Source organism: Daldinia vernicosa (genome assembly GCF_022497035.1).
Source record: "Daldinia vernicosa strain CBS 139.73 unplaced genomic scaffold F5Y00scaffold_52, whole genome shotgun sequence".
NCBI lineage: Eukaryota > Fungi > Ascomycota > Sordariomycetes > Xylariales > Hypoxylaceae > Daldinia > Daldinia vernicosa.
In genome coordinates, this window is record NW_025953968.1 from 1,503 (window position 1) to 67,594 (window position 66,092).

The 66,092-nt window shown below is 45.6% G+C and overlaps 15 protein-coding genes and 2 non-coding genes across 17 annotated transcripts; 12 read left to right on the plus strand and 5 right to left on the minus strand.

Moving 5' to 3' along the window:
• Positions 1 to 3,279: 3,279 nt before the first annotated feature.
• F5Y00DRAFT_245511 (uncharacterized protein) lies at positions 3,280 to 6,227 on the plus strand. Its single transcript, XM_048008974.1, has 2 exons — positions 3,280 to 4,154; positions 4,220 to 6,227. The coding sequence occupies exons 1-2, from the start codon at positions 3,752 to 3,754 to the stop codon at positions 5,905 to 5,907; spliced, it is 2,091 nt and encodes a 696-aa protein (XP_047861662.1). The 5' UTR covers positions 3,280 to 3,751; the 3' UTR covers positions 5,908 to 6,227.
• Positions 6,228 to 6,542: 315 nt separating this feature from the next.
• F5Y00DRAFT_161762 (putative hydrolase) lies at positions 6,543 to 8,517 on the plus strand. Its single transcript, XM_048004718.1, has 3 exons — positions 6,543 to 7,152; positions 7,228 to 7,312; positions 7,445 to 8,517. The coding sequence occupies exons 1-3, from the start codon at positions 6,893 to 6,895 to the stop codon at positions 8,258 to 8,260; spliced, it is 1,161 nt and encodes a 386-aa protein (XP_047861663.1). The 5' UTR covers positions 6,543 to 6,892; the 3' UTR covers positions 8,261 to 8,517.
• Positions 8,518 to 9,150: 633 nt separating this feature from the next.
• F5Y00DRAFT_245513 (alpha/beta-hydrolase) lies at positions 9,151 to 12,455 on the plus strand. Its single transcript, XM_048008975.1, has 3 exons — positions 9,151 to 10,025; positions 10,266 to 10,892; positions 10,952 to 12,455. Exons 1-3 carry the CDS (start codon positions 9,681 to 9,683, stop codon positions 12,125 to 12,127), a joined length of 2,148 nt encoding a protein of 715 aa, XP_047861664.1. The 5' UTR covers positions 9,151 to 9,680; the 3' UTR covers positions 12,128 to 12,455.
• An 814-nt stretch (positions 12,456 to 13,269) lies between these two features.
• F5Y00DRAFT_245517 (histone chaperone domain CHZ-domain-containing protein) lies at positions 13,270 to 14,581 on the minus strand. Its single transcript, XM_048008976.1, has 3 exons — positions 14,200 to 14,581; positions 14,110 to 14,119; positions 13,270 to 14,045 (listed from the first exon to the last, which is right to left on the minus strand). The coding sequence occupies exons 1-3, from the start codon at positions 14,347 to 14,349 to the stop codon at positions 13,846 to 13,848; spliced, it is 360 nt and encodes a 119-aa protein (XP_047861665.1). The 5' UTR covers positions 14,350 to 14,581; the 3' UTR covers positions 13,270 to 13,845.
• Positions 14,582 to 14,815: 234 nt separating this feature from the next.
• F5Y00DRAFT_161809 (uncharacterized protein) lies at positions 14,816 to 16,004 on the minus strand. The gene is made up of 2 exons (XM_048004719.1): positions 15,293 to 16,004; positions 14,816 to 15,212 (listed from the first exon to the last, which is right to left on the minus strand). Exons 1-2 carry the CDS (start codon positions 15,814 to 15,816, stop codon positions 15,143 to 15,145), a joined length of 594 nt encoding a protein of 197 aa, XP_047861666.1. The 5' UTR covers positions 15,817 to 16,004; the 3' UTR covers positions 14,816 to 15,142.
• A 144-nt stretch (positions 16,005 to 16,148) lies between these two features.
• On the minus strand, positions 16,149 to 18,001 carry F5Y00DRAFT_245521 (cyclin-domain-containing protein). The gene is made up of 3 exons (XM_048008977.1): positions 17,934 to 18,001; positions 17,037 to 17,876; positions 16,149 to 16,983 (listed from the first exon to the last, which is right to left on the minus strand). The coding sequence occupies exons 2-3, from the start codon at positions 17,708 to 17,710 to the stop codon at positions 16,542 to 16,544; spliced, it is 1,116 nt and encodes a 371-aa protein (XP_047861667.1). The 5' UTR covers positions 17,711 to 17,876; positions 17,934 to 18,001; the 3' UTR covers positions 16,149 to 16,541.
• A 1,285-nt stretch (positions 18,002 to 19,286) lies between these two features.
• F5Y00DRAFT_255057 (ARM repeat-containing protein) lies at positions 19,287 to 22,392 on the plus strand (the record flags this gene model as incomplete). The annotated part of the gene is made up of 3 exons (XM_048010248.1): positions 19,287 to 19,566; positions 19,639 to 21,320; positions 21,379 to 22,392. 3 exons carry the CDS (start codon positions 19,287 to 19,289, stop codon positions 22,390 to 22,392), a joined length of 2,976 nt encoding a protein of 991 aa, XP_047861668.1.
• A 3,410-nt stretch (positions 22,393 to 25,802) lies between these two features.
• Positions 25,803 to 27,336, plus strand: F5Y00DRAFT_272672 (family A G protein-coupled receptor-like protein; the record flags this gene model as incomplete). Its single annotated transcript, XM_048013027.1, has 3 exons — positions 25,803 to 26,224; positions 26,290 to 26,438; positions 26,506 to 27,336. The coding sequence occupies 3 exons, from the start codon at positions 25,803 to 25,805 to the stop codon at positions 26,799 to 26,801; spliced, it is 867 nt and encodes a 288-aa protein (XP_047861669.1). The 3' UTR covers positions 26,802 to 27,336.
• A 748-nt stretch (positions 27,337 to 28,084) lies between these two features.
• F5Y00DRAFT_t135 lies at positions 28,085 to 28,174 on the minus strand. Its single transcript has one exon. It is a non-coding gene; the product is annotated as a tRNA-Phe (tRNA).
• Positions 28,175 to 29,273: 1,099 nt separating this feature from the next.
• Positions 29,274 to 29,384, plus strand: F5Y00DRAFT_t134. Its single transcript has one exon. It is a non-coding gene; the product is annotated as a tRNA-Leu (tRNA).
• An 860-nt stretch (positions 29,385 to 30,244) lies between these two features.
• F5Y00DRAFT_162151 (uncharacterized protein) lies at positions 30,245 to 31,087 on the plus strand. The gene has a single exon (XM_048004720.1). It carries the CDS (start codon positions 30,482 to 30,484, stop codon positions 30,968 to 30,970), a length of 489 nt encoding a protein of 162 aa, XP_047861670.1. The 5' UTR covers positions 30,245 to 30,481; the 3' UTR covers positions 30,971 to 31,087.
• Positions 31,088 to 36,375: 5,288 nt separating this feature from the next.
• On the plus strand, positions 36,376 to 38,167 carry F5Y00DRAFT_255059 (velvet factor-domain-containing protein; the record flags this gene model as incomplete). Its single annotated transcript, XM_048010249.1, has 3 exons — positions 36,376 to 36,390; positions 36,580 to 36,736; positions 36,804 to 38,167. The coding sequence occupies 3 exons, from the start codon at positions 36,376 to 36,378 to the stop codon at positions 38,165 to 38,167; spliced, it is 1,536 nt and encodes a 511-aa protein (XP_047861671.1).
• An 803-nt stretch (positions 38,168 to 38,970) lies between these two features.
• On the plus strand, positions 38,971 to 41,119 carry F5Y00DRAFT_162197 (uncharacterized protein). The gene is made up of 3 exons (XM_048004721.1): positions 38,971 to 39,088; positions 39,156 to 39,279; positions 39,360 to 41,119. The coding sequence occupies exon 3, from the start codon at positions 39,408 to 39,410 to the stop codon at positions 40,947 to 40,949; it is 1,542 nt and encodes a 513-aa protein (XP_047861672.1). The 5' UTR covers positions 38,971 to 39,088; positions 39,156 to 39,279; positions 39,360 to 39,407; the 3' UTR covers positions 40,950 to 41,119.
• Positions 41,120 to 42,397: 1,278 nt separating this feature from the next.
• F5Y00DRAFT_162248 (bifunctional 6-phosphofructo-2-kinase/fructose-2,6-bisphosphate 2-phosphatase) lies at positions 42,398 to 45,028 on the minus strand. Its single transcript, XM_048004722.1, has 3 exons — positions 44,308 to 45,028; positions 43,422 to 44,247; positions 42,398 to 43,365 (listed from the first exon to the last, which is right to left on the minus strand). The coding sequence occupies exons 1-3, from the start codon at positions 44,745 to 44,747 to the stop codon at positions 42,508 to 42,510; spliced, it is 2,124 nt and encodes a 707-aa protein (XP_047861673.1). The 5' UTR covers positions 44,748 to 45,028; the 3' UTR covers positions 42,398 to 42,507.
• Positions 45,029 to 49,556: 4,528 nt separating this feature from the next.
• F5Y00DRAFT_162342 (cytidine deaminase-like protein) lies at positions 49,557 to 51,482 on the plus strand. The gene is made up of 2 exons (XM_048004723.1): positions 49,557 to 50,015; positions 50,073 to 51,482. The coding sequence occupies exons 1-2, from the start codon at positions 49,831 to 49,833 to the stop codon at positions 51,385 to 51,387; spliced, it is 1,500 nt and encodes a 499-aa protein (XP_047861674.1). The 5' UTR covers positions 49,557 to 49,830; the 3' UTR covers positions 51,388 to 51,482.
• Positions 51,483 to 54,732: 3,250 nt separating this feature from the next.
• Positions 54,733 to 56,995, plus strand: F5Y00DRAFT_255064 (Sodium/hydrogen exchanger family-domain-containing protein; the record flags this gene model as incomplete). Its single annotated transcript, XM_048010250.1, has 7 exons — positions 54,733 to 54,850; positions 54,907 to 55,004; positions 55,151 to 55,841; positions 55,992 to 56,041; positions 56,194 to 56,508; positions 56,564 to 56,743; positions 56,786 to 56,995. 7 exons carry the CDS (start codon positions 54,733 to 54,735, stop codon positions 56,993 to 56,995), a joined length of 1,662 nt encoding a protein of 553 aa, XP_047861675.1.
• Positions 56,996 to 60,007: 3,012 nt separating this feature from the next.
• On the plus strand, positions 60,008 to 64,917 carry F5Y00DRAFT_162415 (uncharacterized protein). Its single transcript, XM_048004724.1, has 4 exons — positions 60,008 to 60,283; positions 60,341 to 60,970; positions 61,027 to 64,494; positions 64,546 to 64,917. The coding sequence occupies exons 2-4, from the start codon at positions 60,383 to 60,385 to the stop codon at positions 64,702 to 64,704; spliced, it is 4,215 nt and encodes a 1,404-aa protein (XP_047861676.1). The 5' UTR covers positions 60,008 to 60,283; positions 60,341 to 60,382; the 3' UTR covers positions 64,705 to 64,917.
• Positions 64,918 to 66,092: the final 1,175 nt, after the last annotated feature.

Sequence of the window (66,092 nt, forward strand, 5' to 3'; positions counted from 1 at the left end):
TATTTATTATAAGATATTAATATAATTAATTTATTATAACCATTTAAATTTTAATATATATTAATATTTATAAAAAATTAAAAAATATAATTATAATAAATAATAAAATAAAATAAAAAAAATAAAATAAATAATATTTTAATTATTTTATTTTTAAAATAATAACTTTAATATTAAATAATAATAATAAATTTAATAATACTTATAAAAAATAATAAATAACATAAAAATTATAAATAAATAATAATAAAATATATATAAAAATAATTAATTAAAAATTTATTATAATAATAAAAAAAAAAATAAATAATAATTTATTATTTATATTTACATTAATATAATTTTATAACTAATAATATAATCTTTTTTAATTTATTTTTTATTATAAAATCTTTTAATAATTTTATAAAAATAATTTTTATTAATTAAAATAAACTTATCCGCTTTTATTATAATAAAATAAAATTAATAAACCTTTTTTAATTAATTTAACGTTTTAAATTTTTTTAAACGTTTTACATAAATTAATTTAACAATTTTAATATTAAAAAATATAAATATATTTATTAATAATATTAAATAAAATATAAATATATTAAAAATAAATAATTTATTAATATATTTTTATAATAAAATTATTTAAAAATATAAAATTTATTAAAATTTAAATATAACTTTATATATATTTAAATATAAAAAAAGTTTTTTATTAATTAAATTAATAAAATTAATTTTATTTAATAATTTAAATAATTAAAATTTACGCCCGAATTTAAAAAAAATTTATATTTAATCTTTTTAATATAAACTTTAAATAATTTTTATTTAAATTTAATTAATACCTTAACTTTATTATATAAATATTTATTAATATAATAAAAAATAATAAATATAATAAATATATAATAAATTATAATATATAAATAAAATATTTTAAAATTTAATATAATATTAATATATTAAATAAAATAAAATAAAATTAAATTAAAATAATTTATATAAATATATTAAATTAATTTAAATTTATATATAATAAATTAATATATATTATAAAATATATAAAAAATAAAAATATTAAATTAAAATATAATAATATTATAAATTTTATAAAATAAATTAATTTTATTTTTATATATTTTAATATTTTATATTTATAATATTTATAATAATTTATAAATTTTTATTAAATATTAATATATTTAATTAAATTTAAATTAAATAAATTATAAATAATTTTAATAATATTTAATTTTTTATTTAATATATATTAATAATATAAAAAATATTTTTATTATTTAATTTAATTTAATTTTTACTTATTATTATTATTACGATTAATTTTATTCGATTTATTTTAATTTTAACGTTTTTTAATTTAATATTATTTTTATTAAGTTATTTTTAACGTTAATATATTAACTTTATTTTTATTATTTAAATTATTATTTTTTTATATTTTATTAATATATAATTTATTTTTTATAAAATTAATTAATATATATAATATTTATAATAATATATAATTTAATATTAAAGATTATATATATAAGAGCAATACTAGTCGTGCAATATGCCCATTGCTACCCGTGCAGTATTCGCGGTACGTACCCGGCTTTTTCTCCCCCCCTTTTAACGTTTACCTTAATAACTTTACGAATTCTAATCCGATTTATATATAATTTATACCATAATTTAGATAAGAAAATCAGCAAAATCACGATTCAGGGTGCACGTGATTCGGGCCCGGATTGGCTGAGCTATTTGAATAGTAAGCATTTGTGTATACAAAGTGACTTTTTTACTAGTATCTACTAGTTTATTTTAGCGTATTATATGGAAACAGCCGTATCTTTACCAAATAAATAGGTAAAATTCTCGGCTCTTTTTTATAATATTAGCCATTTAGTTATCTAAATATTAAGACTTTTTCGAGATTTATCGGGGCTATATTCGTAAAGTTATCAAGGTTGAAAGGTGGTGGGATTACAGGGGATAAAAGCCACTAAAAGGAGGCCTGGAACAGCCACTATAGTCAAAATTCATACTTTCAGCCGCATCCGGACCAATATTGGTCCGGATCACGTGCACCCTAGATTAAAATTTTGCTAATTTTTTTATTGAAACTTTGGTATAATTCATATAAGATTCGGACCATAATTCGTAAAGTTATTAAAGGTTGACTGCGAAAAGCGATTTGAAGTTACCCGGTACGTACCCCGTTTTACTGCACGGGTAACAATGGGCATATTACACGACTAATGTTACTCATATATAAATATATAAAATTTATATTATTATTTAAAAAATTATTATTTTATTAACTATTATTATTTTAAATAAAATTAAAAAGGTTAAAATTTAATTTTTTAAATAAATTAATTATAATTAAATAAAAAATAAATAAAAAGTAAATAAAAGATAAATAAAAGGTAAATAAAAAGTAAATAAAAAGTAAATAAAAGGTAAATAAAAGGTAAATAAAAGGTAAATAAAAAGTAAATAAAAAATAAATAAAATAAATAATAAATAAAAAATAAATAAAAATTAAAAAATATAAATATATAAAAATTATTAAATTAAATATAAATATTATAATAATATATAAAATTTTATTTATAATATAATTATAAATATTTAATTATAAAAAATTATAAAAAAAAAATTATTATTATTTTTAATATTTTATATTTATAAAAAATAAAAAATATAATAATAAAAATATAATATAATTCTTTTTTAATATATAATTTATGTAAATATCGATTATTTAATTTTAATTATTTATTTTTATAAATTAAATTATAATTAAAAATTTACCATTTATTTAATTTAATTAATAAATAATTTAATAATATTATTAAAACATTAATTTATTAAATTAAAATAATAAATATTAAATAATTAATAAAGTTTAAAAACCGTTAATTTTAATAAACGAAAAAAAAACAAGTAATTAAGTTTAAACCGAAAAAAAACCATTTATATAAAAAAACCATTCGTTATTTTTTAAACCGTTTATTACATAAATTAAAAAATTATCATTTATATTTTTAAATAGTTTAATCGTAAAACGTTTATTAAAATATACGGTTTTAAACTTTATTACTGTAACTTTACAGTTTATCCATTAATTACCATAAAAATACAATACTTAAATTTTATATATTAATATTAATAAAGTACGCGTACAGATCCGCGTCAGATTGCGTTTCTTAGTAAGCCGCTATTATAGAAAAAAAAAAGTATCTGACGTAAGCAGTTACACCTCGAAAGTTAATACCTAGCACTACCTGCTCATGTTAAACTATTGAATGACGAAGTTTCCAATAAAAAAAGGAATAACCACCTATACCTAACCTTTTTGGAAGTCAAACCAGAGGGCAAGTGCGTTAGGTACTGCTGTTGCTATTTCTTAGGTATCAACCAACAAAATGTTGCAGTCCAAAATCCTAAAGATAGGATTCGTCTCTTCTACAACATACAACATTCTCCAGACAGCATAACAATCTAATTCGCCCACATTACCCAATTGGAAAGAAAGGTAACAATAGCTTTTGCTAATCTACAAGGGACACATGTGACATAACTCCCCCGCCAACACTTTGCTCATCAGTGACCCCGTGCTTTCGGTCACTGGCCCGGAACCAAATAATAAGTCTCATTAAACCCTTGCTTAGACCCCTGAGCCGTGCACCCCCAGTTGCCTCACTTTTGGTACTTATCTATTATTGGCCAATCGCGTCCAATCGAGATGGCCGTTATTCCCTCGAGAGTCGAGATCCTCAGTGATACGAGCTCCAGTGAAGATGATCCCTCCTCTCATGACAGCATCAAATCCGACAACTCTACTCTTTGTGATATTTCCGTTTCTCAGCTCCAGAATCGCTCAAGTACCTGTTCTAACCCAGCAGTTGAGTCACTTACTACATGTCTGAAGAAGCTTCAAATAGACACGGAAACTTGCAACACTGGAGCCAATTGGAGTGATAACCCAAAGAATCAAAGTCGACGTCGCCTAACAAGGCCGGCAATTGCAGCTAACACCTTTGAAGTCCTTGAAACTGTCCCCGAAGACGAGTCACTACGCTCATGCGCATCCGCATCTACGAGTATTTCTAACGAGACACAATATCGCTTCGAACTCCCTGCTTTAGGTACGTATTTCCGCAGCACGTATCAAAATGTCTTGCGTCGGAGTATACTAACCTAACGCTCCTAGCAATCGAGAAATTCTCAGACCATCCTTTAGTAGAAATTGCACGCAAGGGTATACCCTCAGCCAAAGAACAATTGGCGAAGCATCGCGAAGGCTGGTTTGAAGGAATAATTTCTACAAGAATACCCATCGAAACTTCTATTACACAGTCCAGCGCTGCGCCAAGTTTCAAGGCAGTACACCTTGGCTTCAATCTCTTGCCTATTGACGATACCCCCCCGCGCGGGAGTCCGACCGAGGTTGATGTCCTTGCACGTTTCATAGCTCTTGTGTCACCTTTAGCTCCCGGGGAAGAAGTTCTGGCAGACGACAAGCAGCCCGCAAGACCAAATATGGCTCTCACAGAACCCAGTCGCAATCACCTTGCACCGGTGAAGGAGCTAGAGCTATCCTCAGAGGATAAACCCCGACAATCTACACCTGCTTCACCTAGCTCAGTTAGAGACAAGGATAGACATGTCGAGGTCATTGTCCCAAGATCACCCGCACAACCTATCGCTAGAATCGAGGATTCCGTGGAGGCGCTCGATGAACTCGAAGAGCAATTAGAAGCATTTGATGAGGCAGCTCATTTTAAGCAAATTATCTCTCCAAGAACCCCGGGTTCGGGGCACAAACCCGCAGTACCATTACTATCCGTGACGAACGCCGGAATCACGAGGTCTGTAACACCGCAACCGAAGCGAACTACTCCAGTGATAAGTAATTCGACCTCTATAAAGATAAATTCGACCAGCGAGCCCCGGCGTACTGTTCGCAAGTCGGCATCTATGATATTCCTTGATCCCCCAAAATTAAAGAGTGAAGATAAACCTGTAACCCAGGCCTCATCGAAGAGGTCGTTCTTCAAAGGCATAGCAAGTCTCCTACCACCAAGGCAGCCACCCAAGTCGAACAAGAAACCCACTGTTCCAACCTTTGAACTACCCGGGGATGAAGTCGCTCGCAAATTAAAGGAAAAACGCGAGGCCCGCATGTCGATGCAAGCTGCCACGGAACAAGCCACAAAACCAACTATATCAAGCCTTCGACGTGCCAAGTCAGCTAAGGCTCCAACACGGCCTAACTTCGAGTTGCCAGGAGAAGCCATCTCCCGTCGCAAGCGCGAAGAGCGTGAGGCGCAGCTACGAGCACAGGAAGAAGAGGAACGGAAAAGAAGAGAATTCAAGGCCAGACCAATCCGATCGAGTGCTGCACCCAGTACCTTTCCCCGCGAGACAGCCGCGAGCCGGGCTCGGCAAAGTAAAGTGCACTTAGTGGAAAATTCAACTCAGCAGAATTCGCCCTGCCGGAACAAAGGCGCATCTACGATTACTAATCCCACATCACGCTCTCCTCTTTCAAAGACGAACAACCAATGTCAACTACGGGGCCGGGGACTACAACCACAACCATCCGAAGTGCAGCCGCCTCGTGGTATTTCAAGCTCTACAGTAGACAGCACCGGTGGGCAGCATAGTTCGGTGTCCACAGAAGACATGCAGCAGCAGAGGCTACGTGGCCAGGAGATTTACAAGCGGGATAACTCTTGGACCGGGGAACGAGAACGTGAGAGACGAGAGCGGGAAGCACTAGCTAAACTAGCACGAGAAGAAGCCGCTGAACGATCTCGACAGAAGAGCCGGGAGTGGGCGGCGAAGCAAGCGAGAAAGAGAATGACTGTTGCCTCACTGCGAGATGTTATGGCTTGAAAGGTCACTGACAAAATATTGATTGGCAAGGGGAATATTGTTTCTATAGAGTTTAGGGGGTATACCAGTGGAGGGACTGAAGTGTATTAGTATATGCGTATTTGCATGGTGCGTTGGGGGGGTTTTAAAAGCACTAAGCCCGGCGTTCAACGGTAGTGTCGCGGGCTTGTTATTGCATTACCCGGGGAGTCATTCGTGTATAGGTGTAGTCGATGCTGACTTCTAGGTTGGTATCGGCTTTTTTCAACTAGTTGTATTATTGGCTTTAACGCATTGATCGAAGATAATGCAGAGTTTTTAATTAAGACCATTACGTCGAGCTATCAGTATTGTAGTTGGTATATTTAACCCGTGCTTGAGACTGGCTTGACCCCTAGGATGATGCTAGTGATATCCCCTTAACTGTCATAAAACAGCAAAAACCTGATATTCGGTAGAGTACATGAAGTTTAACGCGATTCATTAAGACAAAAGGAAAACCCCTTGCAATATACCTCCATAATAAATATGATTGGCCAATCTAATAATATAGAACCAGTCTATCTTCTTTAGCCAATCTCGATGTATCAATACTGAAAACAGTGGGTTTGCTGTTTTATGTCAGTTGAGGGGATAGGCATGTCTTCAGTGATATCGCCGTACAGACTTGCTGTAGATTTCTAGACCAAGGCCAATAGCACGATGGAAATATACATAGATTCCATACGACTTATTCCCCGTTTAAGCTCATCTGTTAGAGCCTCCATTAAGCTTCAAAACGTCAAATACAGATCGATGACTGCTATTAGTTGACGATCCCGATCGGATTTAGGAATCGTACGAGACTCCAAACCCGAGTATAAATACCCGTTCGTATACGTATACCCACTCTCATACATTCAAGGTTCCATATAACTATCGAATTCCCCCGTCAGCAGATACGTGTACTACATACAATACTAGTCCAGGCACCTACATATATTGTCTTAAGCCCATCGCTCCAAAAATGGGCGGTGTGACTATCATCAAACACGTCCGCGTCTTCGACGGCGAGACCGTTACGGGGCCTAAGTCCGTGGTCATCGAGGGGTCACGTATTGGCGACGACGCACTTGCTGACGACCCAGATCCATCAGGGACTGTTGTAGTCGATGGCACGGGATGCACGTTGCTGCCTGGCCTTATCGACTGCCACGTGCATATCCGCGACGAGGCGCAGTTAGCTTCATGTGCGTCTTTTGGTGTCACGACAGTTTGCGATATGGCGTGAGTACATAGGAGATAGGCCAGAGAAGGATTGTAATAGTCTAGGTTACGGAAACTAATGGCTTCCGTTTCTAGGAGCATTCCGCTGGAGAAATATGTAAAGCTACGTGCGGCGAAGACACCAACGACGTGGCTTAGCTCCAGTCTCCCCGCGTATGAGGTGAGTGGTATAATTATGTTGGTTTGGGGGCGGTTTGTATAAGTCGCTTGCTCGCTATCTACTTCCAAATATACTCACCTGGGTAGTTGTCATCATATAATGTAACATTTACTAACCTGCCGACGCCAATAGGAGAACTCTAGACACGGTAAGCTATTTAAACTAGGTGGTGTCTCGCCCGATAATGCAGTTCACAACATCGATGAAGTGGCCAAGTTTATGCAAAATCGAATTGACGAAGGGGTCGACTATATCAAGGTCATTGCCGATTTCCCAGGCCACGAACAAGATGTTCTGAATAAAATCCAGGCCGAGGCGAAAAAGCACGGGAAAATGACGGTTGCTCATACAGCTCAGTACTTGGCATTCGAACGTGGGCTACAAGCCGATTTCGACGTGCTTACCCACGTGCCGATGGACAAAGCGCTCGATGATAAAATCGTTGATAAGATGGTCAGCCAGAAGACGATTACAGTACCAACGCTATCGATGATGGAAGCCATGACCAGTAGTTGGATTATGTGGGCAGCTAGTTGGGTCATGCCGGGACTGAGGGGGAGGAAGTTCCAGTATTCACTAGATAGCGTGACGGCGATACGCAACGCGGGTGTGCCCATCCTCGCCGGCACAGATGCGAATAATAGCGGGATCGTCAAGGTCGTGGCCGGGAAAGCATTGCATCACGAATTAGAGCTGCTCGTACGTGCTGGATTATCACCTGTTGAAGCCCTGAGGGCGGCTACGTCGTTGGCTGCGCAGCATTTTAGTCTCCCAGATCGGGGCCGAGTCTCACCTGGTCTTAGGGCCGACTTAATTCTGGTGGAGGGAAATCCGGACGAAGATATCACGGCAACACAAAAGATATCGAGGGTTTGGAGCAATGGCGATGAAGTAGCGGTAGCTGCAGTATCACAGGGAACCATTTTAGGAAGTTGCGCGGTTATGTAGAGTCTGACTGAGAGTCTTCAGCTGGTGCGACGTAATCCTTCAACACGGGCGCGATGGAGGGCAGGAAGGATCTCTTGTTGGTCGGGATTCAGAAGCTTAATTTCGCTTGGCATCCAACCATTCGACCGAGTAGGCTATGGAATGGCAGGAATGGCAGGAACCGGCTATGATCTAGCTGTCTAGAACAACCTAAGCAAGCCTAGCAGCCCAGGAATACGGGACACCCTCTTTGCCAAGTGATCCGAAGGTGGATTTGGGGATTGACGGTGGGGGCCTGGGGGCCTAGAAAGGCACGTTTAGACCCCGTCGATCATCCTGTCAATTGCTCAATTGATATCGCCAATAATGCTATTCTTGTTTGATCGGCAATGATATAATCGTATGTCGTTAGTATGCGACGGCGTCAAGTTGTCGCTCTTGGTTTGAAGTCGTCAATTGCGGTTGTGACACTTCTAAACTTGTAAGAAGACGACTTGTTCTTACTCCTTTTTGGTATGACATACAAGTAAGTTTCTTACATTGTATGTAGGACCAAAGGGGCGGGTGTAATTGTGTAACTCTTTGGAGAAAAGAAACCGACCCAATAGCGATGATGCCATAAATGGAAGTGCCTAATATAGGTACCTAGGAACATACTTGTAATACGACATGGTATGCAATCAAAGTTGTATGAAGGAAACCTTAGATTCAATTGCTGACGGACAATGGGTGAATAATGGAACAATAAGAAAGTGCTACCTAAACCTGCCATAATAAACTCTAGCCTTACATAGGAATGTACCTCCGAGATACCGAGAAATGGTGCCGCCAGCGCATAGAATTCGCAGGTACCCAAAATGGCACCATCTGTACAACATTCACTTGAACCTAGTGTATGGGAAAGTCCTGCAGCTTTGTTTCTAACCCCAGTCCGAGTCTAGGCAGGTCCAAACTCACAATAGATAACAATCATCACCACCTTACCAAAGGGCCTCCCGGGCCTACATAATGTTTGAATAACCCCGTAAAAGCCATCTGTTCCCACAGATGTGACTGATCTAACAGATCTAACTGATTTACCGATGTGAATCTTCTTTCGTCATTAACCGCCCTTACTTTCCACCAAGACATTGTACAGGTCACACTTACAAATAACGTCTAGTTATCATCTATCGTCTATCGTCTGCGATCTAGGATTTACGGAAATACATCTTCTTCTTATTGCCGCCAATCCGCCAACCTAGGTATTAAGCTTTCTGACCCCTGGACAACTAAAGTTCCACTGGTTCCTTTATGCTCCGCCTCTATATCCGCCCTCCCGGCAATAATCAATCATACATAGTCATAGGCGGCACAGTTATCCGTAGCTGCAGCCTGTGGGAAGAGAAGGTCAAGCTTTAGGAACGGGAACCCGAGCTGCCCGAGTTTTAGGTAGTCTCAAATGACAGAGCCCAAGAAGGAAAATGTCTTTATCATTACCATAGAGCCACTTAAACCCCCTTCTTACCCGCCGAGCCACCACGACGACCTTCTCCATGGCCAAGAAACCATGGACCAACATTCGCTCGGGGACACTGAGAGTTCCAAAACAATAATTCCGGAGACTTCGGACAGCAAAAAGACCTCGGGTTCCAAAATACCACGGTGGTTTCGAATTCAAGCAACTAAGATCCGTACAAGTCGGACTCGCCAGGCCCTCCTCGCTTTCTTTTTTGTTATTGTTGTCGTTCTTCTCGCCGTTCTCATATGGTTGGAGAATAGTGGACACTTACAGGAAGTATTCAAGGTACGAAACGGGGACATACAATGCCTTACTTTATACAATTATACAATCCATCGGCTTGGCACAAGTTGCAATTGTCAAATAACATCCCTTTGTATCCTCCCACCACATTCCCATCTTGTGTTTAGCCACCAGCCTACCGAGATTGCCGGACTTGGCATCTCAATTAACCCTGCTATTTCTCACATTCTACCAAATCCTATATCGATATTCTTTGTTACACAAGAGCTAACGATGCAATAGAAAACAACCCAAGTCCAACTCAATCAAGGGACTTATCTTGGCGAGGTTGTGGCGCAAAGCTCAAGCCTTCCACGCAGCATCGAAGCGTTCCGCGGAATACCATATGCACAGTCCACAGCCGGCAACAATCGCTTCAGACCTCCACAGCCAATAAATGGCACAGCAGGCAATGTTCAACGCGCCCTCACTGCTGGCCATATCTGCCCCCAGGGTACGGGTGGAAAAAACCAAGGCGAGGATTGTCTAAATCTTAATATTTATAGACCCCATTTCAGCGATGACCCGGCGACCGCTGAAGCCGAGATGTCAAAGCTTGGCGTTAATAGCACGAAGTTACCGGTAGTGATCTATGTTCATGGCGGTGGATTTAATTCTGGACATGGCCAGGAGAGAAACATGATGGCATTTGCATCATGGTCTGAGACCCCTCTTATTGGCATAAGCTTCAACTACCGGGTTGGAGCCTTGGGCTTCCTGCCGAGCGGAGTAACTGCGAAGGAAGGACTGCTGAATATAGGGTTGAAGGACCAGCAGGCGCTTTTCAAATGGGTACAAGATAACATAGCTGACGTTGGTGGTGATCCGAAAAATGTTACAATAATGGGTTTAAGTGCTGGTGCCCATTCGGTAAGTGCTCGCCTTGGTGACTTTTGACCTGTGATGATTTATACTAACATTATCTCAAGATTGGGCACCACTTAATATCGTACTCTTCTGCGAATAAGCTGACATCGGCGCCTGTACCATTCCAAAAAGCGATCCTCGAATCCGGTGGATCGACTGCTCGCGCTACCTTTAACCCTACTCACCCGCTTCACGAGCAGCAATTCCAGGAATTCTTGACGAACTGTGGATTAGATGACACTCCTGACGATAAGATATTCGAAGAGCTCCGTGCTCTTCCCCTGGACAAAGTCGTTTCTGCATCTCACAGCGTATACCGGCGCTGGGATCCGAGCATACGTTGGCCCTTCCAACCTACTATCGATGGACCCGGAGGTATAATACCAGACCTACCTATCAAGTCTTGGGAGAAGGGGCATATTCTACGTATCCCAATAATAACGGGTTTCAATACAGACGAAGGCGCTGACTTCATCCCAACTCACTCAAGCAACTCGTCGACGATGCGCACATTAATGTCTGCTATTGTTCCGTCCCTCAATAAGACAGACCTAGGAACACTGGACTCATTATACCCCGATCCCAGTACTACGCTCGGGGAAAAATTGTACGTTACTAAACCACCTGCTGGCTTCGGGTCGCAGTTTTGGAGGTTAGACGACGTATACGGGCATTACGCCTATATCTGCCCTGTGTTGCAGACAGCACATTTGGCTTCGACGGCAGCAGATGCCAACCCCGTCTACGCTTATCATTACGCCGCTCGATCGAACGCTCATGGCGGTGCGGACCATGGCGATGAAGCCCCTATCGTAGCTCACGACATGGATGTCGTTAGCAAGTACCCGGGCATTATGACGATGGCAGATTCTATGAACGGTTTCTGGACTCGGTTTGCGGTTACAGGAGACCCAAATTCAGGGCCACATAGGAACGATACGGTTGGGTTCTCGTGGCCAAAGTTCATTAGCCCGTTCGTTAACGACACGGCGACCGCTAATAACGCGGAAAACGTAGGGAAGGTGGCCCTGTTTGGCGAGGGTAACGACGAACGCATGGGAGTCCGCGGACGCCAGAACAAGGGCATCCCAGCACAGACGGGTAACTTGACAGAACGAGTACTGGATGAGTGCCGCTTTTGGTGGGACAAGGTGATATTTAGTGAGGGCTTTGGAAACGGAAGTACGGCACTATCGAGTATTACCCAAAAAGCTAAGACGGGAACGAGGCTATTGTAAGCCCGGTCTGTATAAATGAAGGGAATGAGAAGGGTTATCGAACTTATATAAAGTCTGGACGGAATATGGAGGAGTTAGGACACTTATTAAAGTGTGTCTCGGGAACGCGCACGAGCGATGATACCCTGGTTGGTGTTGAGGGTGCAATTTGACGAATCAGCATGACTTTGTTACGATGCATGAGCAACGGCGTTTGGGGACATAGATATATGTCTTGATAAAAGAGATGTGTTCGGACTGGAAGGACTTCGAACTGAGGATTAGCGTATATATTTTACGGTTGATATATAAGCGAATCTATAGTATATATCAAACTATTGATTATCAATTGCACTGAATATATTGATATATTTAGGACTTATATTTGACTAACCGTTAGTTGTTCATTGTTAAACTTAGTTAATACGTAGATGGAATGGATAGCGTCTATAATGCCGTAAAGTCCATTGGTCATTTTACTTCCTGTTATTAAATATTTTATTCCCTTTGCCGATATCGCTACGAGATGAATATATCGAAAAGGTATAAGGACGTAGTGTGTAATATTACATAGGTACATATTTTTTCCTATTGATCGTGAAGATGTACTAGGTTACATAGTAGGCAACTTACTTATTTGGATCCGTATAAAAGGGGTTGGTTGGCGGGGAATAATAGAGATCGGTGTTTTGCCGTATCGGCGAATATCTATATCTTATTTACGAGCACATACATAGTGTACCTAAAGTAGGTGAGCTTGAATATAAGGCATATATATACCCCACAAGTCACTCTTAAAAGACAAGATTAGAAGAAAATAGACTGGAAGACATACACAGGTAGGAAATCAACCGGATGAGTTTGTAGCAATTGTCTATGGAATATTATTAGATAGGTAGGTGTTCGGAGCAAGTATAAATGGATCTTAAGTCGATGGACAATTAATTTGTCCGTTAATTACCTACACCGACTCGCGCCAACGGTTTGGCTTTGATTGAATACTATATTATGTACCTAACCTATATATAACTACTATAGTCTAGATGTATCGTAGGAGTTAAGGTATGTACAACATGACTGAGAAATCCGCAAAGGTAAGGTATGTAAATCGAGAAGTATATAGTATATATTTCCTCTATTGTCGTGTATATCTTGGCGGCAAGGCTACATCGACGAAACAATAGCAGTTCAAGTTACTACCTTACCATAGTACACACCATGTTTATTTTCTGAAGCCATTATGCTGCCAGTTGAGCTAGGAATAACTACGGACTAGTTCACCAAAGGGTATGGGGCGGATGGATTGGTAAACTACTGGTTTCACGTATGGCTACCTAGCCAATTCACCGGTACATGAGTAACGATAGTAGCGGTGGTTACGAAGGTCCAGAAGGTGGCAATATACTCATTTTCTTGTATTCATGCGCATATTCGTGTCCTGGGTTTATGCCAGGCCACCAGTCAGGGGTAGGGGTAGATCTAAGCTACAGTCATGTTGCATTCGACTAGTGACTCCATTCCCGTCTGGAACGCGTGTGTATGTTTTTGCAAGATCGAACGTCCAAAGCAGCAGAGATAGATGCCGGCAACGAGACTACTAGACACCGAGGGGGCAAGTAACGATGTGTGAGGATATTTTGTGATTGATTGACAGGTAGGCAGCTCGCTCAAATCCAGTTGGGACCCCCCTATCCAACTAGCTGGCGCACAAGCGGGGCGCAAGGCGGTGTGTGCTCAGTTTAGTCCTCGTCCATCTTGTCGCCGTCGTGCTCCTCCACCGCGGGCTCGTAGTCATCCTCGTCGTCGTCATCGTCGTCCTCAGCAGGGTTGTCCTGAGCTGCCTTGGCCCAGTCGATGACACGACCTCGGGTACGTCGACCGCCTTCCACAATATTACCGGGATCGATCTCGTCTAGGTTATCATCGGCGTCGTCGTCGCCTGCACGGGGTTACGTTAGTAAGAGTATGCGGTAGGGATGCTGCTGGTCACGGAAAAAGCTTACCGCCCTCACCCTGGGAGAATGTTAGCTTAGTTCGGTATTGCTGGTATATACGGGTGTGAAATGGTAATATTAGAAAGCTAGGGAACGTACCTCTTCCTCTTCGTCCTCATCATCATCGTCCTCATCCATAGTGGTGTCGACCGGCTCCTCGGCCGCCTTGCCCTTGCCCTTGGTCTGGATCTCCTCTGCCTTGGGGGCAGAAGCGTCTCCGGGGACGGTAACGCCGTTGTTGCTAGCCATCGTGACTTTGAGTTCGGGGGGGGATACGTATATGAGTGTGTAAGAGTACTGGTGTTAAGATGAAAAAAAAACGGTGGGTGAGATTGAACAATGGCCGAAAACGAAGTCGCGAGAGTAGCGCAATCGGATTCAGATGGGTGAGTTGGAAAGGGTAGAAAAAGTAGACCGCTAAGGAAAGAAAAAGGTACCTGCGGGTTTATGTTTATTGGTTGCTGCCTCTGTGCAAGTGCACGTTGCTAGGTGCAAATGCAAACTTCAGCTGCGCTCTAGAACTCAATCCAGGATTAGAAGGCAAGCTAATGCGTTTTTGGTAGTGGTTCCCAATTATGCCAACGCGATTGGCTGATTGCTTTTTTAGACGATGGGGAAGTTGGAACTGGGAACGTGGTTACCGCCTATAAGTGATGCTACGCTGCGTTGCGGAATACCTGAGTACAAGATACACGTATTTGTCTATTAACTAACGTGTGATTGAAGCAGTATCCTGTGAAATTCTATACGGATGTGTGTTTGGTAGATTGATACGTCTAATGGGCACAAGTTCCACACCGGCCTTTAGTAGTTATGGAGTTTACCTAGGTACCTATGTAGGTAACTAAGTAAACCGGTATACTCTTCCAGTGCTACATAGCTTTGATCACGGCAGAATCAGGAAAGCCGAATGAGATGGTATAAAGCATAGTCAAGACTACGGGCATACAAGAAGATATCATATAGCGCGAAGATAAAGAACCGTTTAAACCCTCAATTAAACCCTCAATTAAACCCGTATGCAACTGTCTAGGTTAATCTATTATTTACCCTGTTCACCACCGCCTCCAGTCAATGTCATCATGACTACAATACCTATCAACCACCAGTACCTATAACACCCAGTTAGCAAACGAATACCAGCAAACCCAACAGCCAGGCATAGATAGACCAAGGTCATAATACTACTCACTTCTGAAAAAACGACTTCTCCTCCGGAACCACCGTCTTGCCCTCCGGCGAGAGCACAATCGGCTTGTTCAACTCAGGCTGCTTCCCCGGCTCCGTAACAAGCAACACCGCCCGCGGGCCAAAATCCCGCGTCAGCCCCGCATCGATCCTAACCCCCTTAAGCGCCGCGCCAAACGCGTCGCCGTTCTGGTCCACGGATAGTATCAGCGTAGGCGAGTACCCCTTGCCAAAGTTATCCGCGGACGCGACCGACGTCGACGACTCCCACCGCTTCGTCTCCGGGTTGTACACCCCGATGCGCACCAGCTTAGTCTCGTCCGGCAGCTCGGGTGCTTCGTACGATACGATTTCTGCTTCGGGCGCGGCGGCCGCGGAGTTGTACCGGATCGAGGCCAGAGGCGTGGGTGCTGCTGCTGGTGATTCCGATACGGGTTGGATGTATATCGCTGCTGTTCGGTTGGCGGCGCTGGCTGAGCTGGCCAGGGCTAGGGCCGTAAGGCCAGAGAAGACCGATGAGATCTTCATGGGCTGTATTTCGTATTTCGGCAAAGTTTAGGTAGGTAAGTCGAGTGGTGTATTATGTCGTAGAGTTGTTAATGAATGGAGGGGCTCTAGGTATTGGTCTAGAATGTTGTTCATAGGTATGTACTTAATTCGTAATTATCGGCCGTTGATTCCCCGATTTTAAGCCCTGCTAAGATAATCGATCCAGGTACCGTGGCCCCCCCCTTCGTTCCTTATTACATATTTCCGTACCTGCTCCGATCAACAATAAGGCTGATTGAGCCTCAACAATTATACATACGTGAGTTACATCACGCCCGAACGAATTACCTATAAGATTTAAAATTAAGACCGGCTAAAGATCTAAATAGTAAAAAAGGATATTTCATTTTATTAGTTTAGGTAGGTAACTGTTAACATGGGCGCGACACCGTAAAACCCATACGCCACCCTTAGGTTTGATATCCTCTTAAATTTCTTTCTTTCGCTATGAACATTGCAATCGCTGGGTATGTCCTGGGCTCTGCTCGACGGTGCTAACTTGGTTCCGTCTAATATTCAAATAACCGTACTAACCCATTCACCGCGCACTTGGCGTCAAATGCAACCCATGTCCCCGAAAAAACTCCAAGGTCGAATATTCTTCGTGTAGCGTCCCAAGCAACCTACTTGACTTCACCGCAGGAACCACCTCATCGTCCATCTCACGTACCCCACTTCTCTCGTATCTTACTTCCATTCATAATCTACGAAGTTCCTGTTTCTGCTGTTTCTTCAGACTCGTCGCCATCGTCAGATGAAGATGACTGGTCCCCTTCTAAGACATACCCCGCACAACGGGCAACTAAGCCTTTATAGTAGGCCTCTAGTAACTCAGGTTTTGGGACTATCCTCCAGTCCACTCGAGTTAAAAAATCGAGTTCTAGTAATTTTAATTCTGCTACCTTCACACCCCCCACGCGTGCATAGAAGGAATTGTTCCAAAATGAATCCGATAAACCCTTGCCCGCAACCGTGGCGGCCGTAATGAGGAACCGGTGTACTGTCAAGGTATTAATAGTGAAGTCGGGGTAATCCTCGCATAGGCGGTCAATGTAGGACACCATAGACAGGAGGAGAGGAGGGGTAAGAGTGGCGTGTTTCGCAAGTCGTTGCAAATAGTCTAATACTGATATGCCTGGAGCAGTCCTGTATACCCAGTTAATGCCATAACACCGCGATGGGAACTAGTCACAGCGTACCTAGAATGAAACCTTGTGAGATGGCCACTTTTCATGGCTATAGAGTCATTCGTTTCGATAAGCTCCCCCAGCATATTTGAGATTAGGACTACCATGTCCTCCCTATCACATAATTCGTATCTCAGAGGAAGCACCTTGGGAGGGCACTCGTTAGGTTTTGACCGTTTTGGGGAGCTCGGCTGGCTTAATGCCACCACCGATGAAGACGGGTCGATCGTTATGGGATCTTGCGACTTGCGTCTCTTATTGGGGGAAAGTGTTTGGAACTCGATCTTGGAAGAGCTATTCGGTGTCGAACTTGACCCGGGAGCATTGTCTGGTGCGGTAGGTTGCTGTTTGGGCTGGCTCGTCGTCTTCGCTATCGCTGAGGCTGTGGAGCTCGATATCCTCGGTCCCGATACTTGGGCGGACCGTAACGGGACCGTAGGGTCGAATGGCTCCATGGGTGAGTACTGCGTAGCTGCATCAACTGCAACATATTGCTTCGGCTTGGAGAGCGACGGGGATCGTAGAGGTGTCGAAGGCGAGGTGCGCGATAGAGAGTGTCTGGACTGGCGGCGCGGTAAAGGTACCGTTATCTTGGGTGATTGCTGCGGAGAGCGAGAGGTTGCATAGTGAAAGGTTCTAGGCGACGCGCTTGTAGCTCCTGGTATTGACGGCGACGAAGTTAACATGTTTTCCAAGGCGTCATAATGTCTCAGCCGCGTTGATCGTACTGTCGCAGGGGTCACAAGGGTCGCAAGAATCGCAGTTTGGGCCGCAACGGATCTGGACGTTCATAGGAACGGCGATATCATCGAATGATTCGCTTTACTCGTAGGTAGACAGTCTATTTTTTACCTATACAAGAAATTATTCATTAGATAACGATCAGCCAAGAGCTGACGAGAATTCTACTTTATGTAAAAAGCGGTGGTGGGACATGCTCGAACTCATGATTGAGGGATTGAGGGTTGGTAGTAGGCCGAGAACGCACCAGAGAAGGAGAAGGGCAAATTTCAAAGTGCTGCGTTGATTTGTTCGGGCAAAAAAGACCATGTGGAGACCCACCCTATCGGTCAGGTCGGTTTCATCCAGGTTCTTACCTAAGGCCCTTCCTAAAATCTTCCCATTCCGGCATTAGTTTTTTAGAACATTGAATTAGCCCGGACTGAGATCTGAGTCTGGTTAGGTGCCTTAGGTACATATGTAGTAGGGCACCTAAATGCAGTTTGATTCATACATATGTAAACTTAGCTTTTTTTATCACTTCCTAGTATACGGATGCATCCTATACATGCACGTTTTACTTAGTTACAAGACATGCATACACATGAATTAGCTTAAGCAGCACTTGTGCTGTTTCTGATCAGAATAAAAGGGAATATAGATTGCTATTCCGTTACTTGCTTAATGGTAGCTTAGTTTAGGTAGGCTAGCAGATTACAACTAACGGGCTTAAAAACGGATACATACAGATCGGACATGTAGGTACGGAATAATCCTATCCATCACGGAAAGTAATACAAAAGCTTCGAGCATTACTTACTCTTGCAGCTATAAAAATATCTCTAGCAGCAGGGTTTAAAGGTCTATTAGGAGGATGGTTCAGTAAACTTTCTATTTATTAGGCAAATCCCAATACTTACTTGTATAGGTCTTCTGAACCATATTATCGAAAGTTGCAAACATTCGATACTTTTATCAACCATGATATATCTATAGCCAGCTGTCTATAGCAACTCCCAATCATTTCAATGGCTATACCGATGACGTGATTTCGGTATCCATAAGTGAAAGGCTTTGATTAGGATATACCTTGCAATAAAGCAAAATATTGCTAATTTTTAAAGATTAGTCTCGTGGACTGGAGTCGACTTGCCAGACCTGCGGAAAGTTGCCGTTGTTCTTTGAAGATGAGCTGACCGCCATCTATCGCCCTGCTATGCCACAAGTGGCAGTACGTGTAGCTGACTTATGTAGGTAGGTAGCCACTTGTCATACATAGTACGTAGTTGAATTACATAATACACTAGTTAAAAGATAGTAAGTCGGTATCTTATAATCGGCTTTAGTAGCCGCCTCCCGTCCCATGTACATACCTACTATGTATGTCTTTATGCACCGATGTACACGTCCGACGTTCGCGACAACAGCTCGTCGTTGATAATCTTGTTCCGCTAAGAGGATCATAATAGTGCGGGCTAAATCCTCGCTTTTTTTTACTTTACTTTAATAAGGAACTCGATAACTACAAGATATTAATCATCGATGGCGCTTGATCCTCAATCGGTATTAGCAGCGCTCGATGCAAGTGCGCCGGAACAGATCACCGCTCTACGATACTTGAAGAATGAAGTCATCGGCCATATCCAGAAGAAAGAGGATTGGGTTCTACATGGTGTTCTCCGACCTATCGTTAGAGTCATAACTCCCAACACCCCCAAAGCAAATGAAGATACCCGGCCGCCTTTCTTGACCTTAACGGCTTTTACGGACGAAGACAGCGCAAAGCTACAAGCTTTACAGCTTCTTGCTAGCTTTGCAAATGGTATGTATCTTCTCAAAGTGGTTACTCTTACTTCTTCGTGCAAGTTTTGAGCTTACACTTCTTACCCTACAGCTGGACCAGCATTTCTCTCGCCGCTACATGCAGTCGGTGCGCTACCAGCTGTCTTAAACAGTTCCTGTCTCCAAAATGGACATCCCCAGATTGTCCTAGCTGCTCTTCGAGTTGTGCGAGACATAGCAGCCGCGGCAGCATATGCTCCGTCGACCTCCCCGATCACATCCACGTCCCTTGCCGAAACATTATTCGCCGATGGCCATCTAGATTCTCTATACCATATACTCTCACAGAAGACCCCGACCTTCGAGAGCGAAGCGCAAATATCCATAGTTACCCATTTAATCAAGGACCTCTGCCGCGATGAACGCCACCAATTAGCATTGCTTAGCAAGGGAATCCTCGATGTACTTGCTACGAAACTGGCAAGCTTCGCGGTGGCTGAAGGACAAGTCCTTCCGGGGGCCGAGATCATTGCTCGTATTGAGGGCTTGGAAGACTTTATACCAGCGCCTGCTACCCCTGCCAGCAGTCTAGATGGAGTCCTAGGTGCGATCGCTTCCATCATTGGCGACTCTCGGTTCCGCGCTTGCAAGCTACTTTACTCTCCCTCGATCCTTGCAGTCTTTCCTGTTGCTAATATCGATCCAACTAAATCTCCAATATTACCCTTAGGACCGATGGAACTGCCTGGGGTACAACGGCCGCCTACAAAACATATGGATTTTGAGCCTATGGACCTACTTCTTCCTCAAATTCTACCCGAAGTTCCTGGCCATACTCCAATCCCATTGAGCACACCTCGTGAAGATTTAGGTCATGGTGGACAGTCGACATCCAAGTTTCAAAGTACTGTGTCCTCGCGAAGCTCATCCGAGGATGCTTCAGCTTCTAAGAGCGATGTCGAGAGTGAAAAGGCTGAGAGCCCTTTGATACCTTGGCTTATCAACTTAATCAGGTCCCAGAGCGGTAGCGAAATGTTAATGGCTACTTCTATCTTAACATCTCTATTCAAAGCTGGATTTTCTTACACGACTAGAGAGCCAAGCTTAGGCCTACTTGTTGTACCTGTTCTTCTAGGTATGCTCGACGAATTCGATGCTAAAATAAAGGATATCGATTACAGTAGTTGCAGCCGGGATACTGCCTCGATGCTTAACGTTGTAGAAGAAACGCCCGCCGTATTAGCCCGTCTTATCACTGATAGCGAGCCGTTACAGAAGGCAGCCTTCGACTGCAACGCAGTGAAAACGGTGTGCAAGTTGCTGAAAGAGAGCTACGATGCCCCTCCTCCGCTTGCCAAGTCGTGGTCCTGGGCGTTTAATAAGAAGAACTCGGACTCGGCAGGCGAAGTGTCTCCCGACCGTTGTTTAGGAGAGGAGGGACAACACCGTTTTTTAGTTCATCGAGTCAAGGTGAGGGAGAACGCACTAAAAGCTATTGGGGCGCTGGCAACCTTCAAGGACGAGTATCGTAAGGCCATTGTCGAGCACGAAGTGGTTCATCTTATTGTCGATTCCCTAACGCCAACTCCCGATAACCCCGTTTCAGTTGTCCTAGCAGCTTGTTACGCGGTTCGTATACTCTCTCGTTCGGTGAATATACTTAGAACGGCTTTGGTCGATCACGACGTATCCACACCCTTGCTACAGCTACTGCAACATCATGACGTCGAGGTGCGGGTTGCTGCCGCAGCATCAGCCTGTAACCTTGTTACAGATTTCAGCCCAATGAGAGGAGTAGGTATTATCGTTCCCCAGTAAAACTATTCGGTGAATATTAACTATATTATCACAGTCTCTTGTCGATGCTGGGGTCGTAAAGGCGTTATGCGAGCATGCGCATTCGCATAATGCAACTTTACGGCTAAATGCCCTCTGGGCGCTCAAGCATCTAGTCCATTCAGCAAGTATCGACCTCAAAAAGAGTTGTGTAGAAGAGCTCGAATCCGGATGGTTAGTCCGTCTCATATGCGACGACACTGAAGACGAGGCGCTTTACTCGGCGAAGACGCGGGGCGATAGGGAAGCGGCCCAAAGCACGTTAAATGGCATGGACGAGGATATAGATATGGGCCTTGCTGACAACCAATCCCGCGCCTGGCTTTCAACTTCCTTCTACAAGTCACCCGCGGCTTTGGCCCATACGGATATCCACATATTACAGCTCGCAGAGGAACAATTAGAGGCACTCCGAGAGAATGATTTGGACCCCGTTCGTAAAGCTAGAGGGGATGACGAAGCGATTCAGGAGCAGGGGCTTGATTTTATCCGCAATCTGATCGGTGGAGGTCATTCGGGCAATAGTGCTGACTCACTGAACGACACGACCGAGATGATCGACTTTTTATTCAGCACGTTAGGACAAGACCGTTTGTTCGAGATTCTCGCCTCCAAACTACGAACTAAGGTTTTTCATCCATTCAGCCGGCGAGACCGTACAGGCAGCGAGACGCGTATCGCGCCTCCCAAACCCAAAATCATCGTATCAGTCATATATATCTTGGTTCACATCGCAGCCAGCATACCTCGCCACCGGCAGCTGGTAGTGTCTCAGACGGAACTACTCAGGCAGCTTCAGAAGCTGTTTACGAGCAAAGATAGGGAAGTGCGAGTTGCTCTATGCCACCTAATTAATAATTTGACATGGCAGGACAATGCCAGCGATGGTCCTGGGTGTTCGCAGCGGGCGCAGGAGTTAAAGAATTTGGGATTCTTGACAAAGCTTGAAGCCCTCAAGGAGGGGGACGACGAACTCGACGTGCGCGAACGAGCAAAATCAGCGCTATGGCAGATGAAACCGGCTTATTAGACATGAAGAGTAGGGTTATTTTCAACAGAATAATGCTTTTGATGTGGCAACAGCGTTCATCGACCCTATCCGACAAATACGAGAGGACTTGTATATGAATAAGGGGTAACCAAACAATTTGTCTTGGCGCACGCAATCAATGGAATACTCTTGTAAAGTATCATCAAAGTCGGCCTTTGACGGCTTCTACGACATGGCCGGGCGAGGGTGTAGGATTCGGTAGTATGCAAAGGATTTAGGAGCTGGCGTACCGGCGTTTTTGGGGGGGAGAGAAAGTGTCTATAAATAACATACATACCCCTTTTTAACAGTGGAACTATGTTGATATTATCATACCGTATCGCATTCTATAATTCAACAACTACGTGATATCGAATTTGGCCCCGCCCGGCTCGAGTACGCCGTAGTTGTTCAGCAGCGGGTATCAACATAAACTATAGGCAAGGCCGCAGCCTGCGTGCGTGCGATGCCGTAATTATGTAAAAGCCCCCCTCCCCTCCTTGGCATTTCACTGCTTGTCCGCCCGTTTTTAAGAGGGCGAGTGTCTAGGTATTATCTGATTCGACACTTTCCATCAAAGCACACCGCCGATCGTATACCGTTGCGCTCTAGGGAGGATAGGTATGAGATGTTACACCGCAGCGATGGCCGGATCATGTCCGCCGGGCGGAGATCTCTTCTTCTTCTTTACCTAAAGGCTGGGCTGGGCATACGAGCCAATGATGGGGGCGGCGTGCGTGGTGATGTGGTTTGCTGGAGTGTTTGTGATACGTAGGTAGGTAGGTAGTCTAGCAGCGCGGGGATGATTCATCAACTGCGTTTGTGCATTGGGTTGTCTGTGGTTGAGATGGTTGAGAGGTAGGTACGGATGGGCGAGTGGGAGGACGTGATCTGGACATGTGTAGGGGATGGGATGGGTAGGATACTTCTTGGGATAGGGGATGGGAATGAGGTATGAGGAGAAGGCTAGGCTAAGCTAAGCTGCATTTACTATGTCATGGTTAGGACTGGAGAAGATCGGTATTAGATGCCGTGTTGTAGTATAGGTATGTTTGCTGTTCTTTACGAGTTGCATTCTGTTGTATGTACCCGTCTGGACGGCTCGCATACCAGCGGAGTAGGATCTAATATAATAGATGTATGGATGTGATGAATGGAAGTATGCATGTATTATTCAATTTATTAAATGGTAAGTAGCCAATTTCGATTTCGTAATCGAGATGTGATAGGTACTACCTCAAAGGTACATACCTACGTTTATACATCGGTAAGTTAGGTATATTAGGTAAGTGCCCCGGGAGGTGGTTATGTAATATATATACTTGAAAGGTTAGAAACTCCGGATTGTTCGGCAGTCGCCGACTAATAATAGTTGCTTAGCGATAATCGACTTTACAAAATAACAAAAACGGTAACTAATTGTTCTAACATGGTCCGATCTGCCTAACGTGGCCTGGTAGGCATCGAAGGACGTTTAAACAAGCTTGTCATTCTATAATCTTCTACCGGCTATTGCCCAGCTAAATCATCAAATCCACCCAGCGAAGAAACAAAAAGGCCTCGCCTGGTGGGCTCCCGGTGGCGTGACACCTGCACAGTCGATCGCCATCTGAGACTGGGTTAGCGTTGCATCTCGATCCATAGCGTCGTGGTGCGTTTCCGTGAAAGCCGGGGGTGGCTTTTGGGGGGGAGGAAGGGGGGGAGCTGCAGGCAATTGAGGCTCTCAATGGTCCAAACTTGTCGTTCTCCCCCTCCAAAGACTTACTTACTTCCGCCTTGACGCTCAGAGTAATGATGGGCTTGACGAACCAGAGGACCTATCAACTACATACTAGACGATGTTGTCTTGGCTTGGCTTGGCTTAGAGATCGGTAAATCGAAATATGAGAAGCTTCTCCAACGCCGTCGTTTACATACACTACCTATGTACTCCCCTCGGAAGCCCCAAGTGGTGCTGGAGGTGGGTAGCAAGATAATACATAATTCGAATATCTCATTCTTCATATGTATAGGTAACACATCAAAAAGCTTTAATTACAATCACGTCACGTCACGTCAAGTCGACGCCACTATGCATTTGCCCAGTCGCTTCACTGACACCTCGATGCTATGCTCGCCTTCCCGGCCTTCGTCGGAGGTGCGGAGCTTCAAGGCTCTTACATATGTACCTACCTATGTATTGTAGGTTGCCAGGGCTGGGCCCCTGCAAGCTCCGGCATTGCTTTCAACGATGCTACATAGGTATGTAGTAGCTCTATTTGGTGTTACCCATTTCCTCTTCCAGACAGAACATGGTCGAGCATTCGGTGGGGACCTATCACTATTTTCGAATCGCGCATCTTGTGTTAGCTCATCCGATGCTGCCGTGAAAGCTCTTCGAATGGTCGGTCGTTGCTTTACATACACTACTGACATCGTCTGTCGGTTGGACTTCTTGTCGCCATTACATACCGAGCCGTCTTTGCTGACCATACAATACATACCCGGGCGTTAGTTACGCCCTCATGACCTTTTCCACCATGGAAATAATAATCCGTTGCCTCGGGCTTCTAGAGTTATTTGTAAGATTACTCTATGTAGCCGCCGTCTCTTCTTAACCTCGCTATGAAATGAATATGAGGGTTATTATTTCCTAGCTATATACACTAGATATATGATTACCAATACAGATAGACAAATATTGTCACCGGCAGAAGCTATGTAGTGCTAAGCTTGCCACGTTCTCGTGGTAGTTTTCTCCACATCAGGGCTGAAGGATCGTCAACCATATTGGCTCGAGAACCATGTATGTATGTATTACAAAGGCTCTTTATTGCAGGTCGACTTCTTTCTTTGGTGTGTTCTGCTACCGCTCGTTCCATCGGCCTCTGCCCCTGGCTCCGACTATGCAAAGCTCCGAGTGGGTAACAATGTATGTATGTATGTATGTGCTCCAGCCCAGCCCATGCCACAAACGCATCACTACATAGAACCCGTCGTGATCCGTCGCTCGCACCCTTCCGGCTTTTGTGGAAGCTTCCATCCATATGTACAAAATTTGCAATCATATGATCGTCTAACTAGACGGAATACTTCGTGCGGATCTCGGCTTTAACCTATGTATTGCTTCACTCTGAGATATTGACTCATCGCCAATTATTGGTCTTCGGCCCTCGCGATGATGCAACTATACAGCTTTTCCATCTTAGATGCGAGTGCAGGGGGGCCCGTCTTCTATGTATATTATGAGCCTCGTCCCCCTTCGTCTTCTGACTCGTCTACCTCAGCTACTCAGCGAATCACAGCAACTACCGTGATCCAAAGGCTAGTGTATATCACCACTTCTCACTTTGAAAGTGAAGATTCTTATTTCGAAATAATTCCCGGCTTGCCTGGTAGATAGATAGATATTAACACAACAGACCGTCGACATGGGTGTCATATTCCGTCGTGTGAACGAGGCTCTCTCGATCAACCCTCCAAGCGGCAGTGAGGAGCTGAGCGTGAACGGCAGCGACTGGTTATGGGCGGTGACGGCTATTTACGTTGTCTCTTTCATTACCTTCTACGCTACCAGCTTCGTAGCTCGATCTGGCGAGAAGATCTTCCATTACCTCTTCACCATCGCCCTCCTTGTCGGTTCCATCTCCTACTTCGCCATTGCTTCTGATCTCGCCTACGAAGTTGTCCCGGTCACCAACTACAAGCCCACGGCGTCGTGGACACGACAGATATTCTGGGCTGAGTACGTCAACTGGGCTGTTAGCTTCCCCGTCGTCACAATCGCCCTCGGCCTCCTGAGCGGCGTCTCTTGGGCCACTATCATTTACAACGTTGCTCTGGCGTGGACCTGGTGAGTGGAATACCTACATGATGCCGGATATACATAAGTCTTCAAGATGTGCTAACTAATAGTAGGGTCATCTCTTACCTTGTTTCCGCCTTCACGACTACCAACTACAAATGGGGCTTCTACGCTTTCGGAACCATCTCATGGGTCCTTCTCGCATTCAGCACCCTCTTCCACGGCACAACTTCCGCCAGGCGCGTCAATGTTTCCGGTGACCGTAAGTGATACCCTGAAATAGTTCGTTATGTCTTTATAAATGGTGGTTGCTAACTATTATATCGCAGACACCCTTCTTGCGGGATGGATCAACCTGCTCTGGCTCCTGTACCCGATCGCCTGGGGTCTATCTGACGGCGGTAACCGCATCGGCGTGACCCCCGGGTACATCTTCTTCGGCGTTCTGGACGTCCTACTAGTTCCCATCCTCTCCTTCGCCTTCCTCTTCCTTTCCCGAAGGTGGGACTACAACAGGCTTAACATCGCCTTCACCCGATACGGCCGTGTCCCCCAAGCCGGCGAATTCCCCGAGAAGACGGCTACCGCCCCCGCGGCACCCGTCGTCGGCGAGCAGGCCGCGTAGACAAATAAAATAAATGGAAGTATGTATCGGCATGGACCGCCTAGCGTTGAACGTCGCTTGCAAGTCTCCCGGCCGGTCCTGCGCATATGATACGCTCGAAAAAACTCTTTCTCACCTAACCTCGTTTGGTGTCAACCATGGTAGGCTGGGCCTGTCACTCTTTACGACTATAATGACGGACGAATCGTAACGACCTGGATTAATTGGGATGCGGGATCGGTTGCGAATTGTTATGATATATTACATACATACCTATATACCCCTTCGCTCGTTTGGAAAGATGGATGGATGGACTTTATATACCCTTCGTAGTAATAAGTGTGGGTGTTGGGGGTGGTTGGGTTTGGTAGTCAGTCTATTAATGCATAATGGTGGTAGTCGAGATTAATAAATACCCCTTCGCTGTTCGGTATGGATATTATTTGGTGTTGTCTTATATCATATGAGAACTTCAATCGTGGATATGGTATCTATTGATCCTTTCACTAGAGGTTCTATTGTTTTCATATCTATTTATAGTATTGTTACACTGTTGCTCTATCACATTGTTGCACCACACATGCTCATGATACGCTAAGCAATGGTATGAAGACGATTCAATAACATTCTGAAGGGGCGGTGCAATGAGATATGAGATGAACTTTAGGGTCCGCGAAGATGCCCACACCTAGATCAATAAGATTCATAGATACCTAGTTGTATGTGTGTGTGTACCTAGGAAGACATCGCGTTCGAAGCTAGAAAATAAAAAATAAAAAGTTTTCGCATCGACATCCGTTCACGAGTCCATTAAAGAAAGTATATATAGCCTACCTGAGACGACAGCCCACCATTACCCCGGTGTTAGATTCTATCAGATTAGGGCTATATATACGTTCACCCTTGATGACCGCCAGAGCAAGGACAGCACTGATTGATATCCGGCTCGGGATATAAACCACTCAACTTCTACAAACCAAAGATAGATAGATGTACGGCGAGATGGCATGGTGTGGTTTCCTATGGTATGTTACGCATCAAGATGTCGTAGGTATGAAGTAGATATGAAGACCGGATTACTTGTCTCACGATAGCCGCGATGTCTACCTACGTATACAGAAGCCAGAGTCCTAATATATATAGTATCTAGGGACTCCCCAAGGTGACTACCTATATAAAAAGGCGACTGAGGAAGTGAAAAATAAATATGGTGAGTGTGAATTGAACTCGTAAACTTCAGTCCACAATCCTCCACCAAAAATATAAGTCACCCGTCACCCTCGAAGGAGGCAAAAAAGAGAAGTTGCGGTGAGTGCGGATCGAACGCACGACCTTCAGATGTTAGAATGAAGTTGGACTTCAGTCTGACGCTCTCCCAACTGAGCTATCCCCGCCGATGGAAGATTGAAGCCGTATGATGGATTATATTTTGGCTGTGGGTGGTGGGTGTGGTTTCGTGGCTAGTGGCGTTTAGGGTTATACTATATCGCTTAGTGTTGCGGGTCTGGATGAGTACATACTATGTATATACGGATTGGGGATGTAGAATTGCGGAGTCAGCGGGTGGGCGTATGTAGTGTATGGGATGGTTTCTCGGTGCTGGAGATTGTTTTTGCGGTTGTATGGTAGTAGGTTCGGGGAATACGTGGAGAGAGTGTTCACAGTGCAGTACCTATGACGGGGATATCAAACGTTAAAGGGATAAGATGGTAATGATAGCTAGATATTATCAATGGAGAGCATAAGCGCTTGAATCACATCGCCAAAGCATACTTCGATGATGAACGGATAATTTTCAAGGCTCAACTAGGCCTATGAACTTTCCCACAAGTTGATATTTCTCTATGTAGAGAACTTCCCGATACCCTTTTTAATATATATATGTCTATTTAAATCACCTTCATAAAATCACTAAAACGTCAAAGTAGAAATAAACCAACTAATACTCAACATCTACCGAATCTGCCGAGTTAATTATAGCAAGAGCATACATACTCTCGAACGAACGATACGATATAACACTACGATATGACAGCTTCGTGATTATCCCCTATAGAGTTTATATGATCTTTATAGATAAAGATCCCAAGCTTAAACATGACATGCTATCCTGGGAGATCCAGTTTAGGTCTGAGAGCAATACTCATCTGTAAGCGAACTTGGAAAAAACCTAGAGTAGATCGTCTTGGATTAAATTATTTTGTAATGTATATGTTTAGATATCGTAGGGTTCGACTTGTGGCTACTTGAACACTGTAGGACGATACTCAACATTATTAAAAGTAACTCGATGGCAAAATGAGTGTACATAGTACTAGTAGCATCCGGCGGCATATCGGGTTAGACTCGGAGAATTGCGCAGCCCCGCACTACATACCTAGTCTGCGGGGCAAGTTTAGCTTTGCGCACCACCAGACATTACTAGAATATAAGTGCAAAATCTAAGCAAGAACTTCAACCGAGGCACTAAGCCTCCTGCACCTTCCAAGAAATGGTAAGATGGCCGAGCGGTCTATGGCGGTAGATTCAAGAGTCTGACTCTTATCTCATCCAATGAGAATCCTACTCCCGAAAGGGGCCGGGGTTCGAATCCCCGTCTTATCAAGGAACATGCAATAAACTTTTTGTCTTTTTGCAGATTTTTTTTTTCGTCTGTCGATATTAGCTGGCCCCGACTAAATAAAAGACACCAACAGGTCAGTCTCTTTGAAGCTGTTTTTATTTTTATTTTTTTCCTTCTCGCCGCTCGATATGTAGAATAGCGGGTAGTGTCGGCACGCAATTTTTCATATGAACGAAAATATTTCATTATCTTGTGCTCTGCCCGACGCCATATTTAGGTGCTTACTAACGAGACCGACGTCTTTCCTACGCATGTAGCCGCGTGTTTAGCCGTTGAATATAAGCATACGCCTACTAACCGATCGAATGGTTAAATCACATAGGTTTCAAGGAGAGAGAACTTGTAGACTTGGGAACTACTCTCCCTAGCTAAGGAGCGAAAATCATTGCTTGCCTGCTTTTAAATACGAGTCCTTAGTATGGTAGTTATTATCATACTAACAATCTAACATAATCTATAACATTACATTTCTACTCTGAGTATATATTACGTATAGTTTCGACAAGTGCTACCCATCACCCATGTAAAAAGTATGAGTAGCATGGAAGTTCTAAATATAGATGAGAGAGTCATCGACACCAGATACGTAGATCCCGGCGTTTAAGAAATCCTTGGTTGTAAGTAAGAGAGACAAGCGAATAGACTCACATAAGTTCAAACTTACTTACCTACCTTTGCCAACCCCAAGTTGCATACCCGGTATCCGATTTAAGTTTGCCATATCCTGTTTCTTGCCTCGTATCCGCCGTGGTCGACAGGAGAGATGCTAGGTAAACACGAGGTAACAAAATATGATGATTCTATGAAGCATCTAAGTTTGGTCCAAGTGTGAATAGTTGCCTTACTTTATGAATGGCAGGTAGTCCCGTAGTGCCGCGCTCGAAGCGGTGACTTACCACCTAATCATCTATACCCACTGAACGTTGACGAATTCGTTATCATCGTCATTTTACCTAGATGATCTTCACTCTTGCGCACACTTGTGCTTGAGGATTCGAAGTTGCCGTCCTAGTATTGTCAAATAATGCCAATACCCAGTTCATTCGTGCCGACAGACGCCCATTTCTGACGTATCATAATGATGGCATCCCTAGTCTCCATCATCATCACCACCATCCCTTCCATCCTCCTCCTCCTCCTCTACACGGCACCATGCCATGCGCAAGGCCTAGGCGAAAGCGACACCCCCGTACCAGAGGACTTCCCCAAAGCATTCATCACCGCCATGGCCGTGGCCATCGTCTGCGTGGTGCTGCTGCTCGCGCTAGTCTGCGTGTTCGCCCACTCCTGGCAGTACATCCTGTGCCGGCACGGGCGAGCGACGTCCTCGGGCGTGTCCGAGCGCTGGCTCGAACCAGTCTTCGAGTGGCCGCAGCAGCTGCGCCCGCTGTCGAGGAGTAGCTACAGGCAGAGAGGGAAGGACCGCCGACGGCTGCGGGACAGGGTGAGGACGAGGATGGGATGGGATAGTAAAGGGGTGGGTGAGGGTGTGGGTGTAGGTGCAGGTGTAGGACAAGCTGAGAGGGCAGACCACCATGGTGGAGAGGGAAGGGGAGGGGAGCCGTAATATGGGCTTGTAAGGAAGGGGAGGGGAGCCGTAATATGGGCTTGTAAGGAAGGGAGTATGGGGCCCGGCATGCGGATGTCGAGCACCGAAAATTATTCCGGATACGCGCACTTCTCGGTACCGGGTGCTAGCCGCTTGATATCTCATAGGCCTGCGATAGCGCGTGTTGGTGGCTTTGGAAGGGAGACGTCCCGTGTCCTAAATATGACATGACATGACATGATATAATATAATATGACACTATTGTTTTGCCTTGCCGCTGCTGCTGCAAACAAGCTACATATTTGTGACCCGACGTATCATAAAATGAATGGGCTTTGTTGTTGTTGCTGTTGTTGTTCCTACCTAGTCAAGTTTGCTTGCTTGCTGTTAGGTATGTACATACCTAGGTTGAAAAAAAAAAAATAAAAACTCTGGCGATTAAAGAGCATTGTTTGATCACCAGGCCCAGTGTGACAAACTTGGTTTCGGCTACTGAGAAAGCCGTGTAACTTGAGCGACGCAGATAACCGGGGTCTCGACCTTTTGGTTGGGTGCGAAAAGCAAATGAAGAATTTGCTTTGGCTTTGGATTTGCTTGCCTGTGTGGATCGAGGCGTGGCTGGCTGGCTGGCTGGCTGGAAATGAGGGTGTATTGTCTGACTGACTGTCTAGAAGCGCCACTTATGATACTTACGTATCTTGAGAATACTCTGCTACTTCTAGAATCAAGTCAAGTTTATCTTTGGATGCGGTATGTAATTTATGTATACATGGGAATCGATCTAGTGTGACCGGCCGTGCCGCATCTCGGACTTCAGACGGAGTGATTTGGACACAGAGCTGGTATTAGGAGTGCCGCAACCGATGCCGGGCTTCGGTATATGTATCATATGTTGTTGTTGTTCACAAAAGCGGGATATACCACATTGTTTCTCTCTTAGCCTAATTTCAAGCATCGCCGAAAGATCGAGGATCGACTCCCCTCGTGAAGTGCTCACGCGGTGGCGTATTAAGAACTACGCCGTGGATTTCCATAGTTGGTTAACTATTAGGAGGATCCCTTTTTATCGAGTAAGACAGCTTAAGACAATTGATGACCCTCTACTATGTAGGTAATAGCCTCTGTTTCTTCAAAATGGCACGAACAAGGCTACACAGCAGATAACAAAAGACCTACCTACCTAACTAGTAGTCACGGTTACCTTGCCGGTCGTATTCCTTAATAGAATATCCTTATGTAGGCAGCCGGGATAGGTTTCACGCATCTCGGAGTCATACTGGTAAAATCGAATCCATACCCAGGTACACATAAGTTTAGTACGGCTTCTCGACCGTTTGTAATTATTAGTTACCCTCTCAACATACCTGGCTCGAGGGTAGATGAGTTGTACTATACAGTCAGGAGCACGGACAGCAGATTGCCTAGCCACCATCGGGAACTCGGGAATATATAGATAAAGTTCTCATGATGTCGTTGTAGAGTGACTCGTAATATGAAAATGCGCTTCTAGACCGCTCTACTTACTAACCTACCATGACACTATCACTAACAATTTACCATGAATGACGGCGGGAGTTGGTGTCAATAACCGCGTCATAAATCCATTCGACACGTATGCGGTAGACGACCCCGCGGCTGGCCACTGGCTTGGCTACGCGCGCGCGAGAGGCAGGGAAAGTGTAAACGATGTTGCCCCAAGACATACACGTGGACTGGAACGACCTGGTGAATATGCCTAGGTTAGTTTATTAGCGGTGGCGGGTTGGGACATGTAGGTAATAATAATAACTCAGCTTATAATGTTAGGTACCTAGATTAGGTATATCTGGACGTTGGTGGTTCTTTTTGTCCTAGTCGTCGAGAAGTAGTCGCTGCTGTCCAACGAACTAAAAGGCCCTTGTAAACGTTATACATTCCTTGGGCTGCTTGGGGCAACCGGTGCCGTTAGGTCGGGTTTCTTTATGTAGGGCTTTATGTAGGGGTAGGCTGTGTTATTACACATTGGTAAAGAATAATGGATCATAAATAGTACCACGTACTTTCGCAGGTCCGCTAATTGGGAACAGGTTCCTGTCGAGTCAGTATGCACTATGTATTCCCAGAGCAAAGGGCCGACAGGGTTTCGGCCGTACTTGTGCTACTATAGCTACTATAATATGCTGCATATTATATGCAATGACTTATATATGACCTATCACGATGTTAGACGTAGCTTCGGTCCCAACTAACCCCTCTGCCCTAGGACTCTGCCCCTAAGATGAGCCCATTTTCATAAATTGACCCGTCCCGGGCTTGAGAATCGCTACCCCGACTTGGACAAAGTTAAACCTTACGTATGTAGTGACCGTAAGCAGTGGAGGAGCCAGCAACGGGGCAGCACGTCATCTCATCTTGACAACCAGGCAAGCTATGGTGCTGAGTTTATTTCTAGGTGCCGCTTGTCAATGTCAACGTGGACATGGGAGCTTCGCGTATGTACGGATCTGTAGTAAGACTCGGTTCCAACGCCCGTGGAAATCTTAAATTCTTGACTCCATGGAGCCATGGAGATACGCAGCGCATAGGCCAATTGACGTATCAGATGATATAGATCCACTCAGTCCTCGTTTCTGATCTTCGGTCTTAAGCACGTTTGCGCCGATGGGGTCGAGTGGATGATGATTGGTATCCCGGGTATCTGGGTCCGTAAATTATTCTAAGTGCTGTGAGTGGTTACTGTTGGTTACAGTATGTAACTAGTGGAAATGTCCACGATTATGTATGCAACTTATTAAGTCGATTGTACTAGTGTAGTAGTGTATTAATCGTCTTTAGCGAGCTTATGAATAGGTAGTGTAGAACCAAATTTTGCTCTTGGTAGGAACGTCGTCGATTAACATCTTGTCATTTACTCTTAATGGGGACAGAATATGATCTCGGTAAGAACTCCGAAGCTTTCAACGGCGCAGCATCTAAATAAAGTAGGGGTCGACTTAAGCCTACTTTAGTATCATCATTCGTTACTTCTGAGAACAAGCCACTAAACGGCACCCAGCTTTAGCTCTGGTACGTACCTAACTATCGTAGCAAACCACCCTTATTATTAGCAGATATTACACTAGCGTAAAAGTTTACGTACTAATAAGCGACTCGGTATGCAGGTTTGGAGCATACCTGAGTTCCATATTTGGAACAAAGGATCATTTAACGTCATTCACTCGGTCTTATTAAGAACATGGAGAATATAGATACCATACATACTTCGTACAGGAAGATAAAGATTTCGGCGAAAAGATAAGAACATTCGGTTTCTACCCGCAATGCGCTGAAGCCCATGTGGTAATGCCACTGATTTCATGCATGATACCCAGGTATATTACATCTAATATATTTTTGCGATCTACGATACCAAAGAGAAGGTAGCTAATACGAAAGAGGAATAGAGGCTATTTAAACCTCTGCTGTTGGTTGAGGGGCATTATTATGTACGAAATTAAGCACTTGGGTAATTAGGTATATATGTAGGTACCTAACACGTACAAGAATGGATGTACGTTGGCTCTAAATAATGGTTTTAAACGATCGGTCGGACTTATCATTTCGGCCACGACTTAGTTCCCAAACAACCATGAGGAAGATCGCTAAATATTACCTAAGGTAATTCGTACTGATTGCGAAAAATTGAGTCGTAAAAAAAAAAAAAAAAAAGAAAATCATGTCTCGTCAAATGCCATCTTTTCTCCTGATCAGTCGTAGTGCTATGAAAAAGTGCCAATAACCATGCCTTTTCTTTTTCTTCCGCTTAGATACATCCACGTAGGCAAACGACCAGACATTCCTCGAGTCAATAGATGCGAAGCACGCGTCTATGTATGTATTGTACATACCTACCTCATATGTAGTATGCGCTAGCCGACGGGAACATGGTAGTGTGCTATACTATGTATTTGGCATCGCCTAAAGGCCTGATCTGCTGTTTAGTGCTCCACGCGCGTACACCTGCAAATGTCGGCTCTACCCGCGGTTACGGGAATGGGGGAACTAGGTCCGTTATTTTGGCGCCTCTCTGAAGTGGCCGAAAATTTTTGCAAGACATGCCTCTTTTTAAAACGCGAACCGTTCTGAAAAACTTCAGACGATGGAAAATCCTGGCTCGTGGTAGACCCGCTGGTTGGCCGGTTGCGTTGCTGCGGCGCTGCGACTCCACCGGTTTATACACTGCATCGCCGCGGAACCTGCACGGTTCTGCACGTCTATGTAAGAAGCGACATGTAATTTTACACAGTACAGAAAATTACGTACTAGCACCGTCTCCGGTCCAAGGAGACGGGACTGGGCTTAACGTGAGGTTCTTGGCTTTGTTGAATAAATCCATTCGGGGATTTGCTGCCGGGTTGAAATTGAGTGGAGGACCTTCCATTCTTATACAAGCCGCTTGGTCAGAATGTTCCAGGCACCCCTGTCCTTGGAATTTCTGGGACGGGTGCTGCTTAACCTGCTTAACGGTTACAGTGTGGGCAATGACTTCCCAGACAGGGACAGGCCATGGGAGGGTAGTGGGTAATATGGTGGGGCTTAGAACCCACTTAGGGTGGGAGGATACTATATCTCATTGGTGAAACTCGACCCACAGGTAGGGAACCCGATGCAATCATCTCCACCCTGCTCTGCCTGCTTCCCCCCCGTGCCTCCCCGTACTAACTAACCCCCCCGGTTGATTTCGCTCGGGCCAATCCCATGTCCTTTGCACTCGTGCTATCGCCCAATCTGCCAAATGCCCTCTCCAGCGCTGCCATAGGCTCCCACGTCCTAAACTAGCCCACTCTCAGCAATCCACACAACTGGCTTCTCCCCTTCTCTGGGCGCGGCCCGGCTCTTCTCTTCCCTCTCTTTTCTCACACATCAAACTTTCCATCCCATCATTCTGACGACTCGGACGACAAACTCGCCAGCAACCGTCTGCTTCTTGCTTGTGGGCCTCGTCGTCGGCCAGAATTAAAGATACTCCTGACCGTCGAACTGAGTCGATCCCGGCCACCCCACGAATCAAGGCAGCGAGACAAAGTTCCAGGGAGCAGCTGCTAAAAACTCCCAGGTCACAACTGATTTTAATCTCTACCGTCATCGTTCCGACCGTTCGCACCGTCCTCGAGTTGCCTCGCGCTAGAAGCCAGCGTATTGGGTTCCCTACTAAACAAACTTCGCCCTCGACCCAGTTTGACGGATTCCTTTTTATCTGTTTTGCCTGCCAGTTTTCTTCCTTTATGCCCGCGAACAAGTTAAACCTAATTCCGCTTGTCTGGTTCTGGTCCTCTTTCACCTGACGGACCGAGTTTCTGGGACCGTGGGATTGCTGGTAGGATTCAGTTTTGGGCGTACATCAAATTCCCCATATCATTACATACGTTATTATTATTTTTGCTTTCTGAAGTAGAATGTCCACAATGCTTCCCATTCAGGTATGTCGCAATCATAGTCGAACCCAATACCTTTTTTTTTTTTTTTTTTTTTTTTTTTTTTTGGCAATACAACTTCGTCCTGTCGCGATGCCGTGCGATTAGTCTCCTTTTTGAACACCTTTTCGAACGATTATCAGGCGTCGGCGCATTGTCGTGATTATTGCATACTAATTTAATTATGATATATAGCCCGAGTCAAATCTGGTGAATGTCATTATTCCTCAGGCAGAACCGAAAATGTTCGCTCGCGAGCAGCGCATCACGAGGGGTGGTAGACATTTATGGTACCAATTGGACGTTCTGCAGCAGCCCGAACGTGCGAGAGCATGTGGTTCCGGACCCAAGTGTATGGAAAGCCACTTACAATGTTTCTGACCAATACCGAGTCTCAAATGTGACTAACCAAGAAATAGCTTCTGCCGACCGTCGGCCAGTCGATCCGCCGCCTGTTGTGACCCTGAGGGTCTTCGAAGGAGAGCATTTCGAAGGAGCTAGGGATATCACGTTTGACTATAATGTCGATTTCTTCTGTTACGCCTCACTTGAGCATGCCCGCCCCATGGCCCACGGCAGGGTGCAAACCCCGGCGGCCACGTCGCCTCCCGTACTTACCGGATTCCCAGTATCAGGATGCTGTTATCTCGACCGACCCGACCCAGCTGGCTACTTTTTATTCCCCGATCTTTCAGTTCGCCACGAAGGACGTTATCGCTTGGTGTTTAGTTTATACGAGTTGATTAAGGAGGAACAAGATCAGGACCGAGATGCGCCACTTCCGGACCACGACGATGGGATGTCAGATCTTAGCGCAGGAAATGCCAACCACCGAATGGACCTCAGGTCATCAGACTTCATTGTCTATAGCGCGAAGAAGTTTCCCGGATTAACCGAGAGTACTTCCCTGAGCCGCACGGTTGCCGAACAAGGTTGCCGAGTCCGTATTCGTCGAGATGTTCGCATGAGACGTCGTGATACCAAGGCATCTGCAGCTAGTGAATATGACAACAATGCGGAAGATGAGTACGCTCGACGTCAAAGACATAGAACACAGACTCCGGAAGCCTATCGTGCTCGGTCTATGAGTAACTCTAGCATGGATCGTGCCTCGTATGCGCCGGAGCATCCGCGGCGCCCTTCAAATGCTGAATATGGCCCACCGCCACCATTATATCAGAATAGCCAGGCTCCTTCGACTATGCTCAACTTCGGACATGGTGGAAATACAGGTTTCGCCCAGCCTTACGGACCTGCACCATCTTCTAGCCAATCGACTCCCGTGTCTCCTGCGGCGTCGATATTCCCTCAGAATAATAACTTCCCGCCGCCGCCGCCATCACCTAGTTATGCACCTCCGGGCTATCCTCATTACGAATCCCCCGTTAGTGATCCGGATCTTAGGAGAAGATCTTCATCGAGTTACTCGACGATCTCGGCCAAACCAACGGCTCCGTATCCACTGTCCCGAGCACCTGCTCGGCCACCCACCTCCTCTTCCGTCGGGCCCATGCCTCCGCTTTCTGCTATAATCGCAAGCCCGAAAATGTCTCCGAATTATTACCCCGAGCGTTCCGGCTCAATATCGGCACTTCCTAGACCGATGTATCCACAGATCGAGTCTCGACCTGTGAAGCGCTCAATCGATGAGCTCACATCTAGTTCCCAACAGGGTCGTAACGTCAACGGTGACCGTCCTTCGATAGACTATCCCGGAGTTCCGTTTTATAGACGGGCCGACGGCTCGCAGCGGCCAGCCGCATTCCCCGATTCCATCGCGTAACGATTATAGCATATTTACGGATGTTTTTACTGACAATGTCAACGGTCTGCAATGGCGTTGGGTGTTGAGCGGCGCCCATGACTTTTGCAGTTTGCTTTTTTTGTATATACTCTAGGGGGCTGTACTTGATTGATGACAGCACTTTTCATTCTTATGCTCTCGCCATTTTTTTTTTACCTTACCCACTCATTTGCATCACGAACATCATTTTAGCATATCAGGCCTCATTTGCCGGGATGTCTTGCGATGTTTAGGCATTTTCCTTTCACATACAAATACTTATATCATCGGATTGCTTAGAAATTACTATGATTACAAGATTTCTGCATATACCAAGGCAGAAGGTTACAAGGCGGTGCTGAACGGCTGGGGTTGGTTCACCGAAGGCGCAGCAATGATTGTAGAGCATACCCGATGAGTTGGCAGTTGGCTGTTGGCGATATCACAATACCGTTATTATTAGGCTGGAATCATCTTCCAATTTTTTATGTGTTAGTGTAAGGGATTCCAGTGAGTACAGCGGTGCTTTTGTACATATATGGACAAATAAAATGTATGAATCATTATCATTGTTGTCATGATCAACAAATACGACCAAATACATATGCATTTAGCGTGAACTGGCAGACTAGCAGACTGGTCATTGCATGCGTACCAAAGAATTTCACTTTACGGAACCTTTAGTTGCTGGAGTTGCTGGAGCTCTGGGGATCCAACCTCCCCATATCGCACCTAGCCGCCGGAATACATAAACTATAAGCTGCAGCCTTTCTATTGAACTTATTGAACTTCACGATTCTTCTCTCAGCGGTTGCAGAATCTTTTCCTCGGTTTGAAAGGGTTTTCACATGGTGATCCTTCAATTCGTTTACGGTAATTGATTTCTCAATTAGGAATTGTTAGCTCGGGCCATAGTAACAGGTAGTTTCATGTACCTCCCCAGTTAGGTTAATGTTTCTACTAGCTTCATTTAACTAACATGAAATAGGTAAGATTCGTTGGCGGGTAATTAGCCTTAGCTTGCATGTGAGGACTCGGTGCAGCTCGGTTGCCCCCCCGACCCACCGGTAATTCCAGCTTGGGGTAGCAACGGATTGGCTGCAGCTTACAATGTAAACATACGCTCTATCCCAACCTGGGGTTCAATTCTTTTTTTTTTCATAGTTAACGTTCTTCTAATGATTCCTTTCAGCCGCCAGACTTGCCTTCTCGAAGCACTCTCATCATAGTCGTCGCCATTATGGCCTTCGATACTTCTAGGCCCTCAACACAGAATGGCGGCTCTCGCCCACCTACTTCACGTTTCGTCGAGGGTTCTATGAACGATCGAGTCAGCGCTGCACCACCCAAACAATTCCTCGAGCCTGGCCAGCTCAAAGAATACGAAAAGCAGTTCTACGCTGAGCCTTCCATATTTCAACGAGATGCACGCAAGACACGCCGGCCGTTCTCCGAGAGCAGCATGTCTCCGAGAGCTAAGCTACAAGACCACATCATCACTCATAGGAAATCGACTGGCTTCTTTGGCCGAGTTCGAGATGCCTTGGGATGGACCTCTTCGTCGTCGTCTTCTTCTTCTTCTAAGAGCAGTAGTAGCACGCACAAGATGGACCAAGTGAGGAAACATAAAAGTCTTCAGGAACCACTTCAGCGTCAGACCCCTCCAGCACCGCAACCGGAACATCTCCGAGCTGCTAAATCCCACTCTGAGATGTACAACCTCCCGCATCTATCTAATTTGGGCAACGGTGCCGCCCGCCCATCGCGGGAAGATGTCTTAGAATCATACAATCAACTAATGGCGAGCGGCTTCTTTCAATCTCATGCCATACAATCCACCCGCCATGCTCCTCCAGGAAGCCGTAATCGTGACCGCTATTCTACGCCGCCCATGCCTGCGATACCCGGCTCCGGACCTTGCTCTCCACAACCTCCTCCGCGTACCTCTTCCATAGACGCCACCAATATTTTCAAGGCGGCTAGATTGCCATTGCCTGGCTCGCCATTACGGGCAAGCTTTCAAGGGCGAAGAATCGAAACGCCGGAGCCAGAGGACGAGCCGATGCATATGCCAGGCGCCTATGATACTCGCCGTCCTACTCTTCGTAGCCGCAAACGCAGCAGGTTAGATACCGAAGACCCATCAAGCGTCGAGGCACCAGGAACGTCTACGTCGTCATCTTTTGTTGAACCGCTTAAGAGGGTAGCAAAGAAGCTACGTAAGATGCCGTCCCCGATTAAGGATCTGCAGGCGTCAGATAGTTTCCTCCAACTCCCGCCGTCACCTACGATTTCTACCCGTGGCACCTCGTACTTGAAGGAGATAACCGTGCGCATGCGATCGTCGTCTCCAGCACCGGCACCGGTACCAGTACTAGCGCCAGTATCTCGAGGGATAGTTGGTAGGCGGGTTGAGAGAATTGAGCGGATTGAGCACCAGCGCCCGCCTAGTTCTCTCTCCAATAGCAGCCGAGACGGCGGTAGACTGCGAAAGCGCGGCAAATCGTCATCTCTGCGATCGCGGACTTCATCGACGGAATCTGAAAATTGGGAAGTTCTCGGGGACCGCTCGTCTATGGAGGATGTCCGACATGACGAGATGGATATATTATTCCCCCCACGATCACGAGAGCTCCCTCCCCTGAGCGTCGTGCCCGATGCGAATCGTGGCATTCCTATGGTCCCGCGTATCCCAGACCAGTACAGCTACCACAAGCCCCGTATCTACTACCACCAAGACGAGAATTTGGAGGCAAACTGCTTTTATGGAGAGGCGCTATAAGGGTTTCGTTCCCATGACAACTGACCAAGCGGCAGAGGTGAAACGGACACCACGACGATTTGACGACTTTTCTGGATCCGTTGTATGATGATTATGACTGATACGAAAGACCAACCAAAAGCGATCACAGAACCATTATTGGGAAATCGCGGCGTTTAATTCCTATTCCGGGCGGATTATATGATTCTTTTTTCCTTGTCTTTTTTTATTTGTCTTTTCCTTGCTCATGATGACGAAAAAAATACTCCTGGTTACGAAGATTTACGACTTTTTCCTTCTTGATTTCCCTCCTGCTTTCTTCCAACATACCCCCACGTACCGGGACTCGAATGGAAAAAAATGACGATGGATATACCTCTTTGCGAAACGAGATCGGCTTGCTCTTGCTATTTGAATAATTCGGCATGGCATTGCATTGCATTGCTTTTAACGCGGCATTCGTGTGAACAGAACAGAACAAAAAAAAAACTTCACTTCAGGCGACGGACGGGCGTAACAACGTTAGGAGACGAGCATCTAACCAACAAACTACCCTTGTTTAGTGTTCCACCGACTCTCGACCTTACGGATTGCAGAAGAAGAAAAAAAATTACTTGTAATAATATTAGGGGCGGTTTTTCTTGTCTTTTTTTTTTTTGTTAAAGGAAACCAGCTGTTATGGCTGTGATGACGATTACGGAATGAAATAAATTACTTTTCAGTGTTGGGAATGAATGAGAGCCGAGTTGAGTCGAGTTGAGTTGTTGATACACTTTTAGTTTAGCATACCTTGTGTGCCTACTTACTTACTTACTTGTATTGTAAGAGACCACTTGAAATAAAGAATTGTGTCTTATAGTAATGTTGCGGATTTGTATGTCAGTCAGTCAGTGCTTGTATTGATCGTGGTTTGTGTATTGATATTGTATTGATAATGATATTGTTATTGTTATTGTTGAGGACTGCCTAATTAAATGATAGCTTTGTAATTTGTTAACTATAATACACTTTCGCACGGCTCTATAACCATACATAAATCAGAAAGACGTGGCTAACGATATAGTAAACATGCTCTATTCCGAGCGGAACGCGCATACAACGACACCCAACCTAACTAGGTATATAGCAGGTCTATCCGGGGCTAATGCTCGCCCAACTAGATCACGAAGGTCCATGCCATGCCATGCCGTAAGCATACATCATGGACTCGCCACGGAGATGGAGAAACAATGGGGAAGCAGTAAAAAAAAAAAAGCCGTCGAGCCCGCCCCTCTTGCCGCGGCCGAGGAATCCTGTCCATCCATGTCCGTTGCCGCCCCCCTTCCTTTGGTTTGCCGCAACCCCCGTCCGAACTCCTAAAGCATGCAAACCGGATTCCGTTCCGTATAGAAACTCTCCTCGGAAATTCTAAGAAAAAAAAAACAAAAGATAGAAAATTCGAAAAGCGGGTCTGAGAATATGCCCCGCCGGTTCTCTTGGTATCATTGCCATCTTTGCCTGGACGATTTAATCAATAAAAAATAGTGTTACAATGATGAGTGGAAAAAAGTATGAAAAAAAAAAAAATCCCGCAGTTCTCTTAGGCGCTGCGGTCGACCGTTCTCGAGGGTTTATAGTTGGGGACTTCGTCGAACGATGCTTTGTCTTCGTTGTACTTGTACGCGTGGAACTCGATGCCGTACGGCTTGGGCTCGATAGCGTAGAGCATACCGAGGGGCATATCCAGATCTGCGATGTCGTCCCTGGTGAGATCCATGAAGTACGCCATCAGAACACGACAGACGGAACGGTGTCCGATGATCATGATGTGGTCCTTGATTCGCTCGATTTCTCGCACCATATCCCGAAGACGACTGATGACCTGGAGATAGCCTTCACCACCGACACCGGGGTAGACGTATTGAAGTTTGTCCATTTTACGTTTCTGATACTCGTCCGTGTGGGTGCGGGCAATTTCCTCGTATGTCAAGCCCTCAAACTTCCCGGCGTTGAGCTCGTTGAGCATTTCCCAATTCTTGACGTCATAATCTTCGTCTGCTTCGAAGTACTCAGCCGTCTGTATACTGCGTGTCAACATCGACGTCCACACACAGAAATTCTTCTCCTCGAGCTCGCGGTTCAGGTCAGGGTAAGGTGGCGACCGATCTCCAGGCAGAGGAGGGAATGATGCCTGTGCAGCCTTATTCTTCTGCTCTACCAGCCACTCAGCGCGCTTCTTTGTGACGAATCTGTACAGACAGAGACTATAATAGTGTCCGCGCTCAGTCAGCTCGGAATTGCCACCAATCTTGCCCAGTTTGTTATCCTCAGATTGGCCATGACGAGTGATCCATATTTGTCTCGGCGACAAATTAAAGGAAGACAGATAATTAGCAATGCCACTGCTGAGGAACCCGCCCAATCCGTAGTGGGTAAGCTTCTTGCCAACATCTGTCATCTGTACCCAGAATTAGTATACGTTGGATAGGATAGGATATGCTTCCTTGTTCTTACCTTGATGTATTGCATCTCATGTTCTTCTTCGTAGTCCCCTAGGGGCACATATGCTTTTTCGTATGCCTTTACGCGCTCCTTGAAATCTGCCAATGACTTGGCAGGATCTTTGTCCTTATAATCAGGACCAGAAAGCTTCAGGCGCATGTTGGCCTCCAGGAGTTGAGGGTTCTTGCAGACACTCTCAATAAATAGAATACCTAATTGAGACTCCCTAGCTTTTATATGATCGAAAAGTCTTTGTCTGCGGTGGATCGTGCTGTTTGTAGCATCGAGGATTCCAACCGAGCCTCCGCCATTGATCAAATAATCTAGCAGCTCATTTAAGGTGTCAATGGCGATTTCCTCCCTCAATTTCGAGGCCTGCTCGTTGTTGGGGTCAAAGAATTTGGCGGATTGGTCCATGGGCGTTGGAGCGGGTTCATCTTGATCCTGAGGCGACGACCGTTTCCGAGCCGGGGAATCAGTTGGTGGCTGGGTACCGTTAACCAAAATCGTCGTTGTAGGAGTTGGCATATCCGTGGAACCATCTTGACGATTCATGGTTGGCGAACTTACAGCGGCGACACGTCTTCGATTTCCGACGTTGAATATCCGGGTGTTGTGTTGTTGCCAAGAGAGATATCTCCGAAGCTTCTTCGTAATGTACGATTTGCCCCTAGCTGGCAGGCCAACCATAATGATGACAAGTTTTGCGGCGACATCTCGATCGGCAATTTTCCCATCAGGAGAAACAAGCGATCGGGTCATACCAGGAATACTGAGAGTTGTCGCATGGGGTCGTACGCGAGGTGTTTGGGAGCCGGAGTTCTGTCGCAGGGGTGGACTATCCCAAGTAGTTAGTACTAGAGCATTCGAAATAGAATAAGAATAGCATGAAACTCACAATCGAGGCGATCCCGGAGCAGTAGACGAGATACTCTTTGTGTAAGGGGAATCGTGAGACGGAGGTAGAGGGAAATCGTGAAGTAAGACGCCTCCGCTAGGCCCCTCATTCAGGGCTCTGAGCGCACTAGCCAGGGACGAGGGGTGCGCAGAGGGATGCGCAACTGGGCCGAGACTAACGTGAGGAAGGTTGTTGAGCGTAGGTGGCGCGAGTCCATTTTGGATAGGTGTGCTCTTGTGGGATGGTACGGGACCGTCACCATTTAGGGAAGTGGGAGTTGGTGGTGATGCAGATGCGCCATCTCTTGAGACGGTAGCCAGGGCGGCGTCGAAGCTCGTGGTTGGAGGATTAGACTCGGTCGCAATAATTTGCTCTGGTGGTGTAGGTATAGATCGAGGGATCGTTGAATTAGAAACTTGACGCTGATGTTGATTGTTCATCGCCGTTCTTGCAAGCGATGATTGTTGTGATTGTGATGGTCTTCGTGCAGGTTTGCGATCTAAAGGAGAAAAAAGTTGGTTAATTTAGTAATTGCAGTAATTGCAGTAATTGCAGTAATTGCAGTAATTGCAGTAAATGCAACCGATTATCGGGGCGCCGAGTTTGGAACGCCAAGTCTAGGTAAGGGAAATGCAGCAGCGGTGGCTATTTATGCAATCTCGCAAATAACAGGGATTAAAAGAGAATCTGAGGTGGGATGATGTAACAGGTGCTTTGCATGTGTTGTTTAGGACTAGTGATGACCAGGAAGAAAGAAGAAGAAAAAATAATAATAAAAGAATTGGGTACTTGGACTAAGGTTAGGTAATATTGAATGTAATGAGGAGAATATCAAGTGCTTTTTTTCAAAAGTATCGAAGACGTACCTTGTGAGCTAGGAAAATATTGGTGAGGCGTAGAATTGCTGCAGTCAAACGGCACAACAACTTCCAAAGGGCCAGTTCCCTTTACGTGAAGACGGGGTGTCATAGTTTCCAATTTTCCAGGCGACTTGTTTCCGGACTTTTCAGGGTCTTAGCCTTAGCTGGTTTAAGGTTTTTTTTAGCGTAGATTGCTAGCGCAGACAGTACAATACCAAGAGATACAGTACCGTCCAATATAGGGGAAAGAAGGGTGGGAGGCTGCGAGATCGGCGAATCGGATGAGTCTAGAAAGTAAGGTAGTGCTGGAACAGAGTGTAATGATGCAGTAGGTTGCTGCACACTCCCCCCCAAGATGCCCCAAAAAGGACGCTGGGCTTGCCAATTGACAGGAGCTTCTGACCGTCCTACCCGTCTTGTCGGTTTTCTGGCACCGCACTAATAGGTCGCTTAATGATTTTCGGTACTGTAAAAAAATAAATTTTTATACAATATTCGTATCAGTCGCTTCACGTCATTCCCCCCAAACAGGTCCGATAGAGAACTGCAGGTCGTACCAACACCCACGTATGAATATGCCAAGGAGAAGGGATATGAAGAAGGAATGGTATCGACGATCGATGACGGTAAAATTTAAAGGTGAAAGGTGAAGGCCGAGAATAAAGCGACCGAGGTAACCGATGCAGCTTAATATTTTCAGTTTCAGTCTTCTTGAGCCTCGTTCGACAGCTTCTGATATCACCTTTTTTTTCCCTGTCAGAGAAAGAAACGAATGGAAATAGTGGCTCCCTCTCCTCTATCTGTGGGCCGACAAGGTGGATTCAGGTCGATTGAGGTCGATTGAGGTGGGCGTAAGTGGGCTGTTGTGGACTTTATGATGTCGTCTTGAGACTTGTTTTCTAGCGGTTGCGGCGTTGTTTGTCTGACGTCCTGCCGTTCTGACGTTCTAACGTTCACACGTCTTACGTCTTTTTTGCAAGTCGTCGTAATATATGATCAGGGTCAGTGTCAACCACAGGGCTGCGCTCAACAGTTGGTCCGATTTTAATCTTGGCAGACCTCTACGATATGAGGCCAAGAGAAGCTATGCTGGTGAGGCTGGAAATCCGAATGCTTTTGACGTCGAAGATAAATAAGTCCAGGGGCTTGGCTTTCTTGCAGGGACGGCGGCCTTTTATTTCTGTTCCTACCTGCTACTTCTTTGGTTTGATGGCTAAGGGCCAAGGCGGATCTAAGACCACCCAAAAGTTTAATAGGGTGTAACAATAAGTTAACTAGTCAAACCCACGTTCTAGTCTTCAGATGATTGGTAGGTAGTGAGTGCTTGGACTAAGGAACAGGGCTTAGACTGAATAGGTAGGCACTTGAGTAGTAGTCGTCAACTTATGGAGATTCCAACTTCCAAAGCCAGTGGGGGGAGGAGAAGGGCAGTATTGTATAAGAAATTATTGTGTGTAAGTGTATAAGTGTCCCGTACAACTCAAGTACATATCCAAGTATGTAATCTCTCCAACAAACCGCGCATCCATAACCATCCATCTCAACCTTTAAAATTGGTAACTATATATCTCCATTACTATGAAGAGCAATCATATCCGTTCAGACTAATTGCTATTGGATCCCTAAGTATTGCGACCGGAAGAGGCTTTTAGGATGTGTGCCATGTAAGTGCTAATGCGACTGATTCGCTGACATCAAAATCCTAGAGTGGTGTCTGGATCAGTACCTGCAACGTAATTATCGCGCAACGGGGATTACACATATCAAAGCTGTTTGTGAGCGCGGAGGCGTAAGAGAGCGAAAACCGGCGAATCGATCGCCATATTTCCTCATCAAGTCTTGGATTTTGTTTGTTCTGGCCCCCTTTACACTTAGCCACTTACCACCCTACTCAACATAACTCCGAACCTGGCGATATCTCTCAACTTATCCCAATTTCCAAGTTAATTCTTTATTGTCTTCACCTCGGCGCCGAGACGGGCTTAGACATATAGGTAACGCAATGCCACAGTATAAGCTAGGTAGTTTATCCTTAGGTATACATAGGATGAGAGATTTACCGGAGATCCGTCTTGGCGAGGGGTTCTTTTTTGGGTTCAACGCATAGACATGATATAAGAGTCTGACCGGACAATGTCTCACGCCCGAGTAACCCCCGGGGGGCTGAAAACAGATACCCCAATATTTCCCCAAGGAACGCCCAGCAAACCCTGTCAGCAAACCCCTCACGATCTGAGATCAGCATACTCCTAAGATCCAATAGTCGTGGGGTTGACATTCTAAAACTGGGTCGCACTTTGTTGAACAGCATTCCAATCTACAACTCTCCGCAACTCTAGTATAGGCTCGCGTGTATGTAATATCTCGAAGGTCAGAAACTGTTACCTTAGCCCGCCTTTAAGCCTAGTCACATGGCCGCGACGGTTACATATTCCATATATCGTATTCATCGCGCTCATACCTAACGTGCCAGACCGACGACATACTGCAACGTAAAAGCTGGGGAAGATATGCTGACTATGTAGTTCTGCAGGCTGCACTTTAGCTAGACTCGTCATGAATATATTTTCTGAGCTATTAAGAAGGTGGGTAAGTGTGCAGACGCCTTCCAATAAATACCTCACAAACGTCGCCTTGGAGAATAACGACCCCACGTGTTGGATCAGGAGCGCAGTATTCGCGGGGAAATAGGGGGGAGGGGAGATAAGGGTAATGTTGGCTAGGATGCAACGTACGGATTCGTACTCGCGTATACTCAAATCATCGTCCTAACTATCAGCCTTGCAGTAGCAATTAAACCCGGCATCCCTAGCATAAGAACCTCCCAGTTATATGCTTTGCTTTGACCTAGTGATAGAGAGTGTTTGCGTAAGCACAGCAGAGAATATGATGCATGTATACAGTATTATATGGAGACGAGATGATAGGGTCGGAAATATAAATGCTAAGAGTTGAGAGCTCCTTATCATAGGGTTGAAGTCTAACCATGCTCAGCCCATTAGACTCACCTGAGAAAAGCGCCATATCATCGTATATGTAATGTTATCTCTGAACTATCGTACTATGGTTGGGCTTATTATAATTGTTAGACTTATACGGAAGTCCCCATCAAAAGTTTTGTCTATACGTGCCACCTGATAGCTTTTGATGCAGCTGTCTAGGACCTGACACCATGCGGCAACCAAGATTATAAACGTATACAAAACTTTAGCTTTTATAACATCCAATTTTAGCTTCAATATGCTAATGAAAACATTAAAATTAGACCTATTGTAAGACTAAAAGCTGCTCTATACACCTATTTAACTTTTATTGTTTGAGGAGAAGATTTTGAGTTATTACTTATGTATAAACGAAAGTAGTGTAATATGGATAGTACATGCGCTTAATGGCCTACAGCTGTTGCCAAGCCCTGTTAAAGCTGGTCAAAAGCTAACAAGGGCTGGCCTATGGACAAAACTTTTGATGGGGACTTCCGTATCTACACCATATATATAATATAGTGTATGCTAGGTACGTAGATAGACTTTTAAAGTCTTTAGCACGCCGTGATCGTCTCGCGATCGTCTCGCGATTTTAGAGTTGGCTCTGATCTTCACATTATCAAACACATCTGCAAATCTGAGGCTCTAGAGCTGGGGCCCTGGGCTTCTACATACGCGTACCTATGACATATATACGCTCACACAAGCAGGCAAGGAGTACAACCCAATAATAAATATAAGACTTTCATTGAATTCCGATTGGCCTTTATGTTACACTAAAGACGTTAAGAGTAACAGAAAGGATTGACCAATCACACAGCTACAGATGTTGTCATATTGCAGCAAAAAACAAAATTGTATACCTACATGTATGTATATTGTAGAACGTCAATTTCCATAACACTCTTTAAGGTACGTACACGAACATGCTTTCCTTGACTCAGCCCTTTATGTTTGTACCAAAGGCAGCGAAGTCTATTCCGTAACTGTAAAGTATTTAGTGCGTAAGGTAGGACCCTATAATTTACAGAGGCTCTATCGATAAACCCCACCAAGTCTCTGTAGGCAGGTACGACCCACCTCCATATTCATGAAGTGGATCAACAGCCCGTACCTGCAAGGGTTCAACTTTAACTCATCGACTATTTCTACACTCAAATCACAACAACAGAGCAACTACAAGCTTCCTCAACCATCCATACGTAAAAGACTGACATACCATACAAGCCTACTAGAAACCGCGAAGGTTCGAAATCGGACAGTGCTCTTCGACCGACCTGAGAATCGCGCGGTTCTTGGCTTCCTCGACTCAGACACGAAATAAATATTTAGCATCTTCCTAGAGCGCAGCCTATGCCTCTCCACCAGTCTATGCATTTCCCGACTTCCCAGCACAATGCTGAAATCTCTCACATCAACCTCATTTTTGATCAATTCTCTCGTTTAATCTGATCCTGCTGGATCCATCGATTCTTGGATTTCGGCTGGCCATCGCTCTAATTACTACACCAACCTCGCAACCAACCTCGCAGTTCCTAACAAAATTGCCTTGTTGCCTGCGCCCACACCCAACTTTTTCCTACCTCAAACTTGCACTTCTAATTGGTGGTCATCTTTCTACAGTCTAGCTCAACTCGGCACCTAAACAAACTTGACGCCTTGTCTCGGGGGTTACCGCTATGAGCGATTCCATGAAGGAAGTTGTCGAGGCGCTCGACCCCGTCTCCCGACATATTATCCCTCCCGATATTGCCTTGGGAACTCTAGTACCTCTTAAGACTATACTCGAACTGAGAGACAACCTTTCGCTCGGTTTAGCCTATGTCACGCGAGCTCCCAATAAAGTCACTAACGATGTTGTTAAGTGAGTCTGGCTGCTTCCCCTATGAATTATACCACAAGCTAACACCACCTACTATAGTATTGCCCGAGCTCTAGCTGGTGATGATGCAGCTAAGAACCTCCCTCACCTGCGTCGGTGCGTCAAGCCCGCCGACATACCACCTCATCTCAAGACCCAGTTCATGAATGAAGGCAATGGACGACAGGTTCATCTTGGGAAATCCAACTGGCTTTACATCGTGCTTGGTCCTAAGGATGAGATGTCCTACGACGAACTGGTGAAAGGTCTCGCCAACATTGATGACATTAGGGATGACATCTTTGTAGGGACAATCCCTGTTCCTTTATTGGCACCCACTTCTCAGGTCCAGGCCAACATGTGGTCACAACAGTTCTGGCAGACGGTCTACAGGAAGAATAACCCCCTTGGCCCTCACCCAAGTACTATCTCTCGAACGGAGGCGGTTGTCTCCCGCGACGCCTCCGTATGGATGACCTTGGCGCACCAGATCGCCAAAAAGTCACAGAAAGCCGGTTATGGAGAGCCTATCGGCGCTGTTATCGTCAAGCGTACGATACCCGGAAAGAATGAGTCTGGAAAACAAACTGCCCTAAAAGAAGGCGCTAGAGAATCCGACTTTTCCAACGGCGAGGGTGCGGGGGCCGACGGTGACAATTGCAATTCTCGTCCCGAAGCTGATGAAGGTGTGAATGGAATTGCACACGGTGCTGCTGCTGAGGTGCCTGATGGTATCGTACAGGACGTCAAACAGCCGGATGCCTCAAACTTAGAGGCCCAAGCCCAGGACTCTACCAAATCGGATCCCGAGGCAAAAGAGACGACCCAGATTGTTGCCATCGCGGCCGATGCTCGTTGGCACCAACAAGAGAAGACGGGACGTATCGGAAACCCTATGGCTCATGCAGCACTCAGGGCTATCAGCATGGTGGCGCAGAAATTAGTGAGGGCTGAGGATCGACCCAAATCTGAACAGAAGATGGTGGACTTTGAGGCCTTCCAAGACAAGCCTCTGCTTAGCGATGAGCAGCTAGTATTCGACGAAGACCACCCTTGCCCTGATGGTTACCTCTGTCATGAGCTTGAGCTGTACATGACCCATGAACCGTGCACAATGTGCGCCATGGCAATTTTACATTCCCGAATGGGCCGGATCGTCTTTCGTCATCGCATGCCGCTAACAGGTGGTATGAGCTCCGAGGATCGAGGCTACGATATGTGCGGAGCCTCTGGTGCTTGTGGGGAAGGCTTATGTGGTGGAGGTCAAGGCCTTGGACTTCACTGGCGCAAGGAGTTAAACTGGACTCTCCTGGGCTGGGAGTGGGAATCGGACAGTATTGAGAGCTTGCCAGTCGATGCGCACCTGCACGCATAAATATTTTTCAGTAAAACCCCCCTACGCATCCACGGAGTTTGGTTTTGAGGCAAGCAGAGGAATTAGGTAGTCCCCTTGCCGGAATTGGCATTACTGAAAGGCGCGGCGTCTCGTGGTTACATGGTTACATGGTTATGAAGGGAACTACACTTAGGGCATCATATGCATCCCGTTTTATTCAAGACATTTTATGTATAAGTTGGACCGCGAACCTGATCAGCATAGGCAAGTCCTTGATGACAGAGGTCAAAGGATATTCGTTGTATGTTTTTGGACCGACGCTAGATCGTCATGTATGCTATACCTAATGGCAAGAAATTATCAAAATACCTTGGCTGGTCTCCGTGATTAGCATTACCCAAGGTTAGGTAGGTATATGCGAATCTATACCTACCTCCTATGATGTTTATACACGATTGATGGATATATACATAAAGGGGATAAATCGTTAGGCATTGGTAGGCCCGAGTGAGCGGTTCCAACGAGCCGCCAAAGTGGGAACCTAAAAGCTAGGACATGCTAATCCGTACCTGACTATGTAGGATAACGTCTTATCTTATCTCTTAAAGTACCTAAAATGAATTTACTTACTTCGTATGCCCACGGGTATGCAATGACTGAGGCCAACTGCTTTGATGAGGATTCCCCTCTTCCCCAAGACTTACATGTACTTGCATTTTGTTCGCATCGTAGAAAGAATAGACAGGGAGAGCTCTGACGAGAACGGACGCCACCTTTGATCCTCTCTTGGGGGTCTTAATTACCCGTCTTCAATGAAAATGACACTCCTTTGACTCCTCCGACACCGCCTTAAACGCACCTTTGCTTCCGCAGCAACCTGTTACTCTCCTGTTCTCCGCAACAAAGCCGCGTGTTTCGAACAAGTACGACAACTTACTATATCTACGGGATCCTGCGGGCTGTTATGGCCAAGTGAAATCGCGTTAGGTTTTATTAAAGATATACCATTTCCGATACCATTTCCGATACCATTTCCGATACCATTTCCGTCACTCAACATGCCGATAAATCCAACGAAGAAGGGTCAAGCGTCGAAATCCGCTTCGCAACCCGCTAATACAACCGCGGCCAAGACTAGTAGGAAACGCAAGATGGATGCCGATGCCCAGAAATACTATGCCGTAAGAGCTGGAGTAAACCCGGGTGTCTATTTAACTTGGGCGGAATGCCAGGAGCAGACCGCGGGATTCAGAGGTGCTTCCTGTAGGTAAGCCGGACACCCGTTAGATGCTAAATAAGGAGCTAACAATAATTCTATAGACAAGTCTTTCCTCAGCAAGGAGGACGCCGAGGCGTATGTTGCCGGTAAGAAGACGTCTGCCACCGTCCCGGGCGAAGAAAGATTCTATGCGGTGGCTGTCGGTAGAGAACCCGGAGTTTACACCGATTGGGATACGGCGTCGCTTGCGATTAAAGGATGGAAGGGTCCGAAATACAAGAGATTTGATACTCGCGAGGGTGCAATAGAATACATACGGACCCACGGGAATGAGGCGGCACAGGACGCTCTCTTAAGAGATGAAGGTGCCGAGCCTTCTTCAAAGAAGCGCAAGAAGTCCACAGGCGGCGATGCCGGTAAGCAGCTTGAAGATGAAAAGGACGTCCTACACGTCTACACGGATGGCAGCAGCCTTGCCAACGGGCGTGTTGGTGCTGCTGCTGGCGTTGGCGTCTACTTTGGACCCGGTGACGAAAGGTAATTGTTATGAAGCCGTTTCGATTTTTTTTCTTTTTTTTCTTTTCGTTTATCTACTAACGTATATCTGCATAGGAATATCTCAGAGCGCCTTCAGGGTGAAATACAAACCAACCAACGGGCTGAATTAACGGCCATTCTTCGAGCCTTAGAAACTGTACCGGTCGACCAAAAAATACGCATCTTCTCGGATAGCAAATATTCGATTAGTTGCGCGACAGAATGGTACGTGAACTGGCAGAAGAATGGCTGGAAGAGTAAAGACGGACCGGTGAAGAATAAAGATCTCGTCGAAGCCATCCGGGCTAAGATCGATGAGCGCACGGAAGCTGGAACGAAAACTTTCTTCCAATGGGTAAAGGGCCACGCTCTCGACGCCGGAAATGTAGCGGCAGACGAACTCGCCGTGAACGGCGCAAGACAGATGATGTAAACATGTGTATCACGGTGACCTGCATATTAAGATCCGAACATCGCTCATGAGGTGCACCTCGATAGGCTCACGATGCTAACGCCGGGTAACGCGCAATGATACCAGCCAGAGGGGAGTACCGTCTCTCTTTACCTGCTTTAAATTTTCATGTTGATTAGTTTTTATGATATAACTATTACGTTCCTACGAACAAGATACGACTGGTCGGGCTAGTAATGCAGTATAATATAATCTGCCGCCTTGACACACAAGGATACATACATAAACAATGATACACTATCGCTACCTAATTATTACTTTTTTTCTGGGCAACGGTGATTAAACTCTCCAATAAAAATAGAAGAAAAATAGTATAAACTTGATGCCTAATCTCATGACATGCAACTCTGGAAAGCCACAGCGAACTCGGACCGAAGCAAAATCATATGAGATGGTTTCCGTCGAGCAAGATATCATTGGAAAGTTTTGCTTTTTTTTATATCAGATATCAGATATACCTGCCACGTAAGAAATGCGTAATTACCTACTAAGGTACCACGCCGTGTTCTACAGATGTACCTGTAATTTAAATCTTTAGGTTTGTAGGTAACTACATGATTCAAATGTCCAGTTTTTATGTAACTATCTAGTTGTGTAACAAGAACAAGCATTGAAGTTCCCGTGCGCCAAGCCGTGGAAGTTACCGATCTTAGATAGCTGGATAGTTAGTTGATTTATAAGTGGAGTACGGAAGCAGCCAAAGTCTTCCATTGATTTAATTCGCCGTCCTTCATGTCCTTTCTTTTTCTTCCTTACACCGCTCACAGATCTATGGACCGATAGGTATAAGTACCTATCTGCCAAGAGCATCATCTCTCTTTTCTAACTAATCATAGAGTTTAAGTGATGTTTTTATATCTAAATCACTAAGTCGATTATCTTGCTCATTGGGACAGAGAAAGAGCAGCATCTAACAGTACCTACCTCCTAGACCAATACCGCTGGTAACCCAATCGTTCAAACCATCTCGTTGTAATAAGTACATAGAGTCAAGGTGGCGGTTAACTTGACGTCCACTGCAACTTCATCCGAACCAAATGATTCAATAACATTCACTTCACCGGCATATCACTGCTTACTTGCCTTGCGCTGCTGCAAGGACGATTCAGGAGTTACTTGACAGTCTATCCGAGTTTGATCTCTACTCTAACTAACAATGCCGACTCTCGCCCCTACCAACTTCAACATTATCGTTAGTGTGCTGGGTGGCTGGATATCAGTCTTCGGTCTGGTATCTTACCTTCTCAAGGAGAATTTCTATCTTTCCGAAGCCCGTAAGTATTACAGTAGTTCAACAATGCTCGAGATAGAGGGCTGACGGTTTATTTAGTCATATCACTCCTGGCTGGCCTCGTCTTCTCTCCCCACGCTGCTAACTTTGTCCGCCCGCTTGAATATGCAGGCTCGGAAGAAAACTTAAATGCGATCGTAAGCGATCCTTCAAGATTCATCCTTCTAAGTCAAAGCAGCTCCCCTTGTTTATTAGATTTGACCGTGACAAGTAGCACATATGAGTCTTATAATTACCCGAGTCATCTGTAATTTAAATCGGCACAACTAACACTCCATTATAGACGCTATATTTCACTCGCCTTGTTCTCGGAGTCCAGCTTGTTCTAGCCGGCGTTCAACTACCTAGTCGGTATTTGAAGAAAGAATGGAAACCGCTGGCTTTACTTCTAGGGCCGATCATGACGGCGATGTGGATAATAACAAGTCTACTCGTCTGGGGCCTAGTGCCAAACTTGCCTTTCCTTCATGCTCTCGCGATTGGGGCTTGTGTGACGCCAACCGATCCTGTACTGTCCAATGTTATAGTGAAGGGGAGGTTCGCTGATCACAATGTCCCCAAAGACCTCCAGAAGATCATCATCGCGGAGTCTGGAGCTAATGATGGCCTCGGATATCCCTTCTTATTTTTTGCCTTATACCTCATCAAGTACATTGGCGACGGTGGCGTAAATGAGCAAGGGGGTGCCGGCCTTGCTATAGGCTTATGGTTTGGAGAGACCTGGGGATATACTATCCTTCTTAGCGTGGTATACGGCGCGGTCGTTGGCTGGATCGCTAAGGAGTTGCTTCATTTCTGTGAAGAACACAAATTCGTGGATCGCGAGAGCTTCCTCGTCTTCGCATTCTCGCTCGCACTCTTCATTACTGGGACTTGCGGTATGATCGGCAGCGATGATATTCTGGCCTGCTTTATTGCCGGGAACGTTTTTACTTGGGACGACTGGTTCCGCTTGGAAACACTTGATGAGGTTCGTACGCATATATATTGAATTTATTGTTATCGTATCTGTGTGCTAACTGTGGATTAGTATGTATTCTTCCATGTCCTAGAGCGACCCCCTGGTATCAGCGGAACCTCCACTAACCACTTTTCTGTTTCTAGCTCTCTACAACCCACTATAGACATGCTTCTCAACGTGACTATATTCATGTGGTATGGCGCGGTATGCCCGGTATGTACATATCTGTGTTCTTTATTCACTCTTATTGTAATGCAAGGATTCAGAGCCTCACGCAAGTAACGTTTGTCAGAACTAGTCTCCTGAATTAGTTACGCCGAATGTTTCCTATAACTAGTAAATACTAACTGAGCATACTTATATAGTGGCATAGTTTCGTGGCTAATAGCATCATTCCGATCTACCGCCTGGTCCCACTCGGAATCTTAATACTGCTATTTCGGCGTCTACCATTTATCCTAGCATTCTATAAAAAAATCCCTCAGATAAATGGTTTCCAACAGGCAGTCTTCATGGGTTTCTTTGGGCCAATCGGATGTTCGGCCATCTTCTATCTATACGTGACGTTAGAATTCATCGACACATTGAACCCTGACGAAGGAAATGTGGCGAGGTGGGATGTAGCTCATCTCAAAGAGAGTGTATCGGTCTTAGTCTGGTTCATGGTAATATGCAGCGTTGTAAGTGTCGTCCTATCTTACTGCGGATGTCGATATCATACTCATCACTCGTTAGGTTGTTCACGGGCTTAGTATCCCCCTGGGAAAGTTTGGATTTTACCTCCCTCGAACTATTTCAAGGACTTTGTCCACATCTGAGGATCTACCTTTCCGAATAGGTGCACGAATAACTCCACGGAGCCGTTCTAGGGACGGGACAGCGACTCATACCTCCGCCGACTCTCGCTCCGTATCTGTGTGACCCGTTTATAGGGTCGGTGGTTCCATCATTACGGAGCACACGGGAATTACGGTGGACGCTACCGAGCTCGTCGAATCTCGAGATAATCTTGAAGCGGGTTCGAAAACTCCGGAGCTAGTATCAGGATCGCCCTACAGTACACCGTCACCTACCTTACCTAGCCGCACGATCCGCTTCCCTGATGAAGCGTCGTCAGCTAGTAAAGAATTCCAAGACCCTAAGAGGGATGCCACAACTACGTCGTGAACTATTTGACATCCTCCCATCAACAATGCCTTGGTTGCTCTTTCTTCCAGTGCGACATCTGAGGCATTAGTGTAGAGCCAGCACATCGATCATTTACTACGCATTCACCATCTACTAGCGGAACAATAAGCAGTGTGGTATTCAGGCAGAAGGACTAGAGTAAGGATTAAAGTAAAGACTAGAGTCACGAGAGCGGCTTCGTCAAGTTATTTCAATACTACCTTACCTAGGACGCTTAAGAGCTTCCATCTTCGTGGTAGATGGATATTTTCTTTTAAAATTCGGTCGTGAACCTGATCGATCGTCTTATAATTTAATAGTAACACTCATTTTATGATCTATTGCAAATACTAGATTCCTACACTTCATTCGTGTTTCGGAGTCCGGTGATGTTAACTACAACATAAGACGGATGTCCGGTTACAGTAATCAATCATACACCGGCTTACTCAAGCCAAACTGCCCGAATCGGCTCAAATAGATATATGTCATCAGCTATTAAGCCACCATCTTCCTAATGTGGTTTTCTCTCTTGTATAATTGGGCGCCTTGGCTGTAGCTTGGCCTAGCCTTGTAGACGACGGACCCTGGATCTGCGTGGGGGATCAAGGGTCCTTTGTTTTTTTCTTCCTTGCCTCAGCCTTGGAAGTTGATTTGAATCGGTCTTGCAAGAGGGGAAGACATCGCAACTCCACAACCTTGGGTGCTATACTGTCCGAGGTCTTTGAATAGACCCATACACACCAAAAGGTCAAGTGGTGATATATCGGTTCCCCTCTTTTCATATGTCAACTGCACCGAGACGGATACCCTTACCTTGGTAGATCTATCGTAAGATGGTAGGTAAGACCGTTGCAGTTTTTACCTAAGGTACAAAGATCCAGGCGGAAGGGTCTCGCATAATCTAAGTACCGATATCCATTCTTTAATTAATGCCGATATGTGCGATCTCCTGGCTATCTCGCACATCAACGGGGCTGGACCTGGACTGTCTAATTGTCCGGTGGCTACGAGAGAGGAAGGGATTTGAATGGGAACACACGTAGAAGAAGTTGCAGACAAAGTTGCAGACAAAGGGATACGACATTTGAACTCCGCCAAGTTTTCTAGGCGGAAAGCAGAATTTCGAAGCAGCTGCCCCATTCCGCGTATGCTAAAACCGCATCGCAGCGACGACGGAGAAGGTTTGTCTATTCCCAGTGCGACTCTATCCTGGTGTGACCCTCCATAATCTCAGTAGGGCGGGGAGATAACGGGGTTTTGCCATCGGGGAGTTTTCCCCGTGGATGCGTGGATTGGCGCGAATGGCGGAGACGGAGAACACGTAGTAGTGGTGGTGGTAGTGGTAGTGGTAGTGGTAATAGTAGTAGTTGTTAGGTGTAGTTGTAGTTAGAGAGAGAAGGAAAGGTAAGAAGCAGAAACGGCTATGGAAACGGGCACCGCTTACTTGGACAAGAGTTCGAGACTGGCATGTCGTCAGAAAGAGAGAGCAACGACCTTCCGGAGGGAGGTAGGAGATGCGCGGTGGATAACGTGAAGGAGGTTGGCTGTGGTTGTATGTAGTGTATGTAGGTAGGTAGTGTGTATGCAGGTATGTAGGATAGAGAGTCATCAGCCCCTCCATTAGATACCTATCAGTCAGATTTACCTATCAGATAAGGAGGACCCTTGATTAAGTTCGTCTTGTCTGCTTGTCTGGGGGACCAGTTAGAGACCAGACCAGACTGGACGCAGGAACAGAAATCGACCTTAGAAATGGTCTGCAACCCTAAAACACCGTAGAAGAAATAGGAAAAATAAATAGTATAGTTAGACTATAAACTTAACCTGCCGTGAGCGGTACGTAAACGTTTCCGTAAGACGAATTAGTTGTAACAGGTCATGTAACTAGTTAATTAGTCTTAGGTATATTCCTTAAGGGTATCAGGTAAGCGAAGAAACCTCGCGAGTTGTGGTCAGCACGTCAAAGCTATGCCCGATGACCGGCGTTGCTTAGAGGGTTTCAAAGATGAGGAGAGCTGATGTCAACTGCGTGATGTGACTCTTTGGCAGAACTACGCGTATGTATTAGGTTAGGTAGGTATATATATAAACGCATAGGTAAACGCGGGAGGTTTAAAAAACACGATGGTTTGATTGAGCTTATTTATTAGTCTGGTTGTAGCTACAGCCTTGAGTTGCGTAAGGTTAAGCTTGTAAGAGAGTGCCTCTCATGATCTTACAGAAGGTAGAGCACACGACAGATGTTTTAAGTAGAAGATTCCGCACTAACATGGTTAGAATTTAGTAGCGACAATGTTACACGTAGGTTAAGCGAGATTAGTCGATTACTATATGATTTGCTGCTAGGTCATTAACAAATTTCGGAGATACTATGGCAGACTCAAAGTACCTTTTTCGCACTCATCCAAGATAGGAAAACCCCGGTTTTTCCGGGCACCGGGGGGAGGCTGCCGCGCACAACCTTGAAAGTCTCAAGAGGTACATAGTACCTAACTCTTAGGTCTAATTACATAGTCCAAGTTAGCGTGCTCGAACGAACTTTACCCTTTTCTCGAACACCCAGCACCCAGACAACCTCGACCGTCTTTTAATTCTCCACCCCAACTCTTACCTACACTACCTTACGCTTGTACACTGATTGTTGCCCCCGGTCGGGTTCGATGCTATCTTGGACCTAGACAAATTGATTGATCCAAAGTGCCGCCTTGCGCTCTCTCCCATCCTAAATCATCCATCCCACATCCCATCCCGGCCTTTGGTGAAATCTAAAGTCAACAAACCACACCACCATCACGGCCAATACATTCATTCCTTCTTTCTTTTTTCTATCGCCTCTTTCCTTACTGAGTCATCTTCAATTGATTAGGAGTTTTGACGTATTGGAATTCCCATAGCGCGACGGATAGGCATCATTATAGTTTGCACTTCTAGCAAAACAGACCTCGTAGTAGGACTTACCGCAACTTTTCACCGATTCGGCACGTTATCCGAGCCCAAGTATCGAATCCTAAACACCCTCGAGCCATCGCTCGGATATCGAGTCTTGCCTATAACACCTGCTATCGAGGTTGTTGGAAACTCTTGTACTCGTTGAAATATTTTCAATTGAGCAGGAGAATAAGAAGAAGCATGTTGCTGTAACTTCAAAGCATAGTACATCTCATACGGTCGGACTTGGTGGAAGACAGCACTTCAGAAGATTATCTTGACGTTTGTCGCATCTTTAGGGGTTGCTATTATTTTATATACGTCACCAGTGTGGACACAGTCTAGGGTAATTTGTTGGTAGGTATTGTGTTGTATCACGACTTCTACCCAGCACGCTGACACAACTGCTTATAGTATCCCATTCTTGGTGTACCCAAGAACCGCGTGAGCTGGGCCATGACGAATTCTGGTTCCCCCCCGTTCAGTGGGACGAACCAGTTTACTTCTGATTCGGGGATGTTACCTCCCTCTTTCGCCGCCAGCAACGAGTTCGACTTCTACGAAGATGCTCACTCATCAGGCACGAATATATTCGATTTTACAAGCGGCGAACTACTCGACACAGGTCTCTACGATGATCCAAAGCCTTTTCCGTTGGGGCTTGGCCAACCCGAACAGGCCAACCCTAACAGAGCTCTGGCTCTTCCTTCACACCGGGGTTCTGCGTCTTCCTCTTCGTCTATGATAAGCGGAATTTCGACGTCGGCGAAAACGAGCCAGACTTCGGCGGAGGCCATGATGACCGACGAACCCTTTTCCGGCTGGAACCTCGAACATGAATCTAGAAATATCGACGCGAACTTTATGTTCGACACTATAGACCCTACTACTATGGAAATGTCCCGTGTCTTCGACTTTGATAGTGCTTCTAGTAGCCCTAGCCCCGCTACGAATGGTCTCATGCAAGAGTCGCCCGTAGCAGCAAATTCCATGCCGAATGCCCCTGCCGCTAAGCGGATCAAGGGTCATCATAAGACACAATCGGTCCGTCCCATTCTTACTCACATGCGTTAACTCTCTTCACACTAACTAGTATTTAGCAACATTCTATAACAAAGTCGATGAACGGGCTGAAAACGAGTGGTTCCAGAGAAGGTTCGCCCACGTCGAATATGATAATTAGCCAGGAAACCTCTCCCGCAACAATGCTTAACAACTCACCCTCCCCCGATAATATCACGAACCATCTTGGCACCACGTCCAGCCGGTGGGATTCCTTGATGCAATGGCCGTCTACAACGGGTCCATGTGCTAACAGCGTAGCTCCCAAACCCCCCTTTAGACGAGATCCGACAAGCATGCCGGTTAATAGTCTTCCGTCTTATTCGCCTCAGATAAGTTTGGCGCCGGCGCAGAGGCCAAGACTGGTGATTCAACCTACGCCTCTCAAATCCCGAGTTGAGACCCAAATCCCAATCAAGCTCACTATCCACGCACTCCCCCCTGGTATCAAGAGGCTTCACTTACCAACTCATACGATTTCGAAGCCTAAGTTACTGGCAAAGCCCGGGGCGGCGCGGTCACCTGACATGCTCGAACTCTATACTATGTTAGTTTGCACCAGTGCCATGCAAGACCCTATGAAGCTTCAGCGTGCTTTTCGCCGAGCTGCGGTGGCCGGGCATGATACCGCCAGTTTAAAGAGATCAGACGACGGAAATGAGGATGATGAACATAAGCCTCAGAATGGTGGCGAAGTACGCATATGTGCTGGCTGTATAACTCGGGAACGGAAACGTGCCAGTCGTAAGAAGCACAAGAAGCCGGAGGAGGATGAGTTGTGGAATCGATTTGAGCATCAACGGGTCATCGTTTTCAACACCCAAGAAATCAAGGATTGGCAAGCAGTCACTCCTCATATGGTTGATCCTACGGGAGCCGGGCTAGTTGATCGCTCTGTCCCTGACGGTACCGTTCAAGTAGACGCGCCAATGCGCATTGCTTGTTACTGCCGCCATCACGGAGAGAAGATGGGGTTCCAAGTTATCTTTACCATCAAAGATTATCAGGATAATGTTGTCGCCCAGCAGATTTCGTCTTCCATTATGATAACAGACGATCACAAGACGCATCTCCCGGCAGCATCAGCCACGCAGAATGCTGTTCTATCGCCACCGCTTCCTGTAGCAATGGACGTTCACCATATCGAGCCCTCAATACAGTCCTTTCGCATGTCGCCAGCAACCTCTGATCTCCAAGGATTAACACCGGCTACTCCATTTGCTCTTCCCGCTAATCATTCCCAATCTATGCCGGTTACTACAACAACATCTCGCAATATGTCTAGACAGGGTTCGCCCACTAGTCCTTCCGGTCCTACATCTAAAAAGAGGAAAGCAAGCGGGTCGGTAAAGCTCCCTACTGGCCTAGCGATGACTAGGCTCGAGACAGGGCAATCGCCACCGATAATGCCTCCAGGAGCTCAAAATGAATCAGCTGTGACTTCTGCAGCCGCATCACCATTTTCGCCAATCATGGGAAACTTCCCAATGTCCACGGAGTCGATGTTTCATGGACAGCAGGCGAACCTTAATAGTATAGGACAAGCATATTCCAAGGTGGCAGAACCACCTACACCCAAGACCAATAACGCCGAAATCGGCGTCCCCCAAGGAAGCAGAAACATGAGTATCGACAATGTGCCAGCATCTCAAATATTCTCTACACCGTCCTCGGCTCATCCTAGCCGTGCGCCTAGTCCGAGTCGAGTGAGGAATGATATACAAAATGCATGTCATAGTTCGCTTAGTCAGAATATATACAATGCGCCTACGGTCATGAACTCGAGTAGAACGCAACCAATGATCTACAAGATCATCCCTGGCGAAGGTCCAAAAACGGGAGGAGTTGAGGTCACAATCCTTGGCAGTGGTTTCACAAATGGCGGTCTGGAAGTCATGTTTGGGGAACAAAGAGCCGCTACTACGACCTACTGGGGCGAGACATCGTTAGTTTGTCTTCTGCCGCCATCTCCTGTCGCTGGGATCGTCCCAGTTTCAATCAGACAGCCGGGCGTTGCTTCCCAGCATTCATTTGGCGGCAATCAACAGCCCCTGTTTAGATACGTCGACGATGATGAACATCGCCTAATACGCACAGCACTCACTGTGCTGGGCAATAAACTTGGGAATAATCTAACAGATGTTGCGGATATCGCAAGAAATATCATCTACGGGCCCGCAACCGGTGGTTCCTGGGGGCCTTCCCCTGGATCCAATGGTCAAACACCCAATGCAAACTTCAACAACCTGGAACAGGATCTCTCGGAATCTGTAGAAAAGGGACTTCTTCGTATTCTAGAGTTGATTGATTTAGACGATAGCCCCAACAAGGCGAGGATCAACCTCAGAAGGGCAAATGGGCAAACTATGCTTCACCTGGCTTCTTCTATCGGGCTTGTGCGCTTTGTCGCCGGCCTACTATCACGTGGCGCTAACGTGGGCGTGCGGGATAAGGGAGGCTTTACGCCGTTGCACTTGGCAGCGATGAATGGCCACCAAGAAATCGTCCGGCGTCTCATCATGAGAGGGGCCGATCCAAATATGCGAAGTCTCTCTGGTTTGACGCCTGCCGACGTTGCTCGATCCAGTGACGTGCTCAGAGTTCTCCGACATATCGAGAACCATTCCAGATCCCGAAGCAACGGTTCACTTCATAGCAGGGCTAATAGTGCTAGCTCCCTAAGATCGCAATGGGACCCGGCACACCGCGAGGAATTCATGTCGGAGAGCCCAAGCTCTTCGGAAGACAGCAGTGACGACGATGACGATTCGTCAGTTCAAAACAACAACAACAACGAAGAAGGCGGCGACTGGCTAAACATGAGACGACCAAGCTTCCCGCAGTATGCCCCTCCGCGTGAACCCACCGGCGTTGATGCTCCTCCCGCAACGACGACCGCAGCAATGGCAGCTCTCCGGGAACAAGTTACGGCGCAGTTCCAGCAATTGCAGCACTCCATGACAATGCATTTACAAAACCTACCGCACATGCAAATGCCGCAGATGCCTCAGATGCCTCAGATGCCACAGATGCCACAGATACCCGTGCTTCCGGATTACCATGCCTATCTATACGCAGCTCCCGTCATGCAACGTATCAGCTCTCTCGTCCCTAACATCCGGGGCCAGCGCCCTGAACCTGGGGATGAAGAACCCCCACGAGATGCCGATGGTAAGTGGTGGGATCTCTCTAGATTCGGCGTTAAGGACAGCCCTCCGCCAGCATATAACAGCATCTTCCCACAAAGAGATGTTGATGCCAAGCGAGCCGCAGCCGCCGCAGCCGCAGCCGAGGCTATAGCCGACGAGAAATGTGCTACTCTTTTCGACCAAGCGACGTCAGGATCATCGCAAACACAAGAAGCGTCACAGAGGCAAGAAGTGCCCGCACTTCTCGAGATCGGGCATAAGCACAGTATTACCAAGGAACAACAGGAACACCTACAACGAGCCCACGCTCAGAGGCTCAAGACCGGAAGCAGTGATAAGATGCTCTGGTTTGTCTGGGTAAATACGTCCCTTCTCTTTATTAATACTATTGCTAACGAATGGTGACAGATTCCGATACTAGTTTTCATCATTGGTGCCATGCTAGTCAGCGTTGCACCCTCGCTGGTATTCTACGGCACCTCATTCGTCAACACCTCGGCCGCCTTTGTCGCAAACCCACGGGAGTTTGCGCGGAGACTTGCCCTAAACATCGCCGGCACGCCCTGATTTTTATTTCCTAAGGTTATTATATATTATTCTCCTCTTTTTCCACCTTTCACTTCTTCACTGTGTGTAAATACCCCGGTATAGCCTTGTTATTAGAATTGGATGTTTACATTATGGCTTAGTCGAGCATGAAAGTGGAACAGGAGAGATAAAACGGTGGGCTCCGTATTTTTTGTTCGAGCAAGGCGTACCAGGTTTTTCGATCAAATGTGGTTCTAGATTCTTTTTTGCCGTCCCGGTTTTGAATTGGGGTGGCCTTCCCGGAATCTTGGGTCAGACTCAGGAACGCCATGAGTTAGCGGGTTGGTTGGGTGGGCATCGTGCTATGATTTAGAGCGCAAGAATGGTTAGGTTAGCTGAGTATAGTCAATTCAGTGATTTAGATCTATTGGTGGTATTTGCACTTGGGATTTATCTACGGGTCTACTAGCTGGCTATGCTTGTATAGGTAGGATAGACATCTGTGGTGGGCACGATGAGGTTCATATCCCCTTTTGCACGTCTGCGTGACGTACTTGCCCCCTTTGGATGATAAACTACCGTGACGATAATAATATGTAATAAGGCATTATGAATAGCAATCGTTTCAAAAACCCCCAACATCCAGAATTTACGCCTACGTGTTAGTCATCTCGGTCTTGGAAAGAGGTTATCTAGACGACATTCAAGGTTCTATACTTTAAGTGCCTAGGTACCTTATGCAGCAGCTACTAATGTATGTGCATCCCGTAGTCAAGGGTTGGATTAATAAACGCGTATGTAAGTAAGACAGTAGGTAAATCCAATATCCATTTATTTATCTTATCAGGTTAGGTTAGGTGATATTTGTCATCGGGAGGTTCTTTTGTTTTCCGCGAGATTCATTTTTACCTGCGGCGGGTATCAAACGAAGGAAGGAAGGAATATGTATGTACGTATGGTATGTACTATGGTAAAGGAGATACCTAGCTGGGATAGGGCCTGGGTACGTTGTATAGTAACCTAGTAGGCACGTGTGTGTATGTGTGCGATACACGGCTCGTGGCGTAAGCCGCGAATTGGGACTGGGAATGGGGTTTGGCCGATGATTCGGGTAAGCAAGTGGACATGACATGGGTTGGCTGCGCCGCTTTGAGGCATGGGGGTAATGAAATGGTATTTACGTACATTGTAGGTAGAAAGAGAGAGAGAGAAAGAGAGAGAAAATGGAAACTCCGAAGGATTGGGCACGAAGGAAGGAATACATATGTAAGGTAATACTGCCGCGGATAGGATAGGTAGTCCCGGTGGGTAGTCCCGGTGGTTAGGTATTAGATAGGTAGGTAAGCACTCGGAAACCGACAAGGTGGATTTTTTTTTATGTGTGTTCCCGGACGGGGATTATTTGACTCGGGGATTATTTACATAGG

Excerpts from the sequence above, each read along its gene's own strand:
- F5Y00DRAFT_162415 (XM_048004724.1), top strand. The coding sequence starts at position 60,383 with ATGACGAATTCTGGTTCCCCCCCGTTCAGTGGGACGAACCAGTTTACT. Across the intron at positions 60,971-61,026 it reads GTCATCATAAGACACAATCG|CAACATTCTATAACAAAGTC; the intron begins GTCCGTCCCATT and ends ACTAGTATTTAG. Across the intron at positions 64,495-64,545 it reads AGATGCTCTGGTTTGTCTGG|ATTCCGATACTAGTTTTCAT; the intron begins GTAAATACGTCC and ends GAATGGTGACAG.
- F5Y00DRAFT_162342 (XM_048004723.1), top strand. The coding sequence starts at position 49,831 with ATGAGCGATTCCATGAAGGAAGTTGTCGAGGCGCTCGACCCCGTCTCC. Across the intron at positions 50,016-50,072 it reads GTCACTAACGATGTTGTTAA|TATTGCCCGAGCTCTAGCTG; the intron begins GTGAGTCTGGCT and ends CACCTACTATAG.
- F5Y00DRAFT_245517 (XM_048008976.1), bottom strand. The coding sequence starts at position 14,349 with ATGGCTAGCAACAACGGCGTTACCGTCCCCGGAGACGCTTCTGCCCCC.
- F5Y00DRAFT_162248 (XM_048004722.1), bottom strand. The coding sequence starts at position 44,747 with ATGAACAATCAACATCAGCGTCAAGTTTCTAATTCAACGATCCCTCGA. Across the intron at positions 44,248-44,307 it reads GCTCCGGGATCGCCTCGATT|TCCACCCCTGCGACAGAACT; the intron begins GTGAGTTTCATG and ends TACTTGGGATAG. Across the intron at positions 43,366-43,421 it reads ATGAGATGCAATACATCAAG|ATGACAGATGTTGGCAAGAA; the intron begins GTAAGAACAAGG and ends TTCTGGGTACAG.
- F5Y00DRAFT_162197 (XM_048004721.1), top strand. The coding sequence starts at position 39,408 with ATGGCCTTCGATACTTCTAGGCCCTCAACACAGAATGGCGGCTCTCGC.
- F5Y00DRAFT_162151 (XM_048004720.1), top strand. The coding sequence starts at position 30,482 with ATGATGGCATCCCTAGTCTCCATCATCATCACCACCATCCCTTCCATC.
- F5Y00DRAFT_161809 (XM_048004719.1), bottom strand. The coding sequence starts at position 15,816 with ATGAAGATCTCATCGGTCTTCTCTGGCCTTACGGCCCTAGCCCTGGCC. Across the intron at positions 15,213-15,292 it reads GAGAAGTCGTTTTTTCAGAA|GTACTGGTGGTTGATAGGTA; the intron begins GTGAGTAGTATT and ends TGGGTGTTATAG.
- F5Y00DRAFT_245511 (XM_048008974.1), top strand. The coding sequence starts at position 3,752 with ATGGCCGTTATTCCCTCGAGAGTCGAGATCCTCAGTGATACGAGCTCC. Across the intron at positions 4,155-4,219 it reads CTTCGAACTCCCTGCTTTAG|CAATCGAGAAATTCTCAGAC; the intron begins GTACGTATTTCC and ends TAACGCTCCTAG.
- F5Y00DRAFT_245513 (XM_048008975.1), top strand. The coding sequence starts at position 9,681 with ATGACAGAGCCCAAGAAGGAAAATGTCTTTATCATTACCATAGAGCCA. Across the intron at positions 10,026-10,265 it reads ACTTACAGGAAGTATTCAAG|AAAACAACCCAAGTCCAACT; the intron begins GTACGAAACGGG and ends ACGATGCAATAG. Across the intron at positions 10,893-10,951 it reads TAAGTGCTGGTGCCCATTCG|ATTGGGCACCACTTAATATC; the intron begins GTAAGTGCTCGC and ends CATTATCTCAAG.
- F5Y00DRAFT_245521 (XM_048008977.1), bottom strand. The coding sequence starts at position 17,710 with ATGTTAACTTCGTCGCCGTCAATACCAGGAGCTACAAGCGCGTCGCCT. Across the intron at positions 16,984-17,036 it reads CTCACAAGGTTTCATTCTAG|GACTGCTCCAGGCATATCAG; the intron begins GTACGCTGTGAC and ends CTGGGTATACAG.
- F5Y00DRAFT_161762 (XM_048004718.1), top strand. The coding sequence starts at position 6,893 with ATGGGCGGTGTGACTATCATCAAACACGTCCGCGTCTTCGACGGCGAG. Across the intron at positions 7,153-7,227 it reads ACGACAGTTTGCGATATGGC|GAGCATTCCGCTGGAGAAAT; the intron begins GTGAGTACATAG and ends TTCCGTTTCTAG. Across the intron at positions 7,313-7,444 it reads CCAGTCTCCCCGCGTATGAG|GAGAACTCTAGACACGGTAA; the intron begins GTGAGTGGTATA and ends CGACGCCAATAG.